The 72089-nt window shown below is 36.9% G+C and overlaps 4 protein-coding genes across 4 annotated transcripts in view; 1 reads left to right on the top strand and 3 right to left on the bottom strand.

The window, feature by feature from the left end:
* The window catches only part of LOC117344798 (uncharacterized protein DDB_G0290685-like), a 9376-nt gene extending 1950 nt beyond the window's left edge, over nt 1-7426 (bottom strand). Inside the window, exons 1-2 of the mRNA XM_033907623.1 lie at nt 7382-7426; nt 4924-5519 (exon numbers count right to left, since the gene is read on the bottom strand). Of these exons, the coding sequence (XP_033763514.1) occupies nt 4924-5519; nt 7382-7426 (641 nt within the window). The remainder of the gene's footprint in view (nt 1-4923; nt 5520-7381) is intronic.
* A 22219-nt stretch (nt 7427-29645) lies between these two features.
* LOC117314792 lies at nt 29646-43224 on the top strand. The gene is made up of 4 exons (XM_033868896.1): nt 29646-29951; nt 35972-36433; nt 37738-37917; nt 40569-43224. The coding sequence occupies exons 1-4, from the start codon at nt 29879-29881 to the stop codon at nt 40925-40927; spliced, it is 1074 nt and encodes a 357-aa protein (XP_033724787.1). The 5' UTR covers nt 29646-29878; the 3' UTR covers nt 40928-43224.
* A 9938-nt stretch (nt 43225-53162) lies between these two features.
* On the bottom strand, nt 53163-56943 carry LOC117314620 (uncharacterized protein K02A2.6-like). Its single transcript, XM_033868690.1, has 2 exons — nt 55504-56943; nt 53163-53667 (listed from the first exon to the last, which is right to left on the bottom strand). The coding sequence occupies exons 1-2, from the start codon at nt 56497-56499 to the stop codon at nt 53296-53298; spliced, it is 1368 nt and encodes a 455-aa protein (XP_033724581.1). The 5' UTR covers nt 56500-56943; the 3' UTR covers nt 53163-53295.
* Nucleotides 56944-60103: 3160 nt separating this feature from the next.
* Nucleotides 60104-66379, bottom strand: LOC117344796 (the record flags this gene model as incomplete). The annotated part of the gene is made up of 2 exons (XM_033907622.1): nt 60104-63207; nt 64936-66379. Coding segments are annotated over 2 exons (2895 nt in total), but the record flags the coding sequence as incomplete, so codon positions are not given.
* Nucleotides 66380-72089: the final 5710 nt, after the last annotated feature.

Genomic DNA, 72089 nt, shown 5'->3' with positions numbered 1-72089 from the left:
GAGTGCTTGTTATGTCAATTTGGATATCATTTATGAAAAAGAAACCTTTCATGAAACACCGCGTTTATTTCTCAAGAAAGATAATAGCCAAATGCGTATACATTCCCTTGACCGATAGGTGATGCATATCAAAGTGGGTTAAAAGCCCTGTATCTGACGGTCATTATGTACAGAAGACGTAAGGGAAAGTGTAATTTCCAGCATTAATCAACATCTGCTTAAGAGGCCATCCTAACAAGTAGTGGACTGGGAACAAAATGTACCTGCTGTTATGTACATGATCCTCAACATTGACTTATATGGGAACACCCTGCATATGTGAGTCTTAATGTTTTTGTACCATTTTAAACAAGAAACTGATGTTTGATTGACATTGCTGTTCGCCCTATATACAAAATAAGGTTCGCCAGTGACGTTGAAACAGACCGAGACTTTATAGTGTAATCACACTGGAATACTCTCCCTAAGCACGGTAGCAGATCACCGTATCCATACTGGTACTGGGTGAATCGTTCTCGTCATGTTCCAGATGATCGTTAAGAGAAATTTTATGACCTAAGGTGAGTTAGTGTTATAAAGAAAATGAGGAGGGGAAGAACTTTTAAAGGAAGAAATGCAATACAATCTGCATGCATACATCGATTGTTTAGAGGAACAAGGACGTATCTCCAACAAGGAGTGCTTAGAAGTAAAGGGCCGTATCTTAAATTTATCAATTTTTAGATTTTAATAAATTACAACTACGAGTGAGATTTTCTTATAGAATTTGTACATTATATCAATTAAATTGGTCTAATTCTATTAAAATATTATGTGATTTAAATTTTTTTAGATAATTTCCATTGATATAAAGTACATATTCTATAAGAAAAGCTCAGTCGGAATTGTAATTTATCAAAATCTAAAAATTGATAAATTTGAGATACGGCCCTTTACTACTCCATGTTGGAGATACGTCCCTATTCCTCTAAACAAACGACATGTAGATATCTTTTGTTGGCTTTAAATGAAATAGTCAATAGGGAATTGTCTGATTTTGTTAGTATCTGTACACCCCACCTTCTTGATAATGCTCAACATGAAAACCATAAATAAAATTTCCGCGGTTTGAACGGAGCGAATTAGACGGAAATCATTTTCCCTTAGGTTGCGAGTTTTCTCATAGGTGGCGTCATGGTATTTGCACGTGCAGTTGACAGTGTTAGGTATCACGTGTGTCATTCAGCGAGGGTAGACCAGAGGCGACACACGTGTATACGTAAATAATATCCGAGATCAAGTAATTGCTTGTTTTTATATAAGATGGTATACATGTATACATGATTAATTGCTAAAATATATGTATTGCATTTCATAATTTTAATGATTTCTACAGTGGGGAATTTGAGGTCTATAGTACATACATGATGTTGTAATGTGTGAATGAGTGTACGAGTTCGAGTATTTGTAAAATGTGTCGGCGTATACCTATCGCTAGTTACCAATAAATATAAGCAAATTTATTTATACAAGAGTTGAGTTTTTCCTATGAGAAGTGATGCAGTGGCGTTAACATATATAGGTAGGGACTGTCCAAATTACCTGTTATCTGGACAGTAAGTAGTTATGTGTTAACATACATTGTATGTAGGTATGGACTGTCCAAATCACCTGTCATCTGGACAGTAAGTTGTTATGTGTTAACATACGTAGGTATGGACTGTCCAAATCACCCTCTATCTTGACAGTAAGTCGTTATGTGTTAACATATGTAGGTCTGGACTGTCCAAATCACCTGTTATCTGGACAATAAGTTGTTATGTGTTAACATAGGTAGGTAAGGACTGTCTAAATCACCCTCTATCTTGACAGTAAGTCGTTATGTGTTAACATATGTAGGTAGGGACTGTCCAAATTACCTGTTATCTGGACAGTAAGTAGTTATGTGTTAACATACATTGTATGTAGGTATGGACTGTCCAAATCACCTGTCATCTGGACAGTAAGTCGTTATGTGTTAACATACATGTATATAGGTATGGACTGTCCAAATCACCTGTCATCTGGACAGTAAGTCGTTATGTGTTAACATATGTAGGTATGGACTGTCCAAATCACCCTCTATATCTGGACAGTAAGTTGTTATGTGTTAACATACGTAGGTATGGACTGTCCAAATCACCCTCTATATCTGGACAGTAAGTCGTTATGTGTTAACATATGTAGGTAAGGACTGTCCAAATCACCTGTTATCTGGACAGTAAGTTGTTATGTGTTAACATACGTAGGTATGGACTGTCCAAATCACCTGTTATCTGGACAGTAAGTTGTTATGTGTTAACATATGTCGGTATGGACTGTCCAAATCATATGTTATCTTGACTGTAAGTTATGTGTTAACATATGTAGGTATGGACTGTCCAAATCACCTGTTATATGAACTGTAAGTTATGTGTTAACATACGTAGGTATGGACTGTCCAAATCACCTGTTATCTGAACTGTAAGTTATGTGTTAACATACGTAGGTATGGACTGTCCAAATCACCCGTTATCTTGACTGTACCCCGAGTGACTGATTTTACCCGAGTGATTAACATTGATATAAGCAGTGTCTGACCTTTGATCTCGGCTTAATATAACTTTACAATTACAATGAAATATTCACTGTGAAATAGAGTTCTTTCGTTTTGGAGGACGTTGATGGGACCAAAATCCATTTCCTGTCGCCATTACAACTCGTAGAAACTTCATACTTTTCTAACTCCTCTCAATATTTTATATTTTCTTCCATGATGAAGTATTTACCTATAGCCTTCCTTGACCTTATCCGTCGCGACAACATCAAACCTTACATCTCGTGGCCAAAGTGTCACCATGTTCAATAATAACTGAATTTTCATATAAAAGCATTATAAAATAATAGAAAAAATGCTTAAATAGGAATTCTTCTAAATCCTCTAATGCTTTCTTGCATTCCTATAGAATATTTTAAACTACGGACTTCGAATTCCCCCAACTTGATGTTGATGAAACCGTCGATGATCCTATTACATTCCACTAATTAAATCACAAGTTATAAATGGATGATTAGGAACCTAAACTAGATATATATATTTGCACCACTTCAATAACTGAGATCTATATCAGTACCAAGTTTTCCACAGTCTCTTCTTCCGGTGGTACTAACTACAGATTGGGCATTGAGACATCCGCTTTTACCACAGCTCGTCGTTTGTGGCGACGAACTGTAGGAACCATTTTGTAGAATGTGACTTATCTTCTCGGTAATAGAGAGCGAGCAAAGTAAATCGACTATATTGCAAAATTTGGTCCAGTTTTCCAATAATTCTCTTTTAGCATTAAAGTTTATCGTCAACCGACATATATCACTATATATTTGTACTGTCTACTTTATGGCCATCCAGTTCAAATTCTTGGCGTAAAAAACCAATTTGACCAATTCCCGTATAATGTGAAAGGGTTGAGTTTCAAACCCAGGAAATCGCACGACATAAAATATCCCATAGAAAAGCATTAAATAATTTAAATTCCTTAACCAGGATTGTTTCCGTGAAATCCAAGAATGTTTTCCTAGGGTTAGGGTTTGGGGTTAATTCCTAATCATAAGGAAATTTTCAATTGCTGAATTTCAAGAAATCAAGGAAAACTGTGTGTTTTTTTTTAAATGGGGCTTTGATGATATTGTCAAAGTGATGTACATTTCAATTGTCGCTTAAATTCCCTCGACGTCCGTGCAATCATGCTTTTCTTTCGCATAGTCATGGCTTTTATTAAGAGTGCATATGGTCCAGTATCAAAAAAAGATCGACACTGGTTTAGTTTAAACATATTTGTTTTGAATAATTCAAATTAAATTCACTTCAATTCAATTCAACTTTATTCCGTAAGTTTTACAACTTATTGGGTAAATAGTATACATACATTTAAGGACAAAGGCACCCACTCTTACATGACTCATCATTTATTCTACAAATATCATTTATTCTACAAATTATTATACAAAAATAATACTTACTCTCTTCACATACATCTACAGTCAACAAAAATAAATCTTATAACAATCTTAAAGAACAATCACAGTTAATATATTATTTATGTAATAAGCTGAAAATGAATATGATTTAATGAAGATTTGATAACAAATCTTTCCTACGTTTATTTGCTAGTGATAGATATTTCCATTAACGGTTAAGTTCTTTTCCACCCAGGTTATCAACCTTAGTAAGGTCATCTCAATTATACAATGGTACATCGACACGTGTCTAGGGTTTACATGGATAAAACTAAATTTACTTGCAAAATAATACGGATAAAAAACAAGTCCCATGTATTATGTATCGAACAAGACAATCCAAACCTTTGTGTGTTTATTTTATATAAATCAAATTTCACAGTTCCTAATTGAGTGTTGACAGCCATACGCTAATTTGAAAATTCAAGATCAACTAATAAACAACATCTGCCAGTCACTTACATCTAATTATTTTACCTTTCGTGTTATTTTGTATTTTGCAGTTTTTTTTAGCCGGGTTGGTGAAAGTGTGAAAACTGCTAAAGAGCAAACCCTCGTTGGACTAAAGTACGGATGTAGTTTTTATCTGAAGAGGAGAGAAAATCTCTATAGGGGCTACAAAATGAATTATGTAAACCTTTTTTTTCTTAAGTTCAGATGAATTCCTTTAAGCCGTTGATTTTAACGTCATTAAATCAACAGTTTCATCAATATTGGACATGGTCAGTCACCATGGTTAAGATACGGAGAAATGGTAAAATAAATGGTTTTCAGAAAAAGCTCCACAAACCTATTTTTATCAATGTAACTTTGATTTTATCGGCAATTTTAAATTGGTCGTTCTATCTAGAAAGGAAGATGTATCATTAAACAGAGAATTTGAAGGTGAGGCTTCTTATGGAAAATAACAGAAGAGCTGCGAATAGATGTTTACGAAAATGTCTGTGGCCTATTTCACCCTCGTTGTCAAGCCAGCTGTCACTGTGGCCTATTCCATCCTTGTTGTCAAGCCCGCTGTATCTGTGGCCTATTCCATCCTCGTTGTCAAGCCCACTGTCTCTGTGGCCTATTTCACCCTCGTTGTCAAGGCAACTGTCACTGTGGCCTATTCCATCCTTGTTGTCAAGCCCGCTGTATCTGTGGCCTATTCCATCCTTGTTGTCAAGCCCGCTGTATCTGTGGCCTATTCCATCCTCGTTGTCAAGCCCACTGTCTCTGTGGCCTATTCCATCCTTGTTGTCAAGCCCGCTGTATCTGTGGCCTATTCCATCCTCGTTGTCAAGCCCACTGTCTCTGTGGCCTATTGGATCCTCGTTGTCAAGCCAACTGTCACTGTGGCCTATTCCATCTTCGTTGTCAAGCCCGCTGTCTCTGTAATATATACGATCCTCGTTGTCAAGCCCATTGTCTCTGTAATCTATTCCATCCTCGTTGTCAAGCCAACTGTCACTGTGGCCTATTTCATCCTCGTTGTCAAGCCAACTGTCACTGTGGCCTATTCCATCCTCGTTGTCAAGTCAACTGTCTCTGTCATATATACCATCCTCGTTGTCAAGTCAACTGTCTCTGTTATATATACCATCCTCGTTGTCAAGCCAACTGTCTCTGTGGCCTATTCCATCCTCGTTGCTAAGCCCACTGTATCTGTGGCCTATTCCATCCTCGTTGTCAAGCCAACTGTTTCTGTGGCCTATTCCATCCTCGTTGTCAAGCCCGCTGTCTCTGTGACCCCTTTTCTCATTTTGAAGATATCACGTTACTGATTTGACCTAGAGTTACGTAGCAGCAGTAATTAACGGATCAGAAGACGCTAACTACACAGAAATACATGGTCTTATACTTCATTTACATATTCAAAGGTATCCACAACATAAATGTGTGCTTCGTGTTTTCCCCGCGTTTTATCGAATTTGAATCAGGCTTTCGGTCTCATTTAGATGTTGACATTGTGTGTTTGTTCGGCATAGCCGTATAATATTCTTTTGGCCCGGATATGACGCGACAGGTGGCGTTACTGGTCAAGATGAAGTATGTGATTGGTCAATGTAGCGGTCAATGCAAAATGCAGATATGCAGTTAAAAACGAAACAAAGTTAAGATCGAATGCAAGCTGAATTAAATGGATGTATCTTTTCAAATGACACATTTATGAAATAAAATTCCTCATTTAAATGCACTCTTATTATCACCAAAAATGATTGAAACTGATATAATTAATTTTTCTTTGTTTTCATGGTAAATACTCAAATCTGATTGGTCGAAAAATTCTTTTCATTCTTCTATGAAAGAAATTCCGAGAATGGCGCGAAAAATGTGATGTCACAATACGACAATTGACGTTTCGTATTGATTTGAGAAAAAGAATCCCAATTAAAAACCAGTAAAATTGTACATAAAACATGTTTTAAATTAGAAAATCATTTTCAAAAATTAATTATAAGCGTTGATGTCAATTATTTTTTTTAGTTTCATCGGGGTATGAAACAAATTTTGTCTGCAAACTTCTGTAAGAATCCGCTACGCAGGATTCATACAGTTTGCAAACAAAATTTGTTTCATACCCCGATGAAACTAAAAAATGACAGCAATGCTTAAATAATTTTGTTATCTGTGCTGAAACACATTAGTTCGTTCATTTATTTCACCAGCAGATGTATGTTATAACCACAGGCATTAAAACTATGCCGTTTATCTTTTTTAAAGATATTTCTTGTTTGTTTCTTTTTTACCTTTTCCTTTTTTGTTCGTATTTTGCCGTCATTCATTGATTTTCAGTTAGAAGGTCGTTTCCATGTCGATATTCTATGTTATAACGAAATGTCAACACTTTGAATGTGTTAAGGTGTCGAGAGAATTTGTCGGTTGTCTGTGTATAACACAGAGTGTCACAAATGGGTGATACACGCGATACACATCCAACAGGACCAATCTTTTCTTATATCTTGTTCAATATCCAAAAACACCAGATTCTACCTCCTTTGTATTTATCTGTCTATTCATCTTCCTATACCCCGCCCCCCGCCTTGTATCCGAGCGAAATTACTTTGAATTATTAGGTATGGATGGTGTCACGCGAGGGCGAATTTCAAGAGCCATCACGTTAAAATTTCGTAGTCTAGACACGAATGCTTAGCTGTAGTGAAAAGGCGAGGCTTCGTCAAAGGAGACATTATGAAGGAGAGAATGGTTAAAAAATGATAACCCCCCTCCCCTCCCCCCCCCCAAAAAAAACAAAACAAAAACAACAACAACAAAAAAAACCACCCAAAACCCAAAAATTTAGTTGCCTCTTACGAACCATGCGACAGGTCATTAGGTACAATTTTTACGTCTAACCTTCAGGATATGTATTTTGTGTCATGCTTACCTTCAGGTAATAATCATCCGGATGACGTAAATGTAGCAGCAACATACTATAAGGTACTTACAACAGTTTACAGTACCTGAGTACCCAATTAGGTGAAGGGCGACAACTCTCCAGTGCGAGAAGGTAGTTATTTATCCGCAATTTAAACGTAGTATTTGGGTACTGGACATCTTAAGACGAATAAATATGCTCAAAAAAAAAAAAAAAAAAAAATGTCGTTACGGTTCTGTAGTCGTTACGGTTCAATAGTTGTTTCGAGGAGGTGACTTTCCAGACGATCATAACATGTGATAAACATGATAGCTGGCACGGTAGTTATTCGCTAATCACGTGGCAGTTAGTTGAAACCTAGCCTTCCTTTGATCACAAAGCTGTTGATTTCGCGATGCTCCATTCTATAATAAGATATACTATCACGTGACACCGAGTCGCTATAAAAGAGGAGGACGCACCCAGCCATATACCATTTCCAAGCTGACAACCGAGCCAGTACATGGCAACGTACTTGGTCGACGGAAAATTCCGTAAAGATCTTACTTGTCGATCGCTTAATGAAAGGATCGGTAAACCGCCTCAAGCAAGGATGGTTAACGATAAACAAAACAACAATTCGACGCTGTCGTATGCTATGGAAGGGAATGACGATTTTGAATGCAGTCAACACTCGGTTTTGAATAGAGAGCAGTCGATGACATATTCTAATGTGTCAGAACATCAAGAAAATGCAGGATATCATACCGATGTGAGCAACTCAGATAGTCAAAAGGATGGCGAGGCATGCGAGACAATTTCAAAAGTGACTGACAGTAGTTCTAGTACTGAAGCAGTCAATGGAGAACTCAAGAAGGAGACTGTGGAGAAACGTGTATATACATATCAAAACAATCCATTTGTGAGGATTGAATATACAGAACATAGAGTCGACCGGTCGCCCAGGATAAAACACAAGTACTGCTTAGTTCAACGAGACGAACCCGCAGAAGGACAAGATCCAATTCCCAGTATAAAAGGAAATGCTATCATCACTCGAAAAAAAGTTGAATCCATCTTGCGTTCATATTCCACGGAGGAACAAAGGAAGTTAAGAAAAATGGTTTCAATCTTAAAGAAAACGAGACAATATAATATGTGACTAATTGGATCCTTAGTGACATGATATTTGACCGTACGCCATAAACAATCGCTTAATTGATGATATCATTATATAATGTATTGTGCAGTCGAAATACAACATTACCATATCTAGCCGACGAGGAACTGTTGATAATAACATTAATGATAACAAAAGTTATGTACAGGACAATTTCGTACTAATAACTGGGACTTGAACAACATCAGACATACTTAATTGTAGCTCATATTCAGGAAGTCCGTAACAGGAGGTATGTTGAGTTGCTGCTTGAAATAGTATGTTAAGATTTCTTCGGAAAGGGATTGTTGTGTTTTGATAGTTGGGATAATAATAGTAATTATTTGGAAATAACTTTTCTTCGAGAAAACATTACTAGTAATAGAAAGTAATTTTACTTTAAAAATGTGAATGTATATTTCTACGTTGCATTTTCCGAGTAAATTTAAAGTGAATAAATAATTCTTTGCATTCTGATGAAATCCTATTGTTTCTATACCGATGTGTCATTTAACGATTTACCTGAGAACTAGTCTAATAGCTGTCGCCGGTGTAGCATCGAATACTTTGGAGGTAAAACAATTGATAATAACGATTGATCCCAGGTTTAATTATTCAATAATTTTAAACTTTTATGATACATGTTGAAACTATCTGTATAACAGGTGTCGCCATCTTGATTTTTTACCTACTCCCTCATTATATGCCATAATTAACGCATTTTCACAGAAACAAACTGACATAAAGTCAGTCGTTGTACAGTATATATATTTTTATTGGTTTAAGAATAGTATATAATTGTTTTAAAAGTGTATATAAAACAATTGTTTGAGAATTGTATATAATTGTTTTAAAAGTGTACATAAAAACAATTGTTTGAGAATTGTATATAATTTTTTAACATTGTATATATAAACAATTATTTGAGAATTCTATATAATTGTTTTAAAAGTTTATATAAAAACAATTGTTTGAGAATTGTATATAATTTTTTAACATTGTATATATAAACAATTATTTGAAAATTGTATATACATTGTAATTGTTTTAAAAGTGTACATAAAAACAATTGTTTGAGAATTGTATATAATTGTTTTAGCATTGAATGTAATTGTTTTAGCATTGTAAACAATTATTTTAACAATGTAAACAATGCTGTATATATTTTTATTTAATATAACATTGTTGCATAAATGCTTGAACATATTTCATTGTTTTCGCATTTTAAAATAAAATATATCAGTTAATATCCTGTTTTTGATATTTTGATTTTGTGAAGAGAGTAAGATACACCAGAGACGAAAATGAAGCTAACTGCACGATACAGCTGTTTTGATTTAATATTTTGCAGCATCTTATCAACATCTAGGATCATTTAAAGAGGACTTCTCCTCAATTTGATTAAAATCATAAATTGTGGTCCCATTCCGTCACCTTTACTCCGTTGTATTTAATCAGTTTGGCATCCTCTGACTTTGTATGTGTTTCGGGAGACTGCAGAACCACAGTATATGTTCTTTATACTGCTACAACACAGCTCTTCTGTGATCCCGAGGGTCTACGAAATTAGTATCTGGGAGGTGACGGAGGACGTTCAAAATAGATTGAATTAAAAATCCATATTTGGATGGTGAGGTGCATTTACCCAAAAATGAGATATATTTCATAATTGCGGAGTTTTAAAAAACGTCAAGAACGTGTATGTATATGAATGAAAGCAGGACATTCAAGTTACGGCGAAACGTCTTTTTATCATCTGAGACTGCGCCAAATCGAACGAATCCACACGCTGAACTGAGCGCTTGTTATGTCAATTTGGATATCATTTAGGAAAAGGAAACGTATACCTTTCATGAAACACCGCGTTTATATCTCAAGAAAGATAATAGCCAAATGCGTATAAATCTTTTATTCCCTTGACCGATAGGTGATGCATATCAAAGTGGGTTAAAAGCCCTGTATCTGACGGTTATTATGTACAGAAGACGTAGGGAAAGTGTAATTTCCAGCATTAATCAACATCTGCTTAAGAGGCCATCCTAACAAGTCGTTGACTGGGAACAAAATGTACCTGCTGTTATGTACATGATCCTCAACATTGACTTATATGGGAACACCCTGCATATGTGAGTCTTAATGTTTTTGTACCATTTTAAACAAGAAACTGATGTTTGATTGACATTGCTGTTCGCCCTATATACAAAATAAGGTTCGCCAGTGACGTTGAAACAGACCGAGACTTTATAGTGTAATCACACTGGAATACTACCCCTAAGCACGGTAGCAGATCACCGTATCCATACTGGTACTGGGTGAATCGTTCTCGTCATGTTCCAGATGATCGTTAAGAGAAATTTTATGACCTAAGGTGAGTTAATGTTATAAAGAAAATGAGGAGGGGAAGAACTTTTAAAGGAAGAAATGCAATACAATCTGCATGCATACATCGATTGTTTAGAGGAACAAGGACGTTTCTCCAACAAGGAGTGCTTAGAAGTAAATGGCCGTATCTTAAATTTATCAATTTTTAGATTTTAATAAATTACAACTACGAGTGAGATTTTCTTAAATCATGCTTTTCTTTCGCATAGTCATGGCTTTTATTAAGAGTGCATATGGTCCAGTATCAAAAAAAGATCGACACTGGTTTAGTTTAAACATATTTGTTTTGAATAATTCAAATTAAATTCACTTCGATTCAATTCAACTTTATTCCGTAAGTTTTACAACTTATTGGGTAAATAGTATACATACATTTAAGGACAAAGGCACCCACTCTTACATGACTCATCATTTATTCTACAAATATCATTTATTCTACAAATTATTATACAAAAATAATACTTACTCTCTTCACATACATCTACAGTCAACAAAAATAAATCTTATAACAATCTTAAAGAACAATCACAGTTAATATATTATTTATGTAATAAGCTGAAAATGAATATGATTTAATGAAGATTTGATAACAAATCTTTCCTACGTTTATTTGCTAGTGATAGATATTTCCATTAACGGTTAAGTTCTTTTCCACCCAGGTTATCAACCTTAGTAAGGTCATCTCAATTATACAATGGTACATCGACACGTGTCTAGGGTTTACATGGATAAAACTAAATTTACTTGCAAAATAATACGGATAAAAAACAAGTCCCATGTATTATGTATCGAACAAGACAATCCAAACCTTTGTGTGTTTATTTTATATAAATCAAATTTCACAGTTCCTAATTGAGTGTTGACAGCCATACGCTAATTTGAAAATTCAAGATCAACTAATAAACAACATCTGCCAGTCACTTACATCTAATTATTTTACCTTTCGTGTTATTTTGTATTTTGCAGTTTTTTTTAGCCGGGTTGGTGAAAATGTGAAAACTGCTAAAGAGCAAACCCTCGTTGGACTAAAGTACGGATGTAGTTTTTATCTGAAGAGGAGAGAAAATCTCTATAGGGGCTACAAAATGAATTATGTAAACCTTTTTTTTCTTAAGTTCAGATGAATTCCTTTAAGCCGTTGATTTTAACGTCATTAAATCAACAGTTTCATCAATATTGGACATGGTCAGTCACCATGGTTAAGATACGGAGAAATGGTAAAATAAATGGTTTTCAGAAAAAGCTCCACAAACCTATTTTTATCAATGTAACTTTGATTTTATCGGCAATTTTAAATTGGTCGTTCTATCTAGAAAGGAAGATGTATCATTAAACAGAGAATTTGAAGGTGAGGCTTCTTATGGAAAATAACAGAAGAGCTGCGAATAGATGTTTACGAAAATGTCTGTGGCCTATTTCACCCTCGTTGTCAAGCCAGCTGTCACTGTGGCCTATTCCATCCTTGTTGTCAAGCCCGCTGTATATGTGGCCTATTCCATCCTCGTTGTCAAGCCCACTGTCTCTGTGGCCTATTTCACCCTCGTTGTCAAGGCAACTGTCACTGTGGCCTATTCCATCCTTGTTGTCAAGCCCGCTGTATCTGTGGCCTATTCCATCCTTGTTGTCAAGCCCGCTGTATCTGTGGCCTATTCCATCCTCGTTGTCAAGCCCACTGTCTCTGTGGCCTATTCCATCCTTGTTGTCAAGCCCGCTGTATCTGTGGCCTATTCCATCCTCGTTGTCAAGCCCACTGTCTCTGTGGCCTATTGGATCCTCGTTGTCAAGCCAACTGTCACTGTGGCCTATTCCATCTTCGTTGTCAAGCCCGCTGTCTCTGTAATATATACGATCCTCGTTGTCAAGCCCATTGTCTCTGTAATCTATTCCATCCTCGTTGTCAAGCCAACTGTCACTGTGGCCTATTTCATCCTCGTTGTCAAGCCAACTGTCACTGTGGCCTATTCCATCCTCGTTGTCAAGTCAACTGTCTCTGTTATATATACCATCCTCGTTGTCAAGTCAACTGTCTCTGTTATATATACCATCCTCGTTGTCAAGCCAACTGTCTCTGTGGCCTATTCCATCCTCGTTGCCAAGCCCACTGTATCTGTGGCCTATTCCATCCTCGTTGTCAAGCCAACTGTTTCTGTGGCCTATTCCATCCTCGTTGTCAAGCCCGCTGTCTCTGTGACCCTTTTTCTCATTTTGAAGATATCACGTTACTGATTTGACCTAGAGTTACGTAGCAGCAGTAATTAACGGATCAGAAGACGCTAACTACACAGAAATACATGGTCTTATACTTCATTTACATATTCAAAGGTATCCACAACATAAATGTGTGCTTCGTGTTTTCCCCGCGTTTTATCGAATTTGAATCAGGCTTTCGGTCTCATTTAGATGTTGACATTGTGTGTTTTTTCGGCATAGCCGTATAATATTCTTTTGGCCCGGATATGACGCGACAGGTGGCGTTACTGGTCAAGATGAAGTATGTGATTGGTCAATGTAGCGGTCAATGCAAAATGCAGATATGCAGTTAAAAACGAAACAAAGTTAAGATCGAATGCAAGCTGATTAAATGGATGTATCTTTTCAAATGACACATTTATGAAATAAAATTCCTCATTTAAATGCACTCTTATTATCACCAAAAATGATTGAAACTGATATAATTAATTTTTCTTTGTTTTCATGGTAAATACTCAAATCTGATTGGTCGAAAAATTCTTTTCATTCTTCTATGAAAGAAATTCCGAGAATGGCGCGAAAAATGTGATGTCACAATACGACAATTGACGTTTCGTATTGATTTGAGAAAAAGAATCCCAATTAAAAACCAGTAAAATTGTACATAAAACATGTTTTAAATTAGAAAATCATTTTCAAAAATTAATTATAAGCGTTGATGTCAATTATTTTTTTTGGTTTCATCGGGGTATGAAACAAATTTTGTCTGCAAACTTCTGTAAGAATCCGCTACGCAGGATTCATACAGTTTGCAAACAAAATTTGTTTCATACCCCGATGAAACTAAAAAATGACAGCAATGCTTAAATAATTTTGTTATCTGTGCTGAAACACATTAGTTCGTTCATTTATTTCACCAGCAGATGTATGTTAAAACCACAGGCATTACAACTATGCTATCTATTAAAGATATTTCTTGTTTGTTTCTTTTTTACCTTTTCCTTTTTTTGTTCGTATTTTGCCGTCATTCATTGATTTTCAGTTAGAAGGTCGTTTCCATGTCGATATTCTATGTTATAACGAAATGTCAACACTTTGAATGTGTTAAGGTGTCGAGAGAATTTGTCGGTTGTCTGTGTATAACACAGAGTGTCACACGCGATACACATCCAACAGGACCAATCTTTTCTTATATCTTGTTCAATATCCAAAAACACCAGATTCTACCTCCTTTGTATTTATCTGTCTATTCATCTTCCTATACCCCGCCCCCCGCCTTGTATCCGAGCGAAATTACTTTGAATTATTAGGTATGGATGGTGTCACGCGAGGGCGAATTTCAAGAGCCATCACGTTAAAATTTCGTAGTCTAGACACGAATGCTTAGCTGTAGTGAAAAGGCGAGGCTTCGTCAAAGGAGACATTATGAAGGAGAGAATGGTTAAAAAATGATAACCCCCCTCCCCTCCCCCCCCCCCCCCCAAAAAAAACAAAACAAAAACAACAACAACAAAAAAAAAAACAACCCAAAACCCAACAAATTTAGTTGCCTCTTACGAACCATGCGACAGGTCATTAGGTACAATTTTTACGTCTAACCTTCAGGATATGTATTTTGTGTCATGCTTACCTTCAGGTAATAATCATCCGGATGACGTAAATGTAGCAGCAACATACTATAAGGTACTTACAACAGTTTACAGTACCTGAGTACCCGATGAGGTGAAGGGCGACAACTCTCTTGTCCGAGAATGTAGTTATTTATCCGCAATTTAAACGTAGTATTTGGGTACTGGACATCTTAAGACGAATAAATATGCTCAAAAAAAAAAAAAAAAAAAAAATGTTACGGTTCTGTAGTCGTTACGGTTCAATAGCTGTTTCGAGGAGGTGACTTTCCAGACGATCATAACATGTGATAAACATGATAGCTGGCACGGTAGTTATTCGCTAATCACGTGGCAGTTAGTTGAAACCTAGCCTTCCTTTGATCACAAAGCTATTGATTTCACGATGTTCCATTCTATAATAAGATATACTATCACGTGACACCGAGTCGCTATAAAAGAGGAGGACGCACCCAGCCATATACCATTTCCAAGCTGACAACCGAGCCAGTACATGGCAACGTACTTGGTCGACGGAAGATTCCGTAAAGATCTTACTTGTCGATCGCTTAATGAAAGGATCGGTAAACCGCCTCAAGCAAGGATGGTTAACGATAAACAAAACAACAATTCGACGCTGTCGTATGCTATGGAAGGGAATGACGATTTTGAATGCAGTCAACACTCGGTTTTGAATAGAGAGCAGTCGATGACATATTCTAATGTGTCAGAACATCAAGAAAATGCAGGATATCATACCGATGTGAGCAACTCAGATAGTGTAAAGGATGGCGAGGCATGTGAGACAATTTCAAAAGTGACTGACAGTAGTTCTAGTACTGAAGCAGTCAATGGAGAACTTAAGAAGGAGACTGTGGAGAAACGTGTATATACATATCAAAACAATCCATTTGTGAGGATTGAATATACAGAACATAGAGTCGACCGGTCGCCCAGGATAAAACACAAGTACTGCTTAGTTCAACGAGACGAACCCGCAGAAGGACAAGATCCAATTCCCAGTATAAAAGGAAATGCTATCATCACTCGAAAAAAAGTTGAATCCATCTTGCGTTCATATTCCACGGAGGAACAAAGGAAGTTAAGAAAAATGGTTTCAATCTTAAAGAAAACGAGACAATATAATATGTGACTAATTGGATCCTTAGTGACATGATATTTGACCGTACGCCATAAACAATCGCTTAATTGATGATATCATTATATAATGTATTGTGCAGTCGAAATACAACATTACCATATCCAGCCGACGATGAACTGTTGATAATAACATTAATGATAACAAAAGTTATATACATGACAATTTCGTACTAATAACTGGGACTTGAACACCATCAGACATACTTAATTGTAGCTCATATTCAGGAAGTCCGTATCAGGAGGTATGTTCAGTTGCTGCTTGAAATGGTATGTTACTATTTCTTCAGAAAGCGATTGTCGTGTTTTGATAGTTGGGATAATAATAGTAATTATTTGGAAATAACTTTTCTTCGAGAAAACATTACTAGTAATAGAAAGTAATTTTACTTTAAAAATGTGAATGTATATTTCTACGTTGCATTTTCCGAGTAAAATTTAAAGTGAATAAACAATTCTTTGCATTCTGATGAAATCCTATTGTTTCTATACCGATGTGTCATTTAACGATTTACCTGAGAACTAGTCTAATAGCTGTCGCCGGTGTAGCATCGAATACTTTGGAGGTAAAACAATTGATAATAACGATTGATCCCAGGTTTAATTATTCAATAATTTTAAACTTCTATGATACATGTTGAAACTATTTGTATAACAGGTGTCGCCATCTTGATTTTTTACCTACTCCCTCATTATATGCCATAATTAACGCATTTTTACAGAAACAAACTGACATAAAGTCAGTCGTTGTACAGTATATATATTTTTATTGGTTTAAGAATAGTATATAATTGTTTTAAAAGTGTATATAAAACAATTGTTTGAGAATTGTATATAATTGTTTTAAAAGTGTACATAAAAACAATTGTTTGAGAATTGTATATAATTGTTTTAAAAGTTTATATAAAAACAATTGTTTGAGAATTGTATATAATTTTTTAACATTGTATATATAAGCAATTATTTGAAAATTGTATATACATTGTAATTGTTTTAAAAGTGTACATAAAAACAATTGTTTGAGAATTGTATATAATTGTTTTAGCATTGAATGTAATTGTTTTAGCATTGTAAACAATCATTTTAACAATGTAAACAATGCTGTATATATTTTTATTTAATATAACATTGTTGCATAAATGCTTGAACATATTTCATTGTTTTCGCATTTTAAAATAAAATATATCAGTTAATATCCTGTTTTTGATATTTTGATTTTGTGAAGAGAGTAAGATACACCAGAGACGAAAATGAAGCTAACTGCACGATACAGCTGTTTTGATTTAATAGTTTGCAGCATCTTATCAACATCTAGGATCATTTAAAGATGACTTCTCCTCAATTTGATTAAAATCATAAATCGTGGTCCCATTCCGTAACCTTTACTCCGTTGAATTTAATCAGTTTGGCATCCTCTGACTTTGTATGTGTTTCGGGAGACTGCAGAACCACAGTATTATGTTATTTATACTGCTACAACACAGCTCGTCTGTGATCCCGAGGGTCTACGGAATTAGTATCTGGGAGGTGACGGAGGACGTTCAAAATAGACCGAATTAAAAATCCATAATTGCGCAGATTTAAAAAAAAAACGTCAAGAACGTGTATATGAATGAAACCAGGACATTCAAGTTACGGCGAAACGTCTTTTTATCATCTGAGACTGCGCCAAATCGAACGAATCCACACGCTGAACTGAGCGCTTGTTATGTCAATTTGGATATCATTTATGAAAAAGAAACGTATACCTTTCATGAAACACCGCGTTTATTTCTCAAGAAAGATAATAGCCAAATGCGTATAAATCTTTTATTCCCTTGACCGATAGGTGATGCATATCAAAGTGGGTTAAAAGCCCTGTATCTGACGGTCATTATGTACAGAAGACGTAGGGAAAGTGTAATTTCCAGCATTAATCAACATCTGCTTAAGAGGCCATCCTAACAAGTCGTGAACAAAATGTACCTGCTGTTATGTACATGATCCTCAATATTGACTTATATGGGAACACCCTGCATATGTGAGTCTTAATGTTTTTGTACCATTTAAAACAAGAAACTGATGTTTGATTGACATTGCCCTATATACAAAATAAGGTTCGCCAGTGACGTTGAAACAGACTTTATAGTGTAATCACACTGCAATTCTACCCCTAAACACGGAAGCAGATCACCGTATCCATACTGGTACTTGGTGAATCGTTCTTGTCATGTTCCAGCTGAGCTTTAAGAGAAAAAATTTTAAGACCTAAGGTGCGTTAGTGTTATAAAGAAGCTCAGTCGGAAATGTAATTTATCAAAATCTAAAAAATGATAAATTTTAGATACGCCCATTTACTACTCCATGTTGGAGATACGTCCTTATTCCTCTAAACAAACGACATGTAGATGTCTTTTTTTGGCTTTAAATGAAATAGTGAATAGGGAATTGCCTGATTTTGTTAGTATATGTACACCCCACCTTCTTGATAATGCTCAACATGAAAACCATAACTGATGTTTTGCCAAATTGTAGTGATCGAGAACAGTTATGTATTTTATTTGAACTTTTAACATCCGGACTATCTTTGACGGTTTTTACCACATGTAAAGCTGTTAATGTTTGTCTTACGTTGGTTGCTGTGAGTTTTATCTATATACCAACAAACAGTTTGTCTTTATCATCAACCTTATACATGTTCCGTCAAACTTAGACGCTGCACAAAATAAATGAGATGCCAGAAAGCCAAATAGTTTGTTCTACATGGGATCTACAGCATTTACTTTACAAACGATTTCCTGTCTCATATTTCTGTTTGTGCTCTGTAGTGGTGATGGCTGTCCTTATATTTACCTGGATGTTGTGTTAATGAAACAAACAGATAACAAACCGTGTATTCAATTTTCTGATGGACACCTTTATAAATATTATATGTATATGCACAATGACAGAATTCATTTCAAACAATAGTCGACAAACTGGCAAGACAATAACCAACGATTCATATGACGATATACGCCATAGCCTTGTTCAGAATAACATGTACAATGTATTATATATGACTATGCATAACTTCATACCTGACAGGTATTATGTATACATCCAGGTGAGTACGTTGACACCTGACGGTCTCACATGAGGTACATTTTAATCAAGGGGTATACTTGTTATATATATATCATTTTTAAATGGGGACAATCCTTACAGAAATACATATGTATATAACTCTAGCATCCTTATAGGTAAATAGACATTTCTGAAATTGTCTTACAGAGAGATGTGTCACAATATTTTGTTTATAGGTATTTATTGAGTTATATTTAATTTTCTATTCAAGTTGGACTCGATGAAACTACCAAATTTAATGTGTTTTATTTGCCCATGAATTTGACCAGATTAACATCATTCTACGCGTATGAAAAAAATATAGTGCACGAGCCGCCCGCCGGTTTCTGCCCGGTCTGAAGACTTGTAGCTCTTCAGTTTATTAGGAAAAATAAGTGTTAATTGAAATATATATTGGTCGATTTCATGGGGTGATGAATTGAGTTGCTCTTAAGACAGGGGCCAGATAAAGACCTACGGTGTGGCAGTGTTAATGGAAATCAGGAAGGAAATACCTTTTATAGGAAGAAATAGAGGATATCTAACAGTGTCTTCAGTAATACCAAATATATTTCACGAGTGGGGCTAATATTTTGATATTTTTCACTCGTGCTGCACACTCGTGAAAAATATCAAAATATTAGCCACACAAGTGAAATATATTTGGTTTTACTGAAGACACTGTTAGATATTCTGTTTATTACATTTTTTATCAACGAAAACCCTACCCCGTATGCTAACTAGGACTACAGCGATAATTTTTAAACAAAAAAAGTAGTTTCTCCTGTCCAGATGCTGACATATATGTCGGGCTTTCTGATTGGTCAATTATTTTGATATTTTCTAATCATTAATTTGATTGGTCAAATCAGCAAAAGTGATATTTTTCACTAGTGAAAAATATCACTTTTATAGAATGTATAATTTTTTATCTTTCACTGGTAAAAATGTAATAAATGTGCGATACCCCTCTCTCCTAAATGTATGGAAGCAGGCTCAATTCTTAAGCTCTATCTGTAAACACGAAAGCGATTAAAGTAGATATATGTATTAATATGTACTACATTCTATGCAGATACATTCTGACGTACTACACCCAAAGTAACAATATGGATTGTTGTTTTCTTCTTTCAACTAGCTTTTCGTTTACTAGCTTGGCAAACCTTGGTTCAAGGTCTGCCTAAATCAATCAGAACACAACACTTCTGGTTTAGGTTAATGCTCAGCATGAAAACCGAAAGTGATTGATCAAGAACAGTTATGTATTTCATTTAAACTTTTAACCTTGCTATCATTTTAAACGACTTTTTACGCCATGCGAAGCTGTTAATTTTTGCCTCACACTGATTGCTGTGAATTTTATTTATATATCAACAAACAGTTTGTATATTTGAACTTTTACGAGGGATGATTGATATGTTGTGAGCCTCGTATTAAAAGAGGTACTCAAGGATGTTCTTTTTAAGTCCTACTATTCTCTGACTATATAGGGCCGTGTACCCAAGAACTGGTCTCATTTGGTTTATACCGACGAGGTAGTACTCTGAAGTAAACAAGACAAGCAGATTTTACGAAAAGGACAAAATTTGTGAAAGAGCAGTGATCCAATATTTGCATAAAATAAAAGACTGTTCCATAAGCTGGGAAGGTTATAGCCTCGGTTTTCTGGAATGCAGATGGTATTCTGCTGATAGATTATCTCCAAAAGGGACAAACAATCAATGGCACATACAAAAATGTACTATGCTTTACTTCTGAGGCAGTTACGGGGAAGTCTTAAACTTAAGCGCCGCGGAAAGCTCACTAAAGGTGTGTTATTCCATCAGGACAATGCTCCTGTTCACAGGTCTGTCACTTTGCCATGGCTGCCATTCACGATTGTAGCTTTAAATTAAATTGATTGAGCATCCGCCTTATTCACCTGATCTCACTCAAGCAGACTTTCATCTGTTTCCAAAACTGAAAACAGCTATTTCAGGCACCCACTTTCAGTCCGATGATGGCGTCATACATGTAGTGGATGGCTTTCTGAAGGGTCAAGAAAAGGAGTTCTATAAAAGTGGCATTGTGGCCCTTAACCACCGCTGGCTAAAGTGTATAGATGCTGAAGGGGATTATGTTGAAAAATAATACAACATGTCCGGCAAAATTCAAATCCTTCAATATGAGGCTCACAACACATCAATCAGCCCTGGTTTTTGTACAGACAAACTGGGTATCTGTACTGAGTAAACGAGATGACAGAAAGCCAAATTTATTGTTCTACAGTCTTCCTTTTAAAACCATTTCCTGTCTACTATTTCTGTCTGTAATATGTATTTGTGATGAGTGTTCTTATATTCACCTGGATTCTGTATCAATTCAACAAACAATCAAAAAGACAAACAGTGTATTGAATTTTCCGATAGACACCTTTATAAATATTTTATGTATATACACAATGACAGAATTCATTTAACACAAAAGACAATAACTAACGCTTCATATAATAATATACTTCCATACATAGGTCGCTATTGGAAATGCATAGTAACATGTACTACGTCACATAGATGGCTATACGTAACAATACCTAGACAGGTAATATGTACACCCAGGTGAGTATGTTGACACCTGACGGCCTTACGTAAGGTACTTTCTAATCAAGAGGTATACTGCAAATATACATATTTTAAAAGTAACCTGATTTTAACGTTGTTCGCGCTAAAATCATTGAAGCAGATATCGGTGCACTAATTCATCGTTTTGGTAATCTTTTGGAATTTGGCAATGCAATAAAATTTGAGTGCACCAACATGTAAATCTACTTATTTTCAGGCATACTCAAATTTCACAAAGTAGTAAATATTAACAGATTAACATAATGATGAAATTGTTGGTCAATAACGCTTGCTTTCAAAATAGTACTTCAAACATAACAATAGTTTAGTTCAATGATTTCACAGCGAAGAGCGCGAAAATAAGATATACAATAAACTATGTACAGTCTACAGTAATTGAAAATGCAATAAATCCATTTAAATAATAACAGATATTAGTGTAAAAGTTTTACAATTTACACCATCACTAATTGACAACTAAGCCTTACGCTACCGTGTCAAGAAGATTTTTACGTTTCATTGTGATGACACTATAAAACCACCTTGTGTGACCCATTATCATGAACACTGCATTATATGACGTTAGGAATCACAAAGATGGGATGCCAAACACAAATGTGAAAAAAATAAATTTATTTTATAATTAATAAAATAATTCCCTTTATATGTATCTATAAAATCATCAAAATGGATATCTGATACTCCCTACTACTTAATCAGATCCTTAGTCACCGCTAAAATTATTCCGGGTTGTACAAGTGAATGGTTATTATACATATCAAAGTCATTCACACACTCACACACCCACATATATACACATATTCAAGCTACTTAAATTTTTTTGAGCATTTCAAATGCCTGCATTTGTGATCTATATTGATTGATATTATATATAGTCCGATTTTCTTAATTGTCTAAACATGATCAGTTGGAGGTCAACATTTTGTGATATCGACAAGATGCTTCTCTTTTAGAAACAAAGTCAATATTTCGTTTATGACGTCATATTCATTGTGACGCCACAACAATTAATGTCCAAGTGTAAATTTCCTTCTACCAAGATAAATATAATTCGGTTTGTCATTAAGCAAAATCAGTGATCGCTATGGATAAAACACGAGAGATTGCTCGCCATTATGGATATGTGATATTTAAAATGTGAGCATTGGTGATATGGATAAAACACGAGAGATTGCTCGCCATTATGGATATGCGACATTTAAAATGTGAGCATTGATGATATGGGTAAAACACGAGAGATTGCTCGCCATTATTGATATATGACAAATGTGAGCGTTGAATCATCGATAGCAAACGTGGGTCGTTTTCGTCTTTGAATGCAGAGTTAAAAAATACACTTACAATTAATTAATTTTAAAAGGGCTCTCCACGATGCTTTATGAGGAATATACTTATAACATTGCATTATCGTAGCATCTGAGGTAGGTGACACTTTTAATTGACTCTCCTTTTGACTTTAGTTGCTGCAAGGACCTTTTGTTAGGATTTATATTGTTTGGCGTCCTATCAACTGCTCTGGACATTGAAGTACTGTCTCACCTATGTAGGAGATGTTTACTTTTGGTCAGTTGTTTGAGGATGTGTGTTGTGTGTGTGTAGTTTGGGAGGCTGCGTGGGAGATGTTTACTTCTGGTCAAATTGGTTGAGGATGTGTGTATGTGGTGTTTGCGTGAATTTTGGGAGGCTGTGGTATGTTTATGTTTACATCCTTGTAATGGCGTGAAGCTGATGCCGACTCTATAGTGCTGCCTCACTGAAGCGTACTGGTGAAGACACCCAGCAGGACGTCCCACCCGGTCACATTATACTGACAACACTCAGCAGGACACTCCACCCGGTCACATTGTACTGACAACACTCAGCAGGACACTCCACCCGGTCACATTATACTGACAACGGGAAAATGTTTACCCCTAACACGCATAAACATTGAGAATAATCGGGCTAGTAAGTCATAACAGCTGAAGGTGAATATATGCATAAAGTCTCTGTATCTATGGGGAATTTCAACGTAAAAAAAAGAGGAGACATTTTTCTGCTGGCTGGGCTGGCTGGCTGGCTGGCTGGCTGGCTGGCCGGCCGGCATTAATTATTATGTGGAACCATTACTACCAGATTTTCATTTGAATCTCCCTTTTATGTCTCACCTAGGCCTCCCCCAAACCACCTAGGGAGCCAGCAGAGTGCTAGGATCGAAACTGAATTCTCTTAAACATCATTTAGTCCAGACAAGTAACTCATCCGGTCAAATTTGAAAACATGGTGATCATCAAGCTAGCCGTACAGAAGGCGATCCTCACAGGATGGTTCTCTTACACAATATGCCTTTCCGGCCTCTCCTTCCCACCACAGGAGAGGCTCTGTTAAGTGTTGCTAAAACCAGTTTCTATAAATACTATCAAAGTAAACAGTTATATTGTGCTATTTTGAGATCTTCCTGTGTTTTATCGTTTTCGCAATAAATAAATAAATAAATAAATAAATAAATCCATGAAAGTCTGAAGCTCTGGTTAAAACTCACCAATCCTCTTTTCTCTTGACTGGTTAGAAACAAACTTGTTATTTTGTTTGGCCTTATTCTCTAAGCCCTCAAATTATTGTGTGTCCTTTCTTTATAGTATCCAACGAAATTGTGTACTGCCTATGGTTGATAGTGGACAGTGGGTTCGAAATTTATATCAAATCCCTGGGACTGTAAATAGTTATGGCAGCGTCAATACAGAATTCACTTGTCAAATATGTCATTTTTTGTCAACAAAAATCATCATTTTGCGAAACATTCTCTATATTTGGACTATTTGGTGTAGAGCTTAAATTGACTACTTAAAAGTATATTCTTAATATAAATGACAACCAAGGGAAAGATCTCGGTGGCCAGCACTAGAACAAACTTCAAAGTTTACAGTCTTAGTAGTAACAAAGTTACACTCCGGTGTGGCAGAGAAGAGGAATTAAAACAAGGCTGAGTCTGTCAAGGTTGAATACAAAATAATGAACCGTTAGTTAGCAAAGATGGTGAGATTACGAGGTTAGATTGTAAACTGTGACGTGTCTTTTCTTTTGCTGGGTGTCTTCAGTTGCCGTGTGGTTAAGGTGTACCGACACTTCATCACTAGCCCTCCACCTCTGGGTTGCGAGTTTGAAACCTACGTGGGGCAGTTGCCAGGTACTGACCGTGGGCCGGTGGTTTTTCTCCGGGTTCTACGGCTTTCCTCCACCTACAAAACCTGGCACGTCCTTAAATGACCCTGGCTGTTAATAGGACGTTAAAAATGTCTTTAGTATTATGAGTATGGTTAGTGAGGTTAAACTAAAGTTGGTACCAGTTCAACATTATTACAAAGTGACAAGTATGATCATACCCCAGACTCCTGAAACAATTATTAATGTACAAACTCGCCACACGCATTCATGTTACACATGGAAAAGGCCGTCCATCTGTGACCTGTATTGGTAGGATGTTTGTTTAACATCATAAAACCAAACATTTAGTTTGACAGAAGTATCTTAATATAACCCCGCAAAGTACTGACCACAATGAAGTGCTCGACTAGAGAAAACTTCTCTAAGCTCGTTGGTTGAGCATAAGACTAGATATCCAGAGGTCCCAGGTTCGAACCCTAGCGGAGACATTGAAATAAATTTAATTAATTATTCTTTCAGCTAAATCGGCGCCCAGGTAGGTTAGGAATATGTACTCAGGAATACTGCTAGAATCACTGTTACCCTTGGATACTTGAGGGACCACAGAACCAAATCAAAAATAGATTGTGGGTTTTCCCCGTTTGGGCAGAAGATTTAATAGGAAGGTGAATGCATCATGGCCTACTGATTGGATATTTAGGTGAGAGAAGTTTCCAAAGTTTTATGTGTGGGCTGGGCAATACATGTAGGATGTAAAATAATTAGAAAAAAAGTTATATTTTTCCTAGCCTGTTTTTGTCAGGGGGAGTTAATTAAGTGTGTATTTTGTTGTAAATTTAGATGAATTTTTGGTGCTGAATTCAATACAAGATGGCGGCCCTCATATAGAAAAAGTTCAAATTGGTAGAATTTTTAATCATTCTATTTACAGGTTTCTGAGATGACATTCTTCAAAATTAAGGCTAGTGGACCAGTGTTGAAAACTCCATTTAAGCAGTACAGTGGTAAACGTTAACATTACCGTCTATGGGAAATCATTTGGTTCCGTGGTCCCTTGAGAAAGAGTTCTTCCCTTGAGGGCGAGTATGTACATTTTAACCCTGGTAAATACTAGTTATAATATACTTTTGGGAAACAGATACCTTCGCTTTAGCTCATTCTGTTGGGCTATCCAGTGAATGAGGTTTTTGTACAATCCCTTATAGTGTGAAGGCTTTGAAATTAATTTATCTATCAAGCTCTCAGCTACGTCACCTTAAAATTGACGCCTGTATTTGGGTAAATTCATGGAAATGAAAGTACTTTTTGACCAGTTTTTAGTAACCCATGTGATTGCCGTGAAGTGATGCTATATTTTAAAGGGTATCTGTTTCCGATGCTGGCATATCTGTTCTCATCACGTCAAGTCTTCCCTAGTCTTATTCAAATGTTCCACCCGTATTCTTAGAGACGAATTTCCGACTGTACCTCCAATAGACGACCTCAGGATGGATATCGTCGACTTTTCTACTCCATGGCAACACGAATACAGGTGGCTTAAGAAATACGAGAAGCAACTGAAGATTTGGGAGAATCACCAGCTGTGTCATGGAGAGCTTTCCATGCAACACATGAAACTTCATCCAATAGTAAACCTGATGTGTCAGTGCTTCTGCCGTTATTTAAGGAAGAATCGAAGTTTGTGGCCATGATTAAACACTCAATGACGATCATCCGGAAATGTGTGCAGTCCTTAAATCCAGGACAAATTCCGGTTATCGCACTTGGGCAACCGCTCTATGCGCTTGCGAAACAGATACAGTGGATTTGGCCCGATTCATATGGCGTCAACCTGCTCGTTGTAATGTTTGGCGGCCTGCATATTGAGATAGGCCTGTTTAAATAAGTAGGTGACAGGTTGGAAGGATCGGGATGGACATTCGCATTAGCACAAGCGAACATAGCCTCTTCTGGTACAGCATATTCCTTTCTTAAAGCTTCCCATGTAACGAGGACGAGAAGAGCACACTAGCTAACTGTAATTGCTTTGTATAAACTGATGACCTCAGCCTATGACAACTATTCAGAATCTTTCGAAGAACAACCAATCTGTTTAGATGAATGGTGTCAAAGAATGGCCAACAAAAGACCACAATTTCAGTACTGGCTAACAACGTTTAAACTTGAAATTACCATCTTGCTTTTTGTCAAAGCAATCCGAGAAGGTAATTTTGAATTAAATAAAATATGTTGACAAGGTCAATCCCCTGGTTCTTCGCGCTTGACCATTAATGCAGAAAATTAATGTTTTCGACCAAAGATCAAAGTATTGAATCGATCCCTCCTAGAAAAATTGATACAACACCATAAACATGCAACCTTCAATTCCAGTTGGGTGTTGGGTGTCGTGTGGGCGAATTCCCTACATCCTAGACAGATAGTTCATATGCCGGAAATCCTTGGATGGATACAGAACACATGTTACAGGCATTCTGGATTTCATTGCCGGAATAACCATCTTTTACGAAAGAACTGGTACACTGTGGCTGCAAGAAAGGTTGCAGAGGAGCATGTTAATGTGCAAAATCCTCACTTCCGTGCACTGCTCTTTGTACCTTTAATATAACTAATGTTGAAAGAGATTGTAAAATGGAACGGAAATTAAGCAGAGCAGGATGAACGTTAATATATTTTGAAGTCAAATTGATAATGTCAAAGTTGAATTTTACCCTGGGTTTTAACTATAAAAAAAAATAAAATAAAAAATAAAATAAAATAAAACCGGAAGTTGAATGACAATTGTCCATATTAGCTTATAGGAACTGGAAATCCAAATGAAAACAAGTCATGAGCATCGTCTTGCCACAAAAACAACATTGAAAATTTTGGTAGGTAACTATTGATGTATGGTACAAATCATGTTATAGTAGTATGTATGCAAAATGTGAATATTTTTAATCTGCAAATGTATTCACCCTGAAACCCGGAAGTAGAAATGCATTTAGTTTCACAAAATGTGGCTTGTTTATAAGATTTAATATTGCTTCATAGCAATAAATTCCACGATATTAGTACAAACAATGTCCTTTTTAAATTGATTATATTTTTGTTCCAATAAAAGAGAAAATTGAGACAATTTTAAAAGAAACCGGAAGTTCTGGTTTTCAAAGAAAGCAACAAAACATAAAGAAGTATAAGTTGATTCATTTGCACACTTAATAGATTGTTAATAAACAGTATTTTATTACATATGCAACATATCCAACCATTGTTTTTGTCTAAAATCTTGTTTTTGTGATACCGCGGCGGCCATCGTGGATTTTACCGGAAGTAGGGCTTTTTGGCGATGGGTCCATATCTGAAATGTTTTGTTTGGTTATTAACTTTATTCACACCAAGTTTCATGCCTTTACCACAAAATGCAGTATTTTTCTCTTATCTGCTGTACTAGATGGCCAACACTACGAACAGGGCGGTTATACACAAGAAGCATCTCTCTCCCCCCCCCCCCCCCCCCTTTTTATTTACAAAATTGTACACCAAAATGTTGCTTTAAACCCAACACATGCAGTTACTCCCGCAGACCCCCGAACATAAACACACCCACGTATGCAAACACATACAGAAATTATATCTACTACAAAGGACACCTTCAAATATTCATTCTTTCCACACACCATAACGCAATGACATATCCTTACAACAGCAGCAGTATAATAAACAGCACTATACGATATCAAAGCACACCAACTCTATACAGTCCTTGAAGCCTTCATCACAAACGGATTTTTCTTTTACCTTGCCCTGCACAATATACATGTATTAATATTAAAAGAATATATGTAAATACATCTCCCCCCCCCCCCCCCCCTTAACGCCACTGTACTATGACCTCCCGATGGCATAAATATCAATAATGATGGAGTCCCGTAATGAAAAGAATAAAAAGAATATAATTATCGCCGGCGGAATTGCCCGATATCAGATTCACTCAAAATTCTAAAAAATATGAAACACATCCCCGTGGAGTTCCGGCTGCGTAATATTTGTAGATATGAATTAAGAGACCATATACTATATTTCGATATTTTGAACCCTGGATCTTTAATGAATATACATCTGTCTTTAATTATTATACACCATGGACTGATGGAAAATTATTAATAACTTATCATATTAATAATCAATTATAGACCTTCAGTAAGGTTAACACGGTGTTATATCAACCTGGTAGAAACTCTCAACCGAGGGCAAGGCCGGAGGTTAATGTTTTATTTCCAGAACGTTAATATAACAATGTATTGATCAAATTCAAAGGTCTTATGTTTTCAGTACATTTGTATGAATATACATTTATTATTAAATACTAAAATATGATAACTGAACACTCAGACAAATGCATATTAAATTCAACATATGTGTTTATTTTCTTAATATAGATTCACACTTTTCGACACCATCTAACAAATAACCCTAATGAATTTATGCGCGACCTATGGTCCGGCTGATCTATATTTAGACCCATGGCGTCCACGAAGTACCGAGCTGCACATAACCGTCTCTTATTCAATGAGATAAAGGGGGGGGGGGGGGGGGGGGGGGTGTCATATCTAATATTTATAGAGACTTATCACAGAAATTGTAGGGTTGACAAGTTGATTTATCAACCTGCGGAATATTATATTAACCGCGAAAAAGATTTTATCTCAGTGATAAATAAACTACAAACAAGGCCATGACATTGCACATTAACATCTAAGCAGACATGAAACTTGACACTCCCAATTGCATATAACATTATCATTATTTATTAAAATGTTCTTATATCCACCCAGTAGGTATACTATTTTGGATCTGCTGTGCCTTAAATATTCATTATCCAAAGGCCAATGAAAAATCAGTATTGATTATCAGCGAATCGGTCCTGAGTAAGAGACGGCACAACGTATCGAGTTGACGTTCAATGGGGGAGTGTGAGAGCTAATGAACATCTCCATTAATGATGGGTGTATTCCAAAGAGAATGGTCAAATACCTTACATGTACCAAGGGACCACAGTCCATTGCATCATGCACGTGCTATGATACATCTGCCATTTTCCCAGAGTTCAAACTGCTAAAGCTGTTGATAGAATATCATTAGTGCGATTCTATTTCTGGAAGAATATACATAAAAATTCCTCCTGGATTTTCACACGGGGAAAATGTCAGATGGATACAAGTTTGACCTTTTATCAACCATGGTGACCTGCTCATCTTTATATTTCATCGTTAAAGGTTTGTATGACACTTTATATTACTTTTGTGTTATATCAATTTGTCAGTTGAATTTTTTTGTCAATAATGCTGCACTGCTTGTATTTTTAATTGTCGAAGGTAAGTAAAACAATAAAGGTAAGTATAGTAATAAAGATCAATAAAATAATATAGGTAAGTAAAATTATAAAGGTAACTAAAATAATAAAGATAAGTAAACTTATTTTATACTGTCTATGTGTTATTTTATTCTTTTGTCTATGATAACAACTCACCTTTACATACATGTATGTATATCTAATTACATCTTCGCTAGCCAAGGCTTCTGATTACGTTACACTCCACGAACCCTTGGCGGATATAGTCGTGTTCAAACCGTCGCGCCCTGGAATCCCAGGGCACCCAATCAAATCGCGTTTTACATTCTGGCTTGGTTTCGCAGTAAACAAAAAATGCGGCACCCAGTACAGAGCTATGTTATTGCCGACTATGTCATGGCATTTTACCTAAATACAAACATCACAATCTTTGGGGGAACATTCGCAGTGTTTGATCAATTCATATAAGTCATCGATCACATATCTCATCGAAATGACACCAAACCTTGATGTGTGTTTGTAAACATCACCGATGAAGTAAATCGGTAACGCTTGTTTTGATTGGTCGAAAATTTCATGCGTGAAGGGTGGTAATTTCGAATCACCGCTAGAGGGCCAGAACTGACGCCTATATCTGCCAAGGGTTCGTGGAGTGTAACGTAATCAGAAGCCTTGGCTAGCGAAGATGATCTAATTAAGGTAAGGATACTTATTGTTATATTCCTTATGAAATTAAATTCCCTCGAATATTACCAATTAGATACTTGTAATATTACAAAACATTTCATATCATTTAGAGAGTTACCAGACATTATTAATTTGATATTTAGTAATCATGTCATCGATTGTTTTATGGACAATTGTTTAATCATGAATTGGTTTTCTACCACAATAGGTTGGTGTTATTCAAATCCCAAGGCATAAAATAATCATTACAACTATTGAATTACATTCCGTTTATACCATACGTGGAATAAACTCTAAATGCGTTTTGATTGGTTGACACGGTGACCTTTGACCGGGACTACTTTTAAATCACGTGTTTATATGCAATTTGATTGGCTATACTTGAAGGCCGCGTTATAATGTCCTGGAAATGATAACGCACTAGAAGAAGTTCGCCCTTGTTTTGTTATAGTCTTGAAAATATATGTAGATTTTTATCAATTTATTGCTTGGAAAGAAAAAATCTTCTTTTTATTTTGTTATAACTTGTAATGAATTGTAATATTTCCATACATTTCCGAATTTGTCATTTTTGCATATTAATTAGCGGCGTTTCAAATTACATGTAGGTCATATCCTTACACCACACCTAAAATTATGAAAAAAACATAAGTTCACACAAAACAGGTCATTTCATCCTCAAATAAGCTTTTCTATTGTGGTAGAAACAAGTCACACAAACTCGTGGTTGTTGCTCGCTAAAGCTGGTGTTTTTGTAACCATTGAAAAATAACTAACTCATGTGAAAGATTGGTTTTCGTTTATTTTGTTAAGCGTCCTATCAACAGCTAAGGTCATTTAAGGACGGCCTCCCCTGTGTGGGTTCGGTTTTAATTGTTTAACGTCCTATCAACAGCTAAGGTCATTTTGGACGGCCTCCCGTGCGTGCGACATGTTTGGGTTTTGTGAGTGCGTATGTGTGTTTTGGGAGGCTGCGATATGTTTGTGTTATGTCTCCTTGTGATAGGCCGGAACTTTTGCCGATTTATAGTGCTACCTCACTGAAGCAACTGCCGAAGACACCAAGCACAACACCCCACCCGGTCACATTATACTGACAACGGGCGAACCAGTCGTCCCACTCCTAATATGCTGAGCGCTAAGCAGAAGTAGCAACCACCATTTTTAAAGACTCTGGTATGTCTCGTTTAGGGGTCAGAACCCAAAGCCTTCCTCACAGGGGCGAACGCTCAACTAAAGGCCAAAAGTTAGGCATTTTCAAAGGAGACATTAAGAAGAAGAAAGTTGCTAAGAAGGAAGAGGAAAGATAAGATACCAAATTTAGTCGCCTCGTACAATCATACAATGGGGGCAGCAGGTACAATTCCTTACGCCCTACCTGCAGAAAACCATAATCACCATCTACTCGTTGTGTAACCTCTATATGACCAACTGTTAAATCACCACCAGTAAATGATATTATAAATCATGCATAGGCCCGTCCCATGGACAGGGATATATCAACCCTCAAAAAAGAGTTTGGCTGGTCAGCATTGGATTGCTGATCGTGACTGGCCCCCAAACGAAATATGACAAATTGCTCTCGTCATTTTGTGGACAGAAAACCCACCGAAACGAGTCCCGTCCCCACGCTGTCCCCTGTCCTGTGACATACCGACATATACCCGGTATTTAGGTAGCTTTCATAGTTGCTCATTTTTTCGGCATAGCTGTATAATATTCTTTTAACCCCGGATATGACGCGACAGGTGGCGTTACTGGTCAAGATGAGGTATGTGATTGGTCAATGTAGCGGTAAATGCAAAATGCAGATATACAGTTAAAAACGAAACAGAGTTAAGATGGAATGCAAGCTGAATAAGTGGATGTATCCTTCAAATGACATAGTAATAACATTACATTCCTGATTCAAATGCGGTCTTTTTATCACCAAAAATGATTCAAACTGATATAATTTTGTTATTCATGCTGAAACGCACTAATTCGATACTTTATTTCACCAGCAGATTTACATTATAACCACCAGCATTAAAACTATGCCATTTATCTTTTTTTAGAGATATTTTGGTATTGTTAAGTATATATGGTTTTCCAGATAAGCATTTATCAATTTTGTTTAGTTCTGTCTTTAACTACATTTCAAGTAAAACTGTTTAGCAAATCAGAAACGCATCAAACAAATTTGTTGTTGTTTTTTACTTCTACTGATTCCCTGCATCAGGTATTCACAGTATATCGCGACAGCTCAGAGAAAGTTCCGACCAGTTCATTTTCAAGGATTGCCGGAAATTTTCCCCGAAACAGTACGATTGAGAAAATCGGAGATGCATTTTATCTCCTTTATCGAAGAGCTCGTAAGGGGAGACTAACTCGTAAATTTCGTATTGACCCAGCTGACTGTTGTGATGCCGTAGAGGACAACACACCTGGATTGATAATCAATAGTCTTGCCTTCAGGACCAAATGATAGTCAATTTCATTATCGGTTAAATGACGTACAATTAGATTATAGACTAATTTGATTGATATCATGATGAATAGACTATCATGGAATTTAATGGAAATAGAAATGTAGGTTTCACTTTCTTTGTTTTTCGGAAAATGAATAATTAAAAATTACAATCTTAAATCTGTTTTTTTTGTTGTTTTTTTTGTTTTTTTACATGTATTATAAACCACTCTTAAAGAATGAATATTATTTAAAATATGGAAATATTTAAGAGTGGTTTATAATACATGTAATTAAATGGGATGATACTGAGAAATTAATACAAACATAGGATGGTTTGTATGGTATATTTAATCAGCAAATAAAACAGATTGCTAACTATTTAATTGAATCATCTTATCAAGATGTTAAATTTTCTGTCATAACTCTAAAAGTGTTTTTCAAAGTACATTTTTTTTTCTGTCGCCACACTTTAAAAGTACTGAAGCACACATCCACATCAAAGGACAACACCTTGATATTAATTATTCCGAAACACGACTTAGAAACAGGATTTTCTATTTATGTAATGTATAGTTGGTAAAATATTCTCAGAGGATTAAATTTCGCTTTTTAATTTTTCTGTCTTCAAATACAGCAACCCAGCAAATATTCATTTTCTTTTTGTAACTTATATCCTGAAACGTCAAGGAGTGTTTACTTTAGAATGTCTTTAACGCATGTTTGAGCGAAATTTAACATCCCAGAACTAGGTCCAATTGGGACAGCCCCGATATATACACGTGAAATCTGACAACAATCCTGTGTCAGGTCACATTTACTTAAAAGCTACGGTCAATATTTGAAGCATTCATCTATTTAAAAAGGAACATTATAGCGTAGGCGTGAACGATTTTTCCTAACAAACAAATCATTTTGTGCAAACTCTACGCATTTATAGAACGCTGCAATGAATCTATAACAATGTTACAAATTGTTATACATTGTGTTTATCTTCGTGTCTTCTTGCTATTGGCGATATTTGATATCGCTTGGCGATGGTGATTTCTTGATCAGGAGGAACAAAATATCAATGTAGATAATAGCAGGACGCTGAAAACAATCAATACCGTAATATTAAATATACATAATTATAAATCACAATCGATACCATGGGAAAATACAAATTTCTACGGAGACCATTGAAAAAGTACCAGGAGAATAATACCAGGTGTTCCGAAAGAGTAAGCGTCTTCTGCGTCATCGACGACATCCGTCATACATATCTAGGTCAAGACGACACCCGTCATGCTAATCTATGTCACTACGACACCCGTCATACATATCTAAGTCACGACGACACCCTCAATACACATCTAGGTCACGACGACACCCTCAATACACATCTAGGTCACGACGACACCCGTCATGCATATCTAGGTCACAGCGACACCCGTCATACATATCTAAGTCACGACGACACCCTCAATACACATCTAGGTCACGACGACACCCGTCATACATATCTAGGTCACAGCGACACCCGTCATACATATCTAAGTCACGACGACACCCTCAATACACATCTAGGTCACGACGACACCCGTCATGCAAATCTAGGTCACGACGACACCCACCATACAAATCTAGTTCACCACGACTTTGGTTTGTGTTTGTCGTCCTATTAACAGCCAGTGTCATTTAAGGACGTGCCAGGTTTTAGAGGTGGAGGAAGGCCGGAGTAGCCAGAGAAAAACCACCGGCCTACGGTCAGTACCTGGCAACTGCCCCACTTACGTTTCGAACTCGTAGCCCAGAGGTGGAAGGCTAGCGTTAAAGTGTCGGGGCACCTTAACCACTCGGCCACCGTGGCCCCTAGGTCACCACGACAACCGCCATAGAAATATAGGTCACGACGACACCCGTCATAGAAATCTAGGTCACCACGACACCCGTCATAGAAATCTAGGTCACCACGACACCCGCCATACGATTTAGCTGTATGATGTCCCTATTGTCTATGAAGAGTCCTAGAAGGACGAAACAGCTGTTTGATGTCCCTAACATCACTGATGAGTCCTAGAAAGACAAAACCGCTGTATAAAGGTTTTTCTATGTATTTTGAATTTATATTGAAATATGATTTGATCTTGTGCGTCATGTTAATCATAAGCTATATTTTTACGATTTTGATTTTTCAATAATGGGATTTATTTTTGTATTGTACACATGTACTATCCATCGCCCAATCACCTCATTTATTCCATTTGTTATATGACAGTTCAACTTTGCTTATTAATATGTCGCTTATGTAAGCGAAAATATAATAGGTACAAACATAAGTAAACATAAGTAAGAAGTCTCCTATAACCACATAGTTTAATAATTTCGTAATTCTTTGCAGTTTGATATTTCAGGAGGACATTAAATACGTGCGAAGAATACTAACAAAAAAAGTATTTGTTGCAATTTTGCCAGTGAAATATAGAAATTTATCAAACTAATAAAGTAAAAATATAAGATTTTGCAATGAAATTATATGTTTTGCAGTGAAAATAAGTTTTCCGTTTTTGACCAATCAGAGCGGACCTTTGTATTCACCTCGTTGACACTTGCCTATTTTTCCAATCGAAGCGGGGATAGATAAATTGGTTATTTTGCTGTGTTTCTGAAATTTTCAGATTAGTTTTTGACAAAATACTAACTTGACGTTAGCTATTCATGCACAGATTCTCCTATAACAGCAGAAAACGCGATCAGTCAAAATGGCGCCGTCAACTTGTTTACATGTCATCATTCAATATCCTCTATATATTGCTTATTTACAGGTGAAATTGTCAACACTCCAAAACAATATGTGAACTGGAATGCAATGAGCTATACCTTGTTAAGCAGCGTGGGATATAATCAAGCGATATCTCCATTCACATTCGAAGTCAAGACATGTTCTGATGCACATATCGGTCTAATGGAGTTTGATCATCAATTCGACCAAGGTCGTATTTACGAAATTGTCATCGGTGGATGGGGAAATACTCAATCTGTACTGAGGTCAGAAAAACAAGGCTCCGCTCAAAACACCCACGTGGAGAGAAATATAATAAGCTGTACCGAATTTCGAACATTTCAAATTACTTGGGACAACTCCGGATCAGTGAAGGTATTCAAATACCAAACTGGTCAAATGGATAAAATCTTGGTGTGGTCAGATCCCAACCCGTTCAGTGTTAATTACATTAGCGTTTCTACTGGACCTGCAGGAGACGGAGTTTGGAACATAACAATACCAGGTAATGACGTCATCGGAAAAGTTCAAGGTCACAGAAAATAATAACATTGCGTTTTTTTGTTTGTTTTTTTTTTAGAAATTACATCCGTCTGAAATTCTGATTTTGTAAGAAAACTAATAATTATTATTCGGAATAATTATGATTTATCTAAAAATCAAAATCCATGTTCATTTGATTTATTATGAATATCCCTTAATTTCTAGTTTTTATTGTATCATTTTTTTTTTAAATAATAACAAATTAAAATGTTTTTGTTACCCGGATGATATACAATTTAAAGACTTTTGTGTTTAGAGTTTGATAAACGAAATTTGAAAATATAACATCAATATTTATTTTCTGTGCCTAAACAATACAAAATTTAAATATTTTCGAAATATGAATTACAATATTCATTTTAAATGTTTTTTGTTGTTGTTGTAAATCCCTTAGATTTCGCGAATATTTTATTTCGTGAATTTTTCTCTTCAGACATTTTCGTGGATACATGATTTCGCGAATGCTGATTTAGAAATAACGTTAAATTTGCGAGTGATGAGATATACTATTCATGGGATCTGCAAGTCTTGGCCGCTTACAATCGCGCAAGATTTGAATTTGCGATTGCCGCTCCTCGCTTATCAATGCAAAAATAGATCCCACGCGAAACATATTGAGATTTACAGTATATTTAAGGTATATTCGGATTTAAAGCAGCACTTACCATATAACATGTTTTTCATATTTACACTGTTTATACTCAAACAGTTCAAATTGTGGCGTTAGAACAGAATGTTCATTTGCTCTGTTGTATCAACATTAATCCAATATCAAAATTTGGACATGATATTTGGTGTGCTTACCCTCACTTTCTATATTTCGACATTTTAGGCAGAAATAATCCCCAGAAATCGCCTCTGGAATATTCCACATATGCTAGCCCCTTACATTACAGAAATAATCCCCAGAACTCTCCTCTGGAACATCCACACGTGCGAGAACCCTTATATAACAGAAATAAGCCCCAGAATTCTCCTTTGGAATATTCCAAGCTTGTGAGCCCCTTATATCACAGAAGAATGACAAATATATATTTTGAAATTTTAGGCAGAAATAATCCCCAGAAATCGCCTCTGGAATATTCCACACGTGCGAGAACCCTTATATTACAGAAATAAGCCCCAGAATTCTCCTCTGGAATATTCCATGCTTGTGAGCCCCTTATGTCACAGAAGAATGACAAGTATATTATATAGGAACGTTGTATCATTGGTGGTATGATAGCTATGTGCTTTAATCAACTACTACCATGTCTTTGACTACAGTGGAAATCACCACAACCACCACCACCATCACCACCAACATGTCGTCTGCTCCCACCACCACCAACATTTCGTCTGCTCCCAGCTCAACAACATCAACCCTCCCTGCCACCCCTTACACAACATCAGGTACCAGTGAATCCGAGACAGACATCCTCTCGACTTCCATCACGGCAACACAGGGTATATAGTGCACACCATATGCTAACTTAAATTGTTTATTTATTTATTTGTTTGTTTATTTATATATTTGTTGTATTTTGTGATATTCAGGGCATTAAGATAAAAACTGATTTGATAAATAGGCAAAACCATCTGTAAATTCAAATATTTTATTGTAATATTCGCAATATAGCAATGCCTTAGCTTTACATGTAGCGGTTAAATGCTGTATTAGGAAACAACAAAGAATATTGACATAAAAACGAAACCATACTTCAGCTCGTATTCGATTAAACGGGGGAAAATATAAACAAAATTACAGAATTGCGTGGAGACTCATAAAGAAGTAAAATGTGAATGAGACCAGGTGTTCAGGAAGAGTAAACGTCTTCTGTTTCATCTACGATTCCCGCCATGCAAGGTCACATCCGGGTCAGGTCACAATCTCAAACGAGAGTTAATGTAGTGACAATGGAATCATCGGGCATGTAAATAATGATCAAACATGTCTGACGTCATACCGCACGAACAAACATCAATATACATATACGGAGGAAGGTAGAGAAAAAGAAGGCAGAAAATTAATAGAAAATAAGAGACTGAGAAAGCGAAAAAAAACTGTTTTCTGTTGACGTCACCTTAAACTTACTTTCTATCTTTGATGATTTTTTTCACAAAATGAAAATATTTTTTTCTTCATCAGAAGTTTAAAAATTACCATAGGAGAGAACTGAGTGAGAAATCGCAACGTCAGGAAACACTATGAATCAAACTATATAAGTTATAAAGACATAATACAGACATTATACAGACATTATACAGATATTATACAGACAGTGTACAGACATTATACAGACATTATACAGACATTATACAGATATTATACATACATCATACAGACATTATACAGACATTGTACAGACATTATACAGACATTATACAGACATTATACAGACATTGTACAGACATTATACAGATTATAATACATTATACAGACATTATACAGACATTGTACATATATTATACAGACATTATACAGACATTGTACAGACATTATACAGACATTATACAGACATCATACAGACATCATACAGACATCATACAGACATTGTACAGACATTATACAGACATTATACAGACATTATACAGACATTATACAGACATCGTACAGACATTATACAGACATTATACAGACATTATACAGACATTATACATACATCGTACAGACATATACAGACATTATACAGATATTATACAGACATTATACAGACATTATACAGACATCATACAGACATTATACAGACATTATACATTATACAGACATTATACATTATACAGACATATGCAGACATTATACAGACATTATACAGACATTATACAGACATTATACAGACATTATTTAGACATATACAGACATTATACAGACAATCTACAGACATTATACAGACATTATACAGACATTATACAGACATTATACATTATACAGACATTATACATTATACAGACATTATACATTATACAGACATTATACAGACATTATACAGACATAATACAGACATTATACAGACATTATACAGACATCATACAGACATCATACAGACATTACACAGACATTATACAGACATTATACAGACATTTACAGATATTATACGGAAATTAATTTTCATTTCACAGCAGAATAAATACGGCAAGCGATCAATTCTATGTGATGTCAGTGTATATAGACGATACATTTAACTGTCCTACGAGCTGTACCTTTACCATGGCTATCTAAGAACTTTGGAAACAACGTGTTACGGCCAAGTAACGATTCCATCTATTGAAGTTATTCGGCATATCATACGGTTTTGTCGGGATGAAAACAAAGATTCACGCGGTGTACATAGAATAATAGATGGATCCTAGTTCATGGGTGATAGATATGTATATATCAGCGTCGATCTAACAGAATGTGTAATTGAACTTGATAAGGTCTTGGTTAACTAAGCGTAAGTAAGCTGTTTGATTAATTCAGCAAACGTACACCATGTAGTAAAAGGTCCCGCCATAAAGCCCAGATAACTAACTAAGGCATTCAGTATTATGCTATTTAATCTCCTGTGTATATAACCATAATCAATACTGATGAATTACTGGCAACTGGCTCTGAAACTTATTAATGTAATCCCACTGTGGTTTGTGAGACCAAATATTGTCAATAGAAACCCGTAATCTACCTTCCTCAGGGGGTCAATGTTACTCCTGTGTAAGGATAAGGGCGGAGGAAGTGTTCAATCCGTATGTAGATGTTTAAAAAATAATACATATGCTGCAATAGTTTTCATCATGTATGGCTGCTAAACAAAATACAAACAAGAATGATGGGTCATTGGTTTGTTCAACTCTTAAAACAACAACAACAACAACAACAACAACAACAACAACAACAACAACAACAACAACAAAACCAACAAAAAACCCAACAAAAAACCCAACAAAAAAACAAAAAACAACAAAAAAAAACGAGCACCTCTTGGGTAAATCATAGAATATATAAAGTGAAAATTTATCCATGTACAAGTGTACTTACTGTCAATCATTATATTATTAAAAATTGATTAGTTTTCAAATAATATACAAAGCAAATTTCATGTAATATTGTTTTTCTTTTCTTTTCATTTTTTCTAATGTAGAAACAAGACCAACTACAGCATGTCCCTGCAGTTGTGGTAAACCACATGCAAATTATACACAGGAGCAGCTCAATGCGGAAATTCAGAAATTACGGACAGAGATGTTGGTTGTCAAGTCAACGACTAGTAAATATATCCGGTCAAAAAGATCTGCCAGCGATTCTCGAACCTCCTCAAAGGTGATGGGCTTTGTAGCGGGGTTGGTTTTGGTGTGTGTATTCGGAGGTCTAATCCTACTAGACTTTCACCAATTTGATTATGATGTGCAAGGGATGCCGCCAATCTCGTTCAAGCGCCTAAAATCAACATCTTATCAAATCAAAACATTGTCTCCAATATGGAGTTTATCAGCGGATTGATACAGTGTAAAACAAAGACTAACATTGTGATCGAATATTTTTACATCAATTGCGTAAAAAGTTTTATAAATGTTTATCAATCCCTCTTGTTGGCCCGGATGGAAGTGAAAGAGGGGTCTAACTGTGGGAGGAATACTGAAGTATCCGGGGAAACCCACGTGGTCCGACAGGTGGAGCCAATACCGCGCGTCCGATCGGGGAATCGAACCCCGATCGCATTCAGGAAAGAGTAAGAATGCTACCATTCTGCAACTCGATGTGACGTCATTTGTATTTCTGTGTCGGTATAAAATTGCTGTGAAGATTTGTCCTCAAAACCTCATGGCTAGCGCTATCAAACGTGGCGAGGAGTTCCAGGTGTCTGACAAAATCTTATTATTCATGTATGTAGGCTTGTGCAACACACCGATTAGCATTAGTACGGAGAGGTATTTTTCTCTTGGGAACAACTGACATGGAGCTCAGATCAATCACATCACTTACATTGAAGGAGAGTATGCACAAGCTTAAGGGTATTTGTGGTGTACGATACCGGAATGTCCGGATAAACCCACGTGGTGGGGCAGGTGAAACCATTAACACGTGTCCGATCGGGGAATCGAACTCCGATCGCTTTAGGTAAACCATTCCGCCACCCGACCAGCCGTTAGATTATAAACACGAGATGACGTCATTTGTATTTGACGTATGATTTTGTGTCAATACAGAATTGCTGTGAAGATCCGTTCACAGTATCCCTCGGCTAGCGCCAGCAAATATGGTGAGGAGTTTAAGCTGTCTGACGTGTATGTCTGAGCGATCAATTAAAATCTGAAATCTGACGAATTCTTCAAATTTAAAATTCTTATACATGTGTGTAGGCTGGCGTAACACATCGATTGGCACGGGGAGATATTTCCTCTTGGGAACGGTGACACGGAGTTCAGATCCAGCATTTCACTCGCTGGAGAATGTTCACGAGGGTATGAATGGAGTACAATACCTGGTTGCTTTCAGTCATTAATTGTGTATCGAACAGACTTGTTTATTGGAAACTCCCTCTGGATATTTGTAATGCAGAGAACACAGGATATTGTTAATGCCGTATTATGAACGTATTTCTAAAGTAACTATCAAATTATTTTAATAAGTCATGGCTTTATGTGGATTAATAAATAGCTGTGGTGTAATTCAAAGGGATATTTTTCACCAGGAGAGAGCTGGGAAAGCTGGAATGTGCCGAGAGAAGTATTTTATTCTCGTGCGACAACGTTTGGTTTGGTTTATTTTGTTTAACGTCCTATTAACAGCTTAGGTCATTTAAGCACGGCGAGTATGAGTTTGGACCTCATCAAAGGTGGTCGATTAATTGCTAAAATCACGAGAACACTCGCAAGGAGCTCACCAAGAGCTGTGGACGTTAATCCCCGTGCGCTTTCTGTATTTGATGTGACGAATTCCGGCTATTATGATAAAACTGGTAATATTCGCGGTTGACTTAATTTCTCGCTATATTCGCGGTCATTAAATACATCGCGAAAATAAATAACCTACGAAAATTTTATTAAACAAATGTATCGAAGTGTTTACTGCAGAAATTTAATACCCGCGCACAAGTTCCGAATGGAACAACCGCGAAATATCAGGCCCTGTGGAATTTAACAATTATACTGTAGCTTCCAAAGTCGACATTGATCTCTATCCTTATCTATTTATGTAAGGGAACCGTATCGACAACATTTCTTCGTTTGAGATTCACATACATAAAGCCATCAATCATTTATAATGAAGAACTAGGCGTCGGATGCGTATCCTATTGGGGTAAAAGTTTACATTTCAGATATGCATCATTTACGTTTTATCTGATGAAATAGCTTCCTACTTAAAAGCTGAAAGAAACTGTTTAGAAATTTCTGAGCGGCAAACTATGGTGTTCCGTTAGGGCCAAATTTCCAATATCGCACCTTCGCTCCTTCGAAGGTAAACATAAACGCGAAGGAGCGAAGGAGCGAAAACACGACGGCGAAGGAGCGATTGAATTTCGCGCCTTCGCCATCGTGTTTTCGTTCCTTAGCGCCTTCGCTCCTTCACTTCTTCACTCCTTCGCTTCTTCGCTTCTTTGCTCCTTCGCTTTGCTCGCTCATTTGCTCCTTCGCTTCTTCGCTCCTTCGCTTTGCTCATTTGCTCCTTCACTTCTTCGCTCCTTTGCTTATTAGCTCCTTCGCCCCTCATTTGCTTCTTCGCTCCTCCTTCGCTTCTTTGTTCCTTCGCTTCTTCGCTCCTTCGCTTCTTCGCTTCTTCGCTCCTTCGCCTTTGCTCCTTCGTCATCGTGTTTTCGCCTTCGTGTTTCCGCTCCTTCGCGTTTAGGTCGAAGGAGCGAAGGAGCGATATTGGAAATTTGGCCCTAACGGAACACCATAGCAAACTATATCTTGAAACGTTTAAAAACAACTTTCTCATTACCAATAATCTGTAAAGGATGTCCTTTGTTGATAAGTACGAAAGATGTTTTGATAGTAACGGTTTTAATATTGATGTCGAACACTTTTTATAGAATCAACCTGGAGATTCACCCGCAGATACCGGTGTGGTATGAATAATTACGCACGTGCGCTTGCTTCCTAAGGATCCGTTAGATCAATAAACTGTTTCGAAAGGTTGAAACCAACAATTTTATTTTTTAAATTCTTGTCCATTACACAGCCAGAAAAATATCTGGAAAATCTCGCGGGCTCTGAGTATATCAATAAAATGGCATCAATTCATTAAGCATTGTTGAATTATTTTTTTTTTACATATAGGGACTATACATTAAAGGGACATTCCTTCGATTGAATAAAGTGTATGTCACCAAAATGAAACTTAATGAGAAACATATATTTTTTTCAAAATAGTAAAAAATATAATCTTTAAAATAATACGGCAGTTTTACTCTCAAGGAAACGAAAGTGCTTCAATCAAAGTATTCAATCCTCAAAATTCTCAATTCGACCCGAAGTATCACTAATTACCACAAAAGAAGACGGTATTTGTGTACGAAACGTCATTTTTCTGTACATTTTGGTGTTACTTTTATTACTGGTAGGCACAAAAAAACTCATTCGGGCATAGATTTTTCAATAGAAAGTTTGCACGTCTCTGAATTCCTGATTTTCGAACGAAGGAATGCCCTTTTAAATAAAACATCTATACTGATCATAAATAATTCACCAAATCAAAAATACTTTTTATCACTACATTACAACGCCCTAGATTCGATAATATCTCCGACAAAAAACAAACTTTTATACAATGATATTCATCTGGGTGTCATGAAAAAATAATGACACTTACTATATGAAGCTAAACGCTAGTTAGAATCTTTTGTAAATCGATGAGGTGTAACGATTTGCCTCAACGGACAAACCTATAAACATATTTTATGTTGAATATCCGAGTTATCGGTCATCTACTGTATATATCATGTAGTATCTCTCTATCCACGATTTTATGCACGAGTTATCTTATCTTTGTTCCTGATGCGTCCGACTTCAATATGATCTACATTGTACAATAATACAGAATACTGTACAAGTATTTATTTGCTTGAAAATGTACAATGATACAAAGACAATGCGTTCTGGAAGGGTGAACGTCTTCTGGTTTAATGACGACATTCGGCATACTTATGTAGGTCACGACGACACCAGATATACATATATAGGTCATGAAGACACCCACCATACAAATCTAGGTCACGGCGACACCCGCCATACAAATCTAGATCACAACACCACCCGTCAAACAAATCTAGGTCACGGCAACACCCGCCATGCAAATCTAGGTCACGACAACACCTGCCATACAAATCTAGGTCACGACAACACCTGCCATACAAATCTAGGTCACGATGAGACCTTCCATACAAATCTAGGTCACGACAACACATGCCATACAAATCTTTGTCACAACAACACCCGTCAAACAAATCTAAGTCACGAAGACACCCGCCATACATATCTCAAATAACGAATCCTTCTAGAACAGACAATTCTGTCCAGGGAATAAAAGGGATGAGACCGTCAGTATATGTGAGCCCTTAAGTGAATCAGAGTTTGCCAGTTGAAAACCTTTTAACCATCTACCAGACTATTTTATCTATGTACCTATCAATAATTAGTGTTGGAGACCGTGTATACTGTCATTATGATTTTAATGGATGTTATGATCGAAATCAGTCACGTGATCAATAGAATAGTCCTTTCTGCGCTCTGTGTTGTTTTCTCTTATGGGCGTCTCCTTAGTCTCCTGTTCTGATGTGACGAGGAATAACGCAATGCAATACAAACAAACAAGAATACAAACAAGCACACAAATAAGAATACGAACAAACAAAGAAAAATAGAAACAAACAAAAGCAAAGAAGAATACAAACAAATAAACAAACAAGGATACAAACAAATAAACAAACAAGGATACAAACAAATAAACAAACAAGAATACAAACAAGCACACAAATAAGAATACGAACAAACAAAGAAAAATAGAAACAAACAAAAGCAAAGAAGAATACAAACAAATAAACAAACAAGGATACAAACAAATAAACAAAGAAGAATACAAACAAATAAACAAACAAGGATACAAACAAATAAACAAACAAGAATACAAAGAAATAAACAAACAAGAATACAAAGAAATAAACAAACAAGGATACAAACAAATAAACAAACAAGGATACAAACAAATAAACAAACAAGGATACAAACAAATAAACAAACAAGGATACAAAGAAGAATACTAGGAAACAAAGAAAAAATACAAACAAACAAAAGCAAAGAAGGATACAAACAAATTAACAAACAAGAATACAAATAAGAATACGAACAAATAAATAAAAATACAAATAGGTTAGCAAACCATTTGATGTTTACACAGTTGTTTACGTATCCCTCGCCAGATTTTGTCTTTTTAGTCTTTGAACGGAGAAAATATATTAATACCGCTCAATATAAAGCGAGACCAAGCTGAAGCAGAACTTAAGCTGAGTACAGTACAGCTCTATAGCCGACATGGAATTCAAAGTAAAATAAAAAGAAACTAGAAATATATTGTAAATGAAGAAAACATAAAAATAGACTTGTAATTTCCACTCCTCTACGATGCTCTACGATACAATTCAATTGTGTTGCAGGATATCGTAGAGTATCGTAGAGGAGTGGAAATTACAAGTCTAGTTTTAATTAGGTTGGGCGTACGTCGTAAATATAGAATACAGCAGAAATAAACCGAATACATTTCATCTCTTGACGTCATCAATTACAAGATAGATAAAAAGATATAGAGGATATCTAACAGTGTCTTCAGTAATACCAAATATATTTCACGAGTGGGGCTAATATTTTGATATTTTTCACGAGTGCGCAGCCACACTCGTGAAATTTATTTGGTATTACTGAAGACGCTGTTAGATATTCTGTTTATTACATTTTTTATCAACGAAAACCCTACCCCGTATGCTAACTAGGACTACAGCGATAAATTGTAAACAAAAAAAAGTAGTTTCCCCTGTCCAGGTGCTGACATATATGTCGGGCTTTCTGATTGGACAATTATTTTGGTATTTTCTAATCATTAATTTGATTGGTCAAATCACTGGTGAAAAATATGAAAAATATCACTTTTATAGAAGGAATAATTTTTGATATTTCACTGGTAAAAATGTAATAAATAGAGGTTACACAACGAGTGGTTGTTGGATATGGAATTTATTTCACACGAGTAAGTTATTTTTTAAAAGTTACAAAAGACACGAGCTTTAGCGAGTGTCTTTTGCAACTTTTAAAAAATAACTTACGAGTGTGAAATAAATTCCATATCCAACAATTTCGAGTCGTGTGACCTGTTTCTACCACAATAATATCGGCTTGAATCAAAGGGAAACGTGGCCAAGTATAATTTCGCGTATGCAAATAAAGTGTACCGGTGACGTCCGGGACCCGGTGATGTGACGTCATTAGATTATTGATGACGTCAATAACAATTGCAGCTTGGGTCAAAGTTCACCGTGTTAGCCAATCGAAATGCGTACAGAGTTTATACCACGTGTGGTATAAACAGATTGTTAATCAACAGCTGTAATGATTAACTGATGGTCTGAGAGTTGAATAACACGGGGTATTGTGGTAGAAATATGTTTTATCCATCTTTATCTGTTTTGATACAATATAAAGGATCTGTTACAAAAATATTATTAAAATGGTCATATAACAGGCCCCTGGGACCTTTTGATTTTTTAAAACATATTTCATGGGTTGTCTTAAACAGTACTACAAATATCACCCGGTAATGATTAAATTGGCTCGTGGGCAAAAATCAATGTTACCTGTGACAGGTCCTTTAATAGATATTCTCTCATTACATGAGAAATGTGCACTTTTACTAGACGTAACCAGATTAAAAATAAGATGGATAAAGACTATCTTTCACAAATATCTTCATAATCATAACTTATTCACAACACTCGCCCTCTAATGGCAGTTAAACTTTAATGAATGTCATGCCTTTGCTAACTTTCAAAAGATGACTTTCTTCTTACTGATACCAGGGGAGATATAGGTTGTTTAATTAATTCCCTAGTTAGACCTCTGAAATATCTATTATCCTCGAAGGATAAAACACGATCGATATTGTTGATATTTATGTAGATACACTAAGTTGTCGATATCTTGTCGTGAATGTCACCTGCATTAAATCAACCGAATGGAAATTCTATGAACAGGTTTGAATCAATACACGGCAGTATTGTTCTAAGAAGAACATAAATTCTTTGTTACTTTTTCATATTTTATGCGTATGTATATAGTTTTCTGGATAATAAAAAACCTTCCAGATATACTTAGTATTCGAGGTAACTGAACATTTCTTATGTATTTTTTTCAATGTCGGAACTGAATTTACTCAAGTTAAACCGGGGTTCGAGTTACGGAGCTCTTGTTTCTTAATAATTCAAATATTCTTTGTTTTTTTGGTATGTTGAATGAAACTGGGAAATGAACGAAGAAAGGGAAAAAAGGGAAGAAGAAGAAAAGATAATGAAATACTGTAAAATCAAAAAGATACTTTCTGTAAGAGGATGCGCTAAGTCAGGGAGATGAACGCAGGCTCAACTTATTCTAGATACATAAGAAATAACTGAATATCAAGTAAAGTCCAACGAAATTCTACATCTACTATTTAGAATTATCGCGTGAGCTAATAACTTCAGGGTTGATGTGGTAGATATAAAACACTACTGGCCATTGATGACGTCCTCTCGACATCTCAAAAATCCAATAATATTCTTTTCTTTGCTTTGATAAATGCTGGCAGCTTAATATATACGTTTAAAACGCAGGTTTTTCGTCTAGAGGATCTATATGCAGCAGACCATTGAAGAAACGGGATGATAAAAGAGTCTTTAAATGCACAAGGTTGTTTCAGGATCGTATTTGTTCTTTATTAAGTCTCCTTTAACAACACCTTATTACGGCAGCACGATTTACCCCCCCAAAAAACCCCCAAAAGGACCCCGAAAAACCTCCGCAAAAGACCACAAAAGACCCCAAAAGACTCCCCAAAAAACTTCCAAAAGGTTATAAAGACCGAAAGAGGCCGCAATACACACAAAAACATTTAATTTTAGTCATTATAGCTGACATTCACATACGATTACGAAAAAAAAAAAGGTTTTTTTTGTGCTGTATCATTTTCTGATTGTTTCCGTGAGTTATTCCCCTTAGATCTTCTTGTGTACACCATTATTATACGTACATACTCTATTACGTTTTCACCCGACAAAAGAACTTTTATATATATTCACCTTTGAGACATCTAAGGAATGTATATTAATATTAAAGAAACATTTCGCACAATACGCCTAGCTAGTCAGTATTATTTATTCTACACACGGGAATCAGGGGAGGTAACGCTTATAAAATTCTCTCATAACTGTTCGGGCTTGATATGGTTTTTGCTATACGTCTTATTAACAGCAAAGGTCTTTTAAGGACGACCTCCCGTGCGTGCGACATGCATGCGTGTGGTGAGTGCGTATGTTGCTTTAGGAGGCTGCGGTATGTTCGTGTTAAGTCTCCTTGTGATAAGCCGGAACTTTTGCCGATTTATAGTGCTACCTCACTGAAGCATACTTCCGAAGACACCCAGCAGGACACCTCACCCGTTCACATTATACTGACAACGGGCGAACCTGTTGTCCCACTCCAAATATGCTGAGCGCTAAGCAGGAGCAGCATCTTAAAAGACTCTGGTATGTCTCGACTAGGGGACAGAACCCAAAACCTTCCTCACAGCGGCGAACGCTCAACTAAAGGCCAAAAGTGAGGCATTGTCAAGGGAGACATTAGGAAGAAGAAAATTGTTCAGAAAGAGAAAAGATAAGATCCCAAATTTAGTCGCCTCGTAAAATCATGCAATGGGGGCAGCAGGTACAATTCTTACGCCCTACCCACTGGTCGGGAGAAACAATTCATACTAGATGTTTTATGTTTAAAACACAATGAACAGTCTATAATGATTGATATATCTTAATTATTTCAAATTATTAATTCATTGTTTAAAAATCTTTTGTTAACTTTTTAGGGGTATTTTCATTTTTTTGGGGTTTTTTTTTGTGTTTTTTTTTTGTCTTTCGGGGAGGGATGGGATTTGGTTAGTTTTCAGGGTGATGGACATGGCGTTGCCACAACTGAAGATAATTTCAAACGACAGTACGTGATAAGGAAAGTAACGCTGGAGAATTAGGTAACTGTGATAACCTTAATTTATTCATAGAAACGTATCTTAAATCAACTGAATAGCTATTCTAAAACTTGGTGTGATCTTAATTTGTTCACATATAAGACCTTTTATAGTTTGGTTTTTACGTATAAACGATTTTTGTAACCAGTTCATTATAAGAAAAGTATCGTTCCCAAGGTCATTGTGAACATTTAAAATTTCTATATAGATTCTGTTTCTTTTTAAAGATGACCTTTATGGAATATGTTATTTAGATTAGTATAACTCACTTGATTAAATTAAATATACTGTATCAACACATCCCTTAGGGACCGCTATCGGCTCGGTAAGAGACTTGAGAAACCTTCCCAAAATAAACTTTTAACAAATATTTGAAGATGGAGAGGGTTGGGGTCCTGACATATCAATTAAGCATTGGCCGAAAGTGATTATAACACTCATAAGATGTTAACAAGCCGTTATTCATGACTGACAAAAATAGATTTGTTTTTCACATATATCCGTTTTTAAACATTTATTAAAAGGAAAGGTCAAGGAATGGACTTGATGCATTCCATCAAAATGAGATGGAGTTCATCATCGGTATATAATGCTTATGGTAGCTGTGTACAGTAAAAATGCCAAATTCTGAAAAATATGGCACATGTTTTAGATTTGTAAACATTGCCAGTTAACCTTACATATAACCTCTAATAAAGAATATATATTTGAAATCTGTACAACATTTGCAATTTTAATAGAGCTCTGAAGGATAAGTAAACTGATATTTTCTGTGATTTTTAGAGCTGTGAATACCATGGTAACAGCTTAAAAAATTATCAAAAATTGCAAAATATTATGATATTTGACCCAAAATGGCACAATTCTCTACACAATTTTTTTTCTGAAACCTATTTAAAATTAACTATCTCTATCCCAAAGACAGAATTAATCTTGTTTGGACATATGTTGTAAATTAAGTTTTTCCGCTGTCTTACCTTTTCTGTGGGCTTCCATTTTGCGCTGTAGGCAAAACTAAATTTCCTGTGCAAACACACGTTCGGAAAATCCGGAACCAATTTATTGATTTTTGTTTTAATAAATGTGAAGCCTGTATGTACTACTTCATACTGAATATACCAATCATAGTGTACATTTTTTCCCCCATCATAATACAGGAGTTATTTGCTTAACAAAAAAATTGCCCATGGCCAGGCTGTCTTACTGTGGTGTGCTACCTATAAACGCCTTGACAAGTGGTATTTCTACCATCTTTTCGATTGTCCCCGTGTTAATATATATTTAGTAGATATTCTTCTTTGTGATTTACAAGGACTCCAGGAACTTGTTAACCTTACGTCTTCTACCTCTATTATCTCAACAACAGTTAAGATCTGATCCAGAAACCTCTTCCGCAGCAAGCTCCGATCCAGAAATCTCATCATACAACTGTTTCGTTCGTCTAGGACTCGTCAGTGATGTAAGGTATATCATACAGCTGTTTCGTCCTTTTAGGACTCGTCAGTGATGTAAGGGATATCATACAGTAGTTTTGTATTTCCAGGACTCGTCAGTGATGTAAGAGATATCATACAGCTGTTTCGTCCTTCTATGACTCGTCAGTGATGTTAGGGACATCATACAGCTGTTTCGTCCTTCTATGACTCGTCAGTGATGTGAGAGACATCATACAGCGGTTTTGTCCTTCCAGGACTCGTCAGTGATGTAAGGGATATCATACAGCTGTTTTGTCCTTCCAGGACTCGTCAGTGATGTAAGGGATATCATACAGCGGTTTTGTCCTTCCAGGACTCGTCAGTGATGTAAGGGATATCATACAGCTGTTTTGTTCTTCCAGGACTCGTCAGTGATGCTAGGAACACCAAACAGCTGCTTTGTCCTTCCAGGACTCGTCAGTGATGTAAGAGATATCATACAGCTGTTTCGTCCTTCTAGGACTCGTCAGTGATGTTAGGGACATCATACAGCTGTTTTGTCCTTCTAGGACTCGTCAGTGATGTAAGGGATATCATACAGCTGTTTTATCCTTCCTAGACTCGTCAGTGATGTGAGAGACATCATACAGCGGGTTTGTCCTTCCAGGACTCGTCAGTGATGTAAGGGACATCATACAGCTGTTTTGTCCTTCCAGGACTCGTCAGTGATGTAAGGGATATCATACAGCGGTTTTGTCCTTCCAGGACTCGTCAGTGATGTAAGGGATATCATACAGCTGTTTTGTTCTTCCAGGACTCGTCAGTGATGCTAGGAACATCAAACAGCTGCTTTGTCCACCTAGGACTCGTCAAAGATACTTAGGACCTGGAGGGTTTATACATTATACCTAGGAGCTCTCGATAGAAATATTCAAATCTGATTTGGAGATAATACCACAATCTCTTTTATCATTTGGATATTCGATGTCAAAAGAATACATTCTGAATCGTGTCACTATCCTTAAAGGGAGACCTCAGGGAACTATAGTCCATTAGCAGTGTCCACCGCCTACAATCTCAAGGAATTACACAAAAGTCACATAGGATATTAGCGCAACATCGCCTTTCATTTAAGAATTGAATGGTACTTTGGCTGATTGCATGGGGTGATGAATCGAGTTGCTCTTGAGGCAAATTTCATGAATTGCGAGGTACAAGTCTTCAGTACTAAACCCTGTGCAAGTCTAATGGTTTGTGTTAAAAGAAATAATCCGTCATTAGATGATGATCAAACGGCATAATTATGACAAAAATACGATTATGCAATATATTTACCTTAAAACAATATTAAAAACAGCACGATTTAATCAAAATAAACTTTGTCGTTGAACTTAAAAAAAATATTTTAAAATCATGTCTAGACACTATTTGTCATCCGCTTCGATTCGAACCGAATAACCATGCATCTTTAGGAAATATGTTATGGGGCTGATTTTGACCTAGATATGAGCTCTACAAATGAAGGTATAGCTTCATTTATTAAATGTTTACTGCTGTTAGGTTTGTGCGGAGAGGCATGACAAACAACCCAGCGCCATTACTTCTTGGAAGGAGAACGTTTTTATTACCTCACTACCTGAAGAGTTACAATTGTTGGGCGATACTAATTTTAGAGCTGTACAATTCCGGACTCCAATTATACTGATACATAACATATCCTCCCTTCAAGCCTTTTAGACATATACTGACTAGACTGTACCATAATGACTAGAATTGACAATGTAAGTTGATCACTATAATTGTTCATTAAATTTTGAACCAGTTACTTGTCAATAAAGTTTATATGAAACATTTTTAGCACTGTCTTTGAGTTCCTTCTTCACAATTCACATTACCAGAAATCTATAACTACTATCAAACATTTTGAATGCAACAAAATAGTAACTATTAACAAAATGAACCTATGTGGTTCTGTGGCACACAGGGATTATTATGCCCTCTGCACAGTGTTGCTACAAACTACTTAGTATTTACAAAGTCTTTGTACTTGGCTGGTTGACACATCCTGTTAGACCGACTAGGATATCTTGGACCAGAGTTGGAGTCTGTAGTTGGAGACCTTATCAATGATGTCGAAGGTGATGGTTTGGGAGTAGAGACATCACGCAATGGTGTTGATCGATCCGAGTCACCACATTAGGCTGCTGGAGGAACCACTTCTGCTGATTTCCGTGTACCTGAGGGTATTATAGGTTCAGGTAAGGTTACCTTCAATGGAATTTGAGCACAAGCATCCCTCAATTGATCAGTATGTCGTCTCCAGAATGTTCCCGGAGCAACCTCCACACGGTAAGAAACCGGACCTGTCTGTTCAAGGATTTTACCGGAAACCCATTTATCCTCACTTCCCCGACGATAATCACAGGTAGTAACACTCTGACCTGGCTCAAAGGTTCTTAACCTTGAAATTCGCTTGAATGTCATGTTACTTTGCTGACCTTCCACTCGTCCTCTAACATTTGGGAGAAGAGAATCTAACCTGGATGGTAACTTCCGTCCTAAGAACAACTTTGCGGGTGATAGTGTCATTTCAGCTGTAAAAAAGTTCAATCCCAATCCTGTTCTCCCCATGCTGGAAATAACACGTCCATTTATTCCAGTAAACTTTGAATTTTTTTTTAAACATTTCAAAGGGTCAAAACACTTTTATAACATTATGATCAGAAATAATATTGTGCCCTCAGGACAAAGAAAATGGAATTCAATTTTTGATAGAAGCAATATTTACTGGAGTCAGGTTTTCAAACTTCCGTTTATTGTAACTAATAACACAAAATTCCAATGGTTTCAATATAGAATCAATCACCATATTCTTACAACAAACTCTCTTTTATTTAAAACTCGAATGGTGCCATCGCCTTTGTGTACACTGTGTAACTCAGAGATTGAAACCATTATTCATATTTTATGGGAATGTCAGGAGGTTCAAAATCTTCTTCTTAGCTTTGAAACTCTTTTAGATACACTCCTTATTCCTTTTGGTTTTAATAAAGAATCATTTTTATTTGTTCTTCTCACACAAAATGTAAATGGTAAAATTGATAATGAAATTCTCATTGTAATTAAACAGTACATATATAAAATGCGCTGTCTGCACAAGTCCTTAAATTTAAATGCTTTAATAAATACTATACAGGACTATTTTAATATACAAAGATGTGTAGCTTATAGCAAAGGAGGTATGTTTAAGGAGAGTTTTAGAAACGAATGGCTAAAATGGGAAAAATTAATTAGGTTATAGCTTTCATTTCATAATATATTTAACTGACATGTCTCCTAGGCTCTAAAACACTAAACTGGTCAATAATTTTGCTTTGTTGCTCTGATAATATATTGTGATTTTTCCATCCCCTTTCTCTCCCTTTTTTGTCTATTTATCTTTCTATTTATGTATGTCAATACTGTCTGTACGTCTGTGTCTCTGTTAAGTCTGTCTGTGTCTTTCGGTCTAAGTAGGTTGGTGTTAGTCTATGTATCTGTTTGTCTGTATATGTCTGTCAGTCTTCCTGTATATGTCTGTGTCTCTGTTTAGTCTGTCTGTGTCTTTTTGTCTAAGTAGGTTGGTGTTGTTAGTCTATGTATCTGTCTGTCTGTCTGTGTGTATGTCTGTCAGTCTTTCTGTATATGTCTGTGTCTCTGTTTAGTCTGTCTGTATCTTTCTGTCTAAGTAGGTTGGTGTTGGTTTATGTATCTGTCTGTGTGTATGTCTGTCTGTTTGTCTGTACATGGATGAATAGCAGGATAATAGAAACAGAATGTGTGTTTAATATGCATTTTCTTATATATGTATGTATACAATAATATATACAACATGTGTAGTATGTGTGCACTTGTATGGGTATATTTGAGTTGTAGTAGGTGCGGTATGTGGATATGTTTTCATGTAAGTGCTGTGTGTACATGCCAATGGATGGATATCAAAATAGTACATGTATGTGTAGTAAAGCATGTGTGCTCATTGTCATATGCAATAGTTAGTATATGACTATATGTAGTACGTATGAACATGTATATGTGTATAGTGTTGTGTACATATATGTATATGTACTAGAACATTCATGTGTGTGGGAAGGTGTTTGCGTGGGGTGTGTCATTCTCATTCATCAGAGTTACTTCCCTTCGTTTCATATGTCACTCGGTCAGTACGGTTGTGTAGCTTAGCAGACTCTGGGGGCGAGAATGGGGGTGTGTTGGTGTGTATGTGTGTGTGTAAGCTTGTGCGTAGTAAATTATAATAGAAATACACATCAGTGCTGAAAGGTGTGAATGACCATAAAATGTAGATGTCTTGTGTTTGTTGATAATATATGTTTAACTGAATAAAATATAAATTACAAAAAAAAACTTTGCGGGTGATTCATTTGTTGTCGCATGTGCTGAGTTCCGGTAAGCTAACAAGAAATTAGCCAACTTCTTTGTCAACGTACCATTGTCTCTCCTACTAGCCTTCATTGCTGCTTTAAAGGTTTGAACAAATCTTTCCGCGAGTCCATTTGTACTCGGATGGTATGGGGCGGATGTGATGTGTTTTATACCATTAGCCTTAACAAAGTTCTTAAAACTCTCGGACACAAACTGAGGTCCGTTGTCACTGACAATTTCAGTGGGTATGCCGTTCCTTGCGAATATTGTTCGCAGTACATCTATGGTCTTATCTGACGTTGTTGTCCTCATGGGGACCACTTCTGGCCACTTAGAGTAAGCATCCACAACAATGAAAAACATACTGTCCAGAAAAGGACCAGCAAAATCCATATGTATCCTGTACCATGGCCTTGAGGTCCACTCCCATGGATGAAGTGGAGCTGATGGTGGTGCCACTTTAACACTCTGGCACCCTGTGCAAGCCTTGCACAATTGTTCAATGTCCAAGTCTATATTAGGCCACCAAACATAACTTCGGGCCACTGCCTTCATTTTCACGATTCCGATGTGACCTTGGTGTATTTCCGCAAGAACTTCAGCTTGAAGTTTGGGAGGTACAATTACTCTAGTCCCCCACAATAGACATCCTTGATGTTCAGTAATCTCCGTGTTCCTCACAAAATATGGTTTCAGTTCTGGGTTAGTGACTTCCTCATTCCAACCATTCATTACAAACTGTAATACTGTTGCCATCACAGGATCATGAGTTGTCTCCCTTCGTATCTGGGACTGTGTTACTGGCAGCTTCTCCAACTGACCCACGTTTACTGCGTTCACCATTTCGTCGTCATCACTGTCAATAGTGTTGACTTGTAAAGGTAACCGTGACAAGCTATCCGCATTTCCATGTGCTGTGGTTGATTTATACTCGATTTTGTATGTCAGTCCAGACAGAAACAAAGCATACCTTTGCATCCTCGCAGCAGTGGTTGAGGGTATTCCCTTCTCGGGATTGAAAATCGAAATCAGTGGCTTGTGGTCTGTAATTAGGGTGAACTCTCGTCCAAACACATAGTTATGAAAATGCTTGACTCCCCATACTAATGCAAGTGCCTCCTTATCAATTTGTGAGTAATTCTTCTAGGTTCTCGAGGCATAAGCTATGGGACGTTCGGTTCCATTATCCATTACATGAGATAATACTGCTCCCAGACCTACTGGTGACGCGTCGCACGCCAATCTCACAGGTTTTGCAGGGTCGTAATGAGTGAGCACCTCATTTGATGTAACTAGTTTCTTGACCTCGGCAAATGCTCTGGCACAATCACCATTCCACTCCCACTTCCGGTTTTTCTCCAAAAGTCTGTGTAAAGGGTGGAGAACTGTGGATAGATTCGGCAGAAACCTTGCATAATAATTTATGAGTTCAAGGAATGCCCTTAACTGCGTCGTGTCTGTAGGCGCTGGTGCCTGTAGTACGGCTTCAATTTTTCTCTGTGTTTTGTGTAACCCGTCCTCATCAATGTCATGTCCGCAAAAAGACACCTTTGTTTTGAAAAACTCACACTTGTCCTTTCGCAACCGTAAACTGTACCTGTCCAAACGTTCCAAAACTGCCTCCAAATTTTGCAAATGTTCTTCATCCGTGCTTCCTGTTATCAACATATCATCTATTATGCACTGAACTCCTTTTAAACCTTGTAGAACTGTGTCCATGGCCCGTTGCCACATCGCTGGAGCTGACGCTACTCCATACACCAGTCGATTGAATCGGTATAAACCCTTCTCGGTATTTATGGTCAGTAAATCCCTGGAGATTTCCTCCACCTCCATTTGGAGTTAGGCATGTTGCAGGTCCAACTTCGAAAATTTCTGACCTCCTGCCAAAGATGCGAAAATATCAGCGGTACGAGGAAGAGGATACTGATCCACTTCCAAAACAGGGTTTAGTGTTACCTTAAAGTCTCCACATAACCGCACGGAGCCATCTTTTTTCATAACAGGAACTATGGGTGTGCCCCATTCACTGTAGTTGACCTTAGTCAAAACTCCAACCCCTACTAACCTATCAAGCTCTTCTTCCACCTTTGGTTTGATAGCATATGGCACCGGTCTGGCCTTACAAAATTTTGGAGGAGACCCCGGCTTGACATTAAGTCTTGCCTTAATGTCCTTCAGTGTTCCCCAATCATCTTGGAATATGGACGAATGTTTATCCATCATTGACTCTATTTTCTGTTGGACTGCGGGACTGTAGTCAGAGTTCGAATCCTTCTGGCTGTTGATACTGTGAATCCTTGGCCAATCAAGAGTGATATGACGAAGCCATTCTCTACCAAATAAGGGTCGGCCCCCGTCAGCAACCACATACAAGTCCAATTTCTTAGACTGTCCATTGTAATCGACCTTGACCTTGGCTACTCCTAGTGTATTCAACCTTTCACCGGAATATGTTTTTAAACAAATGTCTGTATTAGACAAGTTCTTAACCTTTCCATGCAGAGTTTTCCTGAAAACATCCTCGGTTACAACCGATACCCCGGAACCAGTGTCTAATTCCATTTTCAATTAATATCCATTGATGTTTGGTATTACCCATATCGATTCTCGAGCTGAACTATTAGTGCTGTTCACCATCTCCACATGAGCAATCATTTCTAACTCATCCTCATGTTCAGTATCTATAGCATGTGTTCTGTGAACCCGTCGAGTTCCTCTACAAGCCTTTTTTATGTGACCATGTTTACCACATTTGTAACATGTTTCATCTTTGAATTTACAGTTTTTCTGGTCATGGTTCCCTGTACATCTGTAACATGGTTTCCTGTCATGTGTATGGCTACTTGCAGGTGTTTTCCTTACCTTGTGTTGTATTTTGTTTACAGTAGACGAAGTATTCCGTAGCTCTATAGCGTCCTTGGCCGCCGTTTCCATGGCTACCGACAGCTCTACTGACCGGTCATAGGTGAGATCTGCCTCTGACAAAAGTTTCCGTTGTATGTTCTCATTCTTTAATCCACATACAAGCCTGTCGCGAAGTGCATCGGTTAGCGTGGTACCGAATTCGCAGTGCTCTGATAATTTCCGGATTGACGCAATATATTCCCGAATGGTCTCCCCTTCACGCTGTTCCCTTTTATGGAATCTGAATCTTTCAGCTATCACTAATGGCTTGGGGTTATAGTGTTCCTTTAATAGGGCTATAAGTCTATCAAAAGTTTCCTCAGAAGGCTTTTTAGGAGCCGTGAGACCACGTAACAATGAGTACGTGTTTCCCCCAACTAGACTCAAAAGGGCGGGAATTTATTTATCGTCTTTCACTTCATTGCATATGAAGTATTGCTCTAGCCTCTCACTGTATGCATCCCACGTTTCTACAGTTTCGTTGAACGGATCGATGCGACCAATTTTACCTGCCATGTTGATCCTGGTGTTTATCCTCGTCGCCAATATGTTAGGTTTGTGCGGAGAGGCATGACAAACAACCCAGCGCCATTACTTCTTGGAAGGAGAACGTTTTTATTACCTCACTACCTGAAGAGTTACAATTGTTGGGCGATACTAATTTTAGAGCTGTACAATTCCGGACTCCAATTATAATGATACATAACAACTACCAGTTATTTCTTACTGACTGAACTTCCCTGTACACACTGGTTCAAATGGAGGTGAAATTTCGACCGTCCTACACACAGGGGCTTGACACGAATGATTGATTCTCAGTTCACTGTCCTCTTGGACGATTTACAGGATCCGGATGGAATCGGACCGTTTAAATGATTATTATCATGATGTGTATATTTGATTATCATGAATGGGCATATGAGCTATGAGCTAATTTTACAAAATCAGGCAGCATTCTTGGACGGGGTAAGGGATTTTTAACCGTGTTTATGTTGAAAATCGTATCTAAATTCTCAGAACCTTAAGGTATTCTTAATGGGGCCTAATATGTAGATCTAACAGAACAGTCCCATTCACTTCCTCCGAAGCCCTGCTAATCTCACACGCATGTTATTTCTGACACAAAACTATTACTGCAAGATAAACCTATTGAGACCCCCCCCCCCCCCCCCCCCCCCCCCCCCCCACCCCCAAGCGAGGGGCTTGTGCACTATTTTTCTTTTAGTCAATCTGGTCAAATTCAGTGACGAATTAAACCGATTCAATTTGGTACTTTCATTGAGTCCAACTTGAGTAGAAATTTGAATGTTACAATTGGAAACTTCGCCAAAATAGACTTTGTAGTACCATGTATATCAAGAAGATCAATACTTTACGGTGCGATAAACCCAGCAATTTGTTTGTTTGTTTGTTTGTTTTGTTAACGTCCTATTAACAGGCAGGATCATTTAAGGACGTGCCAGGTTTGGAGGTGGAGGGAAGCCGGAGTACCCGGAGAAAAATCACCGGCCTACGGTCAGTACCTGGCAACTGCCCCACGTAGGTTTCGAACCCACAACCCAGAGGTGGAGGGCTCGTTATAAAATGTCGGGACACCTTAACCACTCTGCCACCGCGGCCCCTAAACCCAGCAAACAAACAAACAAAAATTATACGGGGAAATAAAATACATATATCAACAGACACAATGATTATACTTTATTTTTTATTTTAATAATCAAGGAAATGTATTCATTTAGAAACACAAGCGCATAATACCAGGAGTTCAAACACAGACAGGTCAGATTAAAATCGCGTGTACGCAAACGATATTGACAACTCGCTTAAATTAATCCTGTCTTATCAGTTTTAAATTGTACACAGGAACATACAATGTATGTTTAACTATACATTGTACATCATATACAAAATAGTTTTTATTTAAAAAAATACATATATAGAAATGTCTGTCCTACACATAAGTATCGGGATCATTTCGGTCACTATATATGAAGAAATGTCCTATTTAAACAGGTTCCGTTTTACACATCAATACTTGAATTATTGAGGTATTTCTATATACAGAAATGTCCGATAAAAAACGCTCTGTTTTACACAAAAATGTTGGGACTATTTAGGTCAATTTATGTACAGAAATGTAAGATTAAACAAGTTCCGTTTTACTCATAAATATTGGAACTATTTAGGTCAATTTATGTACAGAAATGTCCGATTAAACAAGTTCCGTTTTACACATAAATATACAGAAATGTCGGATTTAAACAAGTTCCGATTTACACATAAATATTTGGCCTAATTTGGTTACACTGTACACAGAAATATCCGACACAAACAAATTCAATTTTAAGCACCAATATTATGAAATGCAGAAGCCAATATAAACAATCACTGAAAATGAAGATATTGTATTGGGCAAACCAGCATAACACGTGACGTTTTGAGTGACAAAACGATCGACATACACAGGATTTATATGATACAGAAATCAAGGACCTAATTAAAAAACAAAATCCGACAAACCAGTTATCCCAGAGGTAATCCAAATGTTTCAGATGCTTTATCGGTCTTTTAAAGGGGCATTCCTTCTGCATCAGAAACATGCACAATTTCTATTGATGGAATCTGTATCAGAACGATGATTATACGAGTGTCTGTGCCTACAATTTATGAAATTGAAACCGAAATGTACAGGGAAAAGGCGTATCGTATACGAATACCGCGTTTTTGCGGTAATTATTTGATACTTCGGGTCGAATTAAGAGTTTTCAGGACAAAATACTCGAATAACTTTAGTTTATCTTTAGAGTAGAACTGCCTTATTAATGTAAAGACTATAACTTTTACTATTTGAAAAAAAACCTACATATTTTCCAGTAACTTTAATTTTTACGACCTAAACATTATCCAACGAAGGAATGCCCTTTAAAACCTGTTAGTCGGCCAACATACGATTTTGACATGCCGATAAAAGATAAGAAACCTTCGAATTATCCAAGACGGTAACCAAGATACGATGAATTAGGATGTATCCGATATAAAGAGGTTTCAGTCAACACAGGAATCATGCCTCGCCATTAAATAAAAGCCCTGTACGAAGGGTTCTTTACACAAAATTGTCGGGATAAGTCCCATTCAGTTATATACACATCCAGCCTATTATTGTATCGATGTACACAAGTGTTACGGCTTACCAGGTACACCCTTTTAGGCCAGTTCAACGATTTCACAATAAACCACAGTTTTAACGATAAAGTTTGTTCTGTTCATAAATTTGTCACAGCCATTAGAGTTTGAGCCATCAATATATCAGGTACTCATCCTGAAGGTCTCAGTACTTCACAGAAGAGGATAAAGTTGATGTTGAACGGAAGTAAGTTTTTCTTCGGTCAGTTTCCCGCCATGCCTTTATTTTAGATTTATAAAGGCCCAAAACTCTCTTATTGAACACGAACGCTCCGAAAATGAACACCCCCTGTGAACAGTTGAACAGTATAAATAAAATGCCGATCGTGTGTAGTACAACACACATAGTATCTGTTGGACCGTCGGCAAAAGCGGAAATGACACTTGACCCTAATCCAATTATCCACGTGAAGCCCATCACCGTAGACATGCGCACATACAGAACAACATCCGACTTCCCGACCGCCTGGTTCAGCGACGAACGCCTCGTTTTGAGTTTCGCGAGTTTGGCTACTGCTCGAATACAGATGATAGTTTTGATGAACATGATGGCGTTTACAACTAAAATGATTATCATCGGAAACCCAAAAGTTATCAGCGTGGCTACGGGTTCCATTATCCAACAACCCAAATTGGCCTCAGTTATGATACTGCTGTGTGCAACCGGCGATTTGATTGGTACGCTTCCGTTGTGTTCTCCACTCCAATTGGTCGAAGGTGTTGAGAAAACCGTTCCAGCATCCGTGACATCTGTATCTTTTGTAACATAACTTCCATACCCAATGTGAACCCCGTCCACAATTTCACTGAAGTCTATAACAGCGCACGCGCAAACAATTAGCGCGGGAGACCCCCACGCGTACACAAAGTATCGACAGAAGAAATTCTTCTTCTCTCTTACTCTGGTCAATATACAATTATGACCGAATGTGCGATATAGGTCATACGCCATCACGTTCATCCAGAAGAACGAAGCAAGGAACAGGTAATGGAGGAATACCGCGATCGCCTTACACGGCCAATCAGATTCCAGCTTTACAGTTAGCCCTGAGAGCAAGAAAAGTAGTTCCCCCATGAATAATGACACCGTTAAATTTATCGTATTAAGTCCGGGCAGGTTCCGAAGATTATCAAAGAGATAGTATGTTACCAACACAGAAACCATGGCAACCAACGATATAATTCCGAGGATGAAGGAAAGGTAGTTTTCGGCCAAGGATACTCGATAGAAATTAACACCGCACGATTGGACGAGAAGGTTATCGGGCTCGGTGTCAGATGAATACGATTTTGGAATACACAAACGAAGACTATTTTCTGAGTCGTTTATGTACTCGTAATTATTCATACTCAATAATTCACCTGAGTAGAAGATGCTGTTATTTTCGGGGTAACGTATGTATTCAGAGTCAACAATCTCAATCCTCCCGCACTCTTTATCAACGATTCGCGGCATGTCGCAAACGAAAACGTAGGAAGATGTGTTCGTGTTGGACACTTCGCCCAAAGTTGTCGTCAGCATTACAAATAGATCAAACAGCTTCTGGTCGTAGTAAGAGTTGGTCGAGTTGACGTAGATACAGGACTGCATCTGACCTGGTTTGTAAAATACAAGGCGTCTGTTAGAATCTACATCTTACTGAATAACCTTACTCTAAGCATTCAGCATTATTGCACGAAAGTTGTGCTGAATGTGCTTAGCGTGTCATGTGCCTTTCTGGCAATTACTTTTCAATTATAATAACATTAATTTGTGTACATTACTGGTTGTGCTTTTGGGGTTACGTGATCTGCTTGCTGTGTACTGTAGTTATGTAACTTGTGAGTAGTGATTTGGAGTCACGTGGTCTGCTTGCTGTGTACTGTAGTTATATAACTTGTGTGTAGTGAGTTGGAGTCACGTGGTCTGCTTGCTGTGTACTGTAGTTATGTAACTTGTGGGTAGTGATTTGGAGTCACGTGGTCTGCTTGCTGTGTACTGTAGTTATATAACTTGTGTGTAGTGAGTTGGAGTCACGTGGTCTGCTTGCTGTGTACTGTAGTTAAATAACTTGTGTGTAGTGAGTTGGAGTCACGTGGTCTGCTTGTGTGTACTGTAGTTATATAACTTGTGTGTAATGATTTGGAGTCACGTGATATGCTTGTGTGTACTGTACTTATATAACTTGTGGGTAGTGGTAATTGTCTACTTGTTTTAATTTCCCTCTCAACCTTATTTTTACTTTTCTTTGTTCATACTCCATACACTCTGTATTTTAAATCGTGCTAAAATGCATATTAGAGATCTTATTCGGTAATTTGTACACTTTACTATACAAGCATATATATTTATCCTGCAACTGCCACCGCATTGTCGGAATACACCCACCGTATATATTTTTGCTGTATACGGCAGTGACGGAAAACAGCTGTATTTTGGAATCTTAGCACGTGCGTCAGTTCGACTGACCTACTTCAAAGTGAAACTACGTTTAAAAGTCGAACATATTTCTGTCATTTTTGACACGGTTTCACTTCAAAATGATTATTTCTGATGATTATTTTAATGTCTGTTACAGGATAAATAGAATACATGGTCAGTGTCTTAAAATATAAGCTGTATTTTTGGCTCGGGACAGAAAGACAAAAGTGGCTCGCCAAGGCTCGCCACTTTTGTCTTTCTTTACCCTCGCCAAAATACAGCTTATATTTTAAGACACTGACCATGTATTCTCTATATACATACTACCATGGCGTTAGTCACCAAACATTTCTGTATAAGACTTTTGCTGGCTCTTATCCAAGTACCAAGTATTGTTAATTGACATGCTTTATCTACCCCCCTCCCTTACCTAGCAATTGTAGTTTTTATACCTTGTTACCTGACTTTAATATCGAGTTCTTATATTTCTCTTAAAATAGCTATTTTTGATATTTCTCTTTCATATAAACAACTATAAATACGATTGTTAGTGTATTGTATCTTGTTAAAACATTTTTATCAATACAATGGGAATGAATAAAACTGTAACTTTGAGGGTCATTTAGAATTTTTTGAAACGTAAATGCCTATTTAAATTTTTTGATTCCTGTTTCATGAATAATCTTTTAGGGCTGGCAAGATCAAACTCAGCAAAGATATTATTAGCAAAAAAAATTGATTAATCGGAAAGTAACTTACAGGAAATTTAATTAAAAAACGGAACACCATTCTCGGTTATTAGAATGGTTGCAGTCACAGATGACTTCAAAGCATCACACTGACATAGACAATTTAAACATGGCGTAATGAATGACTATTCATCTTGCGTTCAAAATGTCAGAGAATTATAAACACAAACTAACCTGTTTCATTGTCATACCGAGAAGTGAATTCGAATTCGTCCCCCATGTAGTAGTTTATTCTTCCTTTCGTACACCAGGAATCTAAAATCAAAGGGTCGTCTTTATCTACGTCATCAACATTAAAGCTCGTCCCGTTCAAGCTGAAACTGAAAGATTTCCCGTCAATCATCGTCTTCAGGGTGTCGAGAACCAAGCTGGTAGGCACGTCTTTTGAACTTTTCTTTTTGGCGGGAAAGAGGATAAATTTAATGATGACTGTGTATGTTTCCTGTATCGTATCATACGGTATATTGCTGTCGGTTAACACTGAATCTGTTTCTGTCCCTTCAGTTGTATTTTCCGGCTTAACGTTTTCATCATCTGAATTAAAAGGTCCCTGGTTTAGATTTTTTGGCAAGGCTTTATTTGTTCGTGGTGGCGTTGGAGTGACAACACGAACGACCTCGACCTCTTTACCGGAAACGGTTCCATTCTGAAATTCTATCGTGAAGTTTTTTATTCTGTCGGAACTAATATTCAGCCTAGCACTGAATTCTGCGACAATGGTTTTGTCGGAATTCTCCTGTTGAAGAAGGAGAAGATCTTCTCCGCTGACGTTGAGACGCAGCGTGATTTGCGATGTTTCTTCGTCTTGATTCAGTGTGTCAAGGTCATCCAGTGATGACGAGTCCCCGTGTGACGTCGCGGTTGTCGACTGGCACTTAGAGTTCACTAATTTATACCCAGATGCACAAACAATCTTTTTGCATTGTTCTGTGTTTTGGTCGTAAACCTCGTTTTCAGCACATCTATGAACTGGTGGCGAGGGTCCGCTGTGTGACGTTGCACTAAAAAATATATGTCCTTTACCATTAATTCCGAAATTCATTAGAACTTGAAAAGAAAGTGGAAAAACCGATGTTTTTGTATGAGGATCATCTCCGACAGAGCTTCGTCCACGATGAGAGTGGCCAATCTCTACAACGTTACTGGTGTCGCAGAACACAATCTTATCCATTTGGGCGGGAATGTTTTTCTGGGAACAATTCGGGGATCGGCTTGGTTCGTTAGATATAATGAGGATGTTTCTACTCTCGTCAGTATCAAAATATGTCATGGTGTCTGTTTCAATCTCAGTCGACCAGGTGCTTGCATTTTTGGCGTCATGACATATAGCACAGTATATATTTCTATAAACAACGCCTCTTGAATCCTGTACCGGAATTTGGTCGATTTCAATGACACAATTCGGATGGCGGTACGGGTTACCGTGTGTTGAATGGCATTGACGTATCAGCCAGGAATCTGTTGTGGATTCCGGGCACCTGTCCACAATAAGAATCCCACTTGTGAAGGGTTTAATTGGACGGCAGTTACCATGTCTGAGGTACACACCAGCCACTTCCGGTAAATTTGAGACCGATAAAACACTTTTTTCGCATTGGTGTTGCCGGCGTGTTTGTATGTGTTTTTATATCTGTATGCAATAGTCCATGTGGAATTCCCCGAGCGGTCGTCAGCTTGGTCAAAAACGTACCTTCAGTAATTCCGGAAGACTGATCCAAATTGGGCGAAGGCTTTGGCTGGAACAGAGACGTAACTCCTGGCAAACGAGACCGTTCTTGTCTGAGTGAAACACCAGTTAAGCGAGAAAGGTCGAAGATAGACTTGGTTTCAGTTTTGTCAAGGTTTGACTCGAACGCACCGCCAAAGTCACCAGACAACGGAAGACAATAAAGCACAAGAATCAGGTTTGTGACAATTAAGTACATTGTGAAGAGAAACATTTGTCATTTAGATGGGATATCCTCCATTAATGTTGTATAGAACTGCGTACAAATCACTGGTGGTATCAGCATCGCAACCTGTAAATCCGGTTTGATAAGAATTCCGTTAACAGTGTTGTCCTCGATTCGGGTTCTTGGTCTACTATGTGTCCGGTTCTGCTGTCGTTATCTACCGAACGATGGGCTCTCACGTGTTTTTGGATTTTTATTTCACGATCTTATAATGTTTGTGAATCGCTATATCTTAAACCAATTTCACCGTTCTTAATAGGAAGTGATCGTTTGATGAGAATGAATTTTACAGTTATAGTCGATTTAAAGAAATGTCCAATCCAAAATACAATATGCGTATTTGAACATGGATGCAGTGCTGTGGTATAAACTTCGAGTATTTCTGGGAAGGCGATTTTAATTTGATAATCTGAAGGTTAATGATTTGAATTTTCTGACGTAATTGTACTGTGTGGAACACATTTACAACCTGATATGTTCCATTAAACTACGACTTTGTCTGAGTGTGTTTAAAATTGTACTTATGGAAGATATGCTATATAAGTCTCCAGTGTGTGACAGCACCATACATACAACTGTTTCGTCCTTCTAGGACTCGTCAGTGATGTTAGAGACATCATACAGCTGTTTCGTCCTTCTAGGACTTGTCAGTGATGTTAGGGACATCATACAGTTGTTTCGTCCTTCTAGGACTCGTCAGTGATACTAGGGGCATCATACAGTTGTTTCGTCCTTCTAGGACTCGTCAGTGATGTTAGGGACATCATACAGCTGTTTCGTCCTTCTATGACTCGTCAGTGATTTTAGGGACATCATACAGCTGTTTCGTCCATCTATGACTCATCAGTGATGTTAGGGACATCATACAGTTGTTTCGTCCTTCTAGGACTCGTCAGTGATGCTAGGGACACCATACAGCTGTTTCGTCCTTCTAGGACTCGTCAGTGATGTTAGGGACATCATACAGTTGTTTCGTCCTTCTAGGACTCGTCAGTGATGTTAGGGACATCATACAGCTGTTTCGTCCTTCTAGGACTCGTCAGTGATGTTAGGGACATCATACAGTTGTTTCGTCCTTCTAGGACTCATCAGTGATGCTAGGGGCATCATACAGTTGTTTCGTCCTTCTAGGACTCGTCAGTAATGTTAGGGACATCATACAGTTGCTTCGTCCTTCTAGGACTCGTCAGTGATGTTAGGGACATCATACAGCTGTTTCGTCCTTCTAGGACTCGTCAGTGATGTTAGGGACATCATACAGTTGTTTCGTCCTTCTAGGACTCGTCAGTGATGCTAGGGGCATCATACAGATTGTTTCGTCCTTCTAGGACTCGTCAGTGATGTTAGGGACATCATACAGCTGTTTCGTCCTTCTAGGACTTGTCAGTGATGTTAGGGACATCATACAGCTGTTTCGTCCTTCTAGGACTCGTCAGTGATGCTAGGGGCATCATACAGTTGTTTCGTCCTTCTAGGACTCGTCAGTAATGTTAGGGACATCATACAGTTGCTTCGTCCTTCTAGGACTCGTCAGTGATGTTAGGGACATCATACAGCTGTTTCGTCCTTCTAGGACTCGTCAGTGATGTTAGGGACATCATACAGTTGTTTCGTCCTTCTAGGACTCGTCAGTGATGCTAGGGGCATCATACAGTTGTTTCGTCCTTCTAGGACTCGTCAGTGATGTTAGGGACATCATACAGCTGTTTCGTCCTTCTAGGACTTGTCAGTGATGTTAGGGACATCATACAGCTGTTTCGTCCTTCTAGGACTCGTCAGTGATGCTAGGGGCATCATACAGTTGTTTCGTCCTTCTAGGACTCGTCAGTGATGTTAGGGACATCATACAGCTGTTTCGTCCTTCTAGGACTGGTCAGTGATGTTAGGGACATCATACAGCTGTTTCGTCCTTCTAGGACTCGTCAGTGGCGTTAGGGACATCATACAGCTGTTTCGTCCTTCTAGGACTCGTCAGTGGCGTTAGGGACATCATACAGCTGTTTCGTCCTTCTATGACTGGTCAGTGATGTTAGGGCATCACACAGCAGGAAAACACACATAGTCAAACTAAAGTGCACAATAATCAACAAGAGATGATGAAACCAAACAAACAAATCATATGAAACCAAATAAATAATGTGAAAACGAAACAAGTCGTGAAAACGAAAAAAGTCGTGAAAGCGAAACATGTGATGTGAAAACTAAACAAATGATGTGAGACCCAAACAAGTGATTATGAAACCAAACAAGTGATGATGAAACCAAACAAATTATGTGAAAACCAAACTAGTGATGTGAAAACCAAACAAGTGATGATGAAACCAAACACGTGATGATGAAACCAAACACGTGATGATGAAACCAAACAAGTGATGTGAAAACCAAACAAATTATGTGAAAACCAAACAAATGATGTGAAAACCAAACAAATAATGTGAAAACCAAACAAATGATGTGAAAACCAAACAAATTATGTGAAATCTAAGCAAATTATGTGAAAACCAAGCAAATGATGATGAAACCAACTAAATGATGATGAAACCAACTAAATGATGATGAAACCAAACAAATTATGTGAAAACCAAACAAATGATGTGAAAACCAAACAAATAATGTGAAAACCAAACAAATGATGTGAAAACCAAACAAATAATGTGAAAACCAAACAAGTGATGTGAAAACCAAACAAGTGATGTGAAAATCAAATAAGTGATGATGAAACCAAACAAATCATGAAAAACCAAACAAATGATGTGAAAACCAAACAAGTGATGTGAAAACCAAATAAGTGATGTGAAAATCAAATAAGTGATGATGAAACCAAACAAATCATGAAAAAGCAAACAAATTATGTGAAAACCAAACAAATGATGATGAAACCAAACAAGTGATTTGAAACCAAACAAATAATGTGAAACCAAGCAAGTAATGTGAAAATGAACTTTTTCTAATCTCCCTGTCTTTTTTTATATTAATTATGGGTGTAATTTTGAGAATATCTTACATTTATTTATTTATTCATTCATTTATTTATTTGTGGCATAAAATTTGTATAAGATAGCGAATATTAATCTAAATGTGATTAAATCTAAAAAAGAAAAATAATTTTTTTTTTTTTTAAAGTTTTACTTAAAGCAACTCAAATATTTTCTCTCCAATGGAATTTTAACCTACTAGCATTGGTAAACACTAAACAACAGTATATATTTCGAAACGTGGCGCGGATACCTTGTAGAATTGTTTACTATCGACTGACCATCTGTGCAGTCTCACAGCCAATGGCCTTCTGGTCCTTTATTTGTGTATTGGATTGATAGCACGGCCCTTGAGGAGTCAAACTGTTTACTACGGAGAACCGTTAAAATGGGAAACTAAAATTGAGTACAATGTCAATAGATGGCTTTTATTGTTCCCCAAATACAGGAAATGCATTAAGTCTTATACAAGTATTACTGCTAATTCTTGATATCACGATTTAAAAGCTTTTACAGATTTTGGCTCCCATCGAATCAAAGAACAACAAAATAGAAATAAAATATACATGTATTTGAATATAATATTCAAATAATTGAAATTATCAAATATCCATGTTAATTAGTGAATTTTATAACCTATTCTATCAACTAGTTATGTATCGTATCGAAAGATTTGTCTTAAAAATGTAAACTTCATTTATGTGACGATTTATATATCAAAAACCTGATGCTCAGATTCAATTAAAATTGCCGAATAGTTATTTTTCAAATTTACTTATATATATACAAGGTTACTTTAATGTGTGGGTTTCAAAAGGCTAGTACTTTAAGATACCAGTCTTTAAACTAGGTTATCCATTATCTATGGAACAGAAAAATGGCGTCGCTAGCAAGTAGGTCGACTCATCCCCAATAACCTGAAGTCTTTATGCCGGTCATTGCACCTGATTTGCCGTTCGGAGTCTCTCTAAACTTTCTGTAATTCAGATTTAAGTGGATTTTTAGTCCCATAGTTATTAAAAGGGCATTGGAGAGGTTCCAAGTTAAAGTGTTGCATTTTAGGATAACAATTCTTTATCATTCCCCCTAACACACACATAATAAACACATGCAATGCACGCGTAATACACAAGTAATGCTTACGTTATACACGCGTAACACACACGTAATGCACGTATTTTATGCGCGTAACACACACGTAATGCATACGTAACGCACATGTTATGCACACGTAACACACATGTTATGCACACGTAACACACATGTTATGCACACGTAATGCACACACGTAATGTACACGTAATGCACACGTTATACGCGCGTAACACGCAAACCACCATACTAGCATTCGTAAGTGACAATGCCGTACAATTAAGCGATAACGAATACTTTTGATTGTTTAGAAAACATAAATCTGATACGCCGGGAGTATAATCTGAAAAAAAAAAAAAAAAAAATTAGTTGTCATTAACCAGTTAAAGCTGAAAAATATTGCCACCGTCTAAATGTGGTATTCTGGTGTTGGCGAGCGCTAGTGGAAAATATTACATTGTATGCTTTACGAGCCAACGGAGGAAACACGCGCGAGCATTTCGCTATTATCGAACTTATCTAACGTTTTGGCTCTTGTTGAATGTCATTCCTGATTTGGGTTTTACAATTAAACAGATGTTGTATGTCAAAACTTAATTTTACTAGGACATTTGTAGAACAAAATGTTTTCAAAATTAAAAAAAGGATATTTCAAAATCCAAATTTTTAATTCAAATATTAAACACATACAACTGTATATTAAAATACTAAAGAGGAAATCATAAAGATATATAAAAGAAATGAATTAAAAAAACCCGAACTTTCAAATAATCACAAAACATGTATTCACAAATATCTTTTTGAAAATCAGAATAACATGTAATATTTAAAAACAAAATATTCTAAAACCCCTGTACATGAAAATGACATATTCAAAACAATTCAAATGACCTAGATTGTAACATTGGGCCGAAGTAAAACTGACCATTTTATTGCAAGTCATTCGCCACGGTAGCGTCTCTCCGGAGACAAAGTGTAAACAATGGAATATGATAATGGGTGTTCGTCGCATTTTTGCCGTGTCTGCTATCTGAAGTTGATATTTAAGTTTAGATAAGAAGGGTCGAAGTGTGTTTAACTACGGACAGGAGTGGTGCAATTCTCCCCATTGTCTGTGTCCGCAATAAGGCGGTCAAGTGGTCAATTTAGTTTAGCTCGTTCAATACCCGCCAATTTGTTGCCCGACGCGTGGGCAGTCCCACGACTTACGATTAGAAAGTACCACTCGTCACCTCTCGTCAGATTCCGTACCAGCTACCCCTCTTTCGTGGGAGGATCTCTTTGTAGATGAGCTATTTTGAGGTTAGGT

Source organism: Pecten maximus, chromosome 16 (genome assembly GCF_902652985.1).
Source record: "Pecten maximus chromosome 16, xPecMax1.1, whole genome shotgun sequence".
NCBI classification, from domain to species: Eukaryota; Metazoa; Mollusca; class Bivalvia; order Pectinida; family Pectinidae; genus Pecten; species Pecten maximus.
The sequence above is the reverse complement of the archived record's forward strand: the minus strand, read 5'-3'. Positions and strand labels throughout refer to the sequence as shown.

Coding starts and splice junctions, on each gene's coding strand:
- LOC117314792 (XM_033868896.1), top strand. CDS start 29,879: ATGTCAGATGGATACAAGTTTGACCTTTTATCAACCATGGTGACCTGC. Junction 29,952..35,971: donor TTTATATTTCATCGTTAAAG/GTTTGTATGACA, acceptor GCTTATTTACAG/GTGAAATTGTCAACACTCCA. Junction 37,918..40,568: donor TTCCATCACGGCAACACAGG/GTATATAGTGCA, acceptor TTTCTAATGTAG/AAACAAGACCAACTACAGCA.
- LOC117314620 (XM_033868690.1), bottom strand. CDS start 56,499: ATGCAAAGGTATGCTTTGTTTCTGTCTGGACTGACATACAAAATCGAG. Junction 53,668..55,503: donor CAAATGAATCACCCGCAAAG/TTTTTTTTTGTA, acceptor TCACCCGCAAAG/TTGTTCTTAGGACGGAAGTT.